Source organism: Lepidochelys kempii, chromosome 3, assembly GCF_965140285.1.
Source record: "Lepidochelys kempii isolate rLepKem1 chromosome 3, rLepKem1.hap1, whole genome shotgun sequence".
Lineage (NCBI taxonomy): Eukaryota > Metazoa > Chordata > Testudines > Cheloniidae > Lepidochelys > Lepidochelys kempii.
In genome coordinates, this window is record NC_136382.1 from 82,181,447 (window position 1) to 82,252,509 (window position 71,063).

A 71,063-nucleotide genomic window follows, 5' to 3' on the forward strand; every position below is an offset into this window, starting at 1 on the left:
CTCCCCTTCCACTTCTGTCTTCTCCTCATGGGGCTAAATAATAGCAGGAACGCCAGTGGCACCAGGAGAGAGGTGGTGGTGGTAGAAACGTGGGTTCTGTAAGTGTCACTAACAGAAGGAGTGGTATTGGCAGCAATAAGCAAAGGAAATACATTGTGTCGGAGAAAAACACAGTTTTCACTCTCAGGTTGGGTGCAGCAAATCAGATACACGACCATTATATCTACTTCGCTATAGAACCCACTAATCTCAATTGCTGATTCTCGGGGTTCATCTGTAGTGATATCATATATTTCTGTTTCCACTGATTCATTTGTTTTCCATTCAATTGTTCTCTCATATGAACTATTCTGAACCTTAAAAAAATAAATTTTCTGAACAAAATTTCAATAAATCACTTAGATGTGAAGGTCTTGGCCAATAGGTTTCATTAGAATATACAGTATCATTTGTATTTGGGTAACTTACAGGACCGGTGGCAGATGGTGGGAGTAATGTTCGTGGCTGTAAGGCATTTTTGGTATTCATCATCCGGAAGACAATTAGGGAGGACAGTGCATTCTGATGGTGCTTGCCCACAAGCACAGATTCCAGCCCCTGGAATAAACCCACCCCACCACTTCACTCCACATTCCCAAGAATACATCCCGCAACTCCCTCCCTGCCAATGTACAATGGTCCGTCTTTGCCACCAAGGCCAATTCTCAATGTCTTTTGTAGTCAGGAATCCTTGGATCTTGGTGGTTTCAGCAAAGCGGGCATTCCTTCTTCTCTCTTGGAACAGTCGTGGTTTTGCATTATACAGGGGAGAGGTTACTAGCATGTCACCCTGTAGTGCTTTGGTTTCTTTAGCAAATACTGAATGCAGGTTAGCTCTGTCAGTGGACAAGGGAGAGGTTACTAGCACTTCACCTTGTCCTTTCTCCTGCTGTCCAAAAGGAGGAAAGAAAAAACCCAGAAGGAGGGACAGGCTGATCAGTAGTCGAAGTGAAGTCATCTCGAGGCGGAGGGGTCTTTTTGCAGTAAGAAACATGGGTCCAGGCAGTCAGTCCTTGGCACTTCACAGCGGTGTTGGTAGTTAGCAGGACTTAATAAGGGCCTTTCCAGCGTGGGGCCAGAGCAGTCTTTCGCTGATGGACCTTTATGTAGACTGGGTTCTACCGAGTGGCAGGGTTGTTCAAGATCTTTGGGTAGTGCTTCTTTCACCTGTGTATAAACAGACTTAACATATTTCATTAGTGCCTGGCAGTGTTTTGCAGCTCTCACAACTACTTGGGCCCATTCAAGCCCCCTCTCTTTCTTGGCTTTCAGCCAAGTCTTAGCTGGGAGCAGTGTCCTTCGGCGGGCCAGCATCTTGTCTTTGGACAGAGCCTGCCAGCTACAGCGTTGAGTTAACTCATCCTCTGTTCTTTTTCTTCTCCCCTTCTTGGCTTCTGTTAACCTACAAAGGAACTTTTCACTCTCTACTCACACACCTTTGTTCAAAAATGAACACATGTACATTGCGCATTATACAGCACTTTACTCTTGTTGTTCAATGTAGCCACATACACCCTTCTAGGAAAATGACTTTATTACAGAGCTTTGGAGCAACAAGCCAGGACAAGCACACTCACTGTTGAGGAGTCTGCTTGGTACAACCTCTGGTGTCCAATAGCTTTCCTCCCTCCCCAGCCCTCTGGCTAGAAATGTGTAATATGGGGAGTGGGTTAATCTTTCATGTCCTTGCCTCCAAAGACTGTTGGTGTGCAAATATTAACAACAATTTTTTCAATTAAAGGATCTGGCCAATGAAATTTCTTTTTCTTACTTAAGCAAATATATTAAACTTTAGTATATCACATTTTCCTGATATTATCCAAACACTTTGTATTCCGAGTTGAATAAAACAAGTATCTGCATTTTGATTTAAGCCTTCTATTTAGTTTTAAACTGAACTGTCCTATGAAAAATTAAACACAGCAATTCTGGCCACAAGACAAACACCACAAGACAGGACATAGAACACAGAACATAATTCCTATTGTGCCAGTAAATTCATGATATGTTGAATTGCTTTTCAGCTGGCATCAGTTTTCTCTGATTTTCTGAAAGACAAAAAGAGCATAGATCTACCCCTTCTGTGCAGTCAGTCATTGCTTAAAATATTTCCTTTTTATACAAATACCCTTGTTAATTGCAGGCAAAACAGAGGAATTACCCATATTTTCTTGTATTTGTTTCGTACGCAGCCCAGGTTTCAGTGGCTTCTACCTTATCAGTTAGGTAATTTACATTAAAACAGATGCTTTCTGGCTTGCTTTTGGATCCAAAGCTATCTACAGCTTAAAGATTCTTACTTTATAAAGGGCACAATAAACTTTACCAGACTTTTGATTGCCTTTTACTTTTAACTCCTGCTGTCAAACACAGAGCAATCTGAAAAGGAAGACACCACCTATTGTAGCCCCCTGGAGCCTAATAAGATATTAATTAAGTAGCACTGTATAATTGCATTTGGAAAAGGGGCCCATTTTTCTTCAAAATGGCTGCAAAGAAACCAAGAATTCTTTTTCTTTCTGGTATTTCACGAAGTTCAACTGCTTAATTCCCTCCAGCAACTACAGAGTTAACTTCTCACTTTCCTTTCTTAAATCACTTGCTTATCTCCCAAAACAACACCCAATCAACTCAGATTTTACCATTTCAAGTATTATTCCGGGATTTAAGTTTCCCATTCCTGTAATTATTCACTCCTTTTTTTTCACTATGCCCTCCAACCTGTTTTCCAACCTGTTTTCCAATCTCTCTATCCGTTGCCTGCCCGCTTGGGCCCAATTCTGTTTTTCTCTCTGAACTGTCCCTTCCATGGGCACCAGCTTTGTCCCACTACCAATTTAACAAGGAGGGTGGGCTTCTTAACTAGCCCCCAGCCCTCCTGGTCTCTTCTCTTAAATATTCTGACTCACAAGGGCTACCCGAGCCCTCCCCCGTGAGGCTTGTCACCTGGACAGAAAGCACGGCCAATTGGCGGTTTAACTATTTAATTTCCTCTTATGGCAGACACACTGCTATTACGGCATATGCTGAGCACAAATGGTTAAATTTTGACAAGTCTCTGAAGGACTGGTACTTGCTTAGCCAGTGCTTCCTTTTCTGCCTGGAAGTCCTGTCTTAAGGCTTGCAACTGGTCCTGGGCATAGGTTTGAGTTGCTGCTTGGTTCATAATCTATACTTTTAATTGCTCAATTCTAGCTGTCAGGTACACATCTCTTTCCTTATCCCCAACTCCTCTTTGTACCCCAGGCATGCTACAGCTAAGGTTGTATGCACCAAGGATTATATGCGTGGAGCGAGACTCCCCGAGTCCTCCCCTCCACCAGCCTGGACTTCTACAACCAGCTTTCCATCCACTAGCACTCTATAACCACCGACCGGGGTGGAGAGAGGAATGCTAAACCCCTCTCCGGTTCTCAGACCTACTGCGGCTGAGAGTGGGGCTCACCTTTAATCATGCAATTCTTAACAGGTAATACCAACTGTGCCAAACAAAGCAAATGTAAAATATCAAGGGCAAAAGAGACAGATGGTGTGCACTCTGCCGGGTTCTCCCCATCCTCACTTTTCCATCAAAACGGTGACAGATTTTCATTACCAATTTGCCTGTGCCTCAGTTGATCAGGCTAAGACCGCAGGATCGTGGCGTGGAGATGAAGAGAACACACCATGTGACTGAATTTAAAGCATTAATTAATAAAATAATAAAATAACAGCACTCAAGGGAAGAAAAAACATTAATGCTCAAACCCTGACCCCCTTTTATACTCACAAACATGCTTCATGGGCTGGTCAGCCCAGGGGGTAGGAGAGACAGAGAGAGAGAGAGATGGACGGGAGGGTATCCTGTGCAGAGATTGTCCAGAGATAAGCTGTAAAAATTTCCAACTTGCTTCCGCTTTTGGGAGGTATTCCAGTCCAGGCCGGCTGCCTGTGGCTTCTTTAGCATCCCCAAACCACACCGGCTCCAGGGTTGCAAAGGCAGACTGTTGGGTCTCATTGGGTGGCTAACCTTCGCAAATGTAATCTCAGTCCTGCAACTTATTTGCCTTTGTTTTACCTTTGTCTATATTTTCTTCACAGCCAGCTGAGGCTGAAATCAGGGGGTGTTTTTTGCTTGGCATGGTCTGTGTCGATTCTTGACCTTGAATGCAAAGCAGCTTTCTTCTTATCTCTAGGCCAAACTAACTTTTCAAATTAACCCGTTCCTTTCCCTTCTTGACTTCAGCCTTAACTAATTGGGAATATAAAGAAGCTGAGGGGTTAACAAAAAATAATTTGAGAGACATCCGGATGCTTTACATTCCGTTTCAAAGCCTGTACTTGAGTTTTTAATTTTTTCTGGGAGTCCTTTAGACTCCGCACCCAAGACTCATGGAGTCTCTTTGTGGCTTCCTCTGAGGTGTATGATTTTATTTAAATCGAAGGTACCTTCTAGTGGGAATTATTTAGATGGATTATCATGCGTGTAATGATCCCAATTTTCCAAATACCTGCAGGTCCTAGGACAATAATGTACATACATGTGATATGCCGGGGTACACTTAGAGGGTACGGGGGAATATTTAGACTGTCCCCCACCCATTTTCTAGATACACAGCAGGGAGCTGATAAGCTAAGAATATCTCTTCCACTTGAATCAGTCACACAGGAAAGATTTATCGAGGATGTCCATGACCTTCCTACACCTCCCTTCAGCAAAGAGCATCGGCTAGTCTCAGAGAGACGGCGCCGCTTACTCCGATTGCTTCCAGTGAGATGGTCAGACCAGTCAGTGGCTCATAAGCATGAGAGAAAGGGACAAGATGGATAGAGGCACACAACCCTAGACCCAGGCAGGCGATGACATGCTGAGACAGCCCCCCTAGTCAGGATCTTTTACTAATCCACTGAGGTGCAGTCCACCGGGCTTGCGTTAGAGGCAGCCCCAGTCACGAGCCTTTGGCTTCACAGGGTGCTCTGGGTGTCTTCCAGCGACCCTCATTTACACTGATACACACACAAGTATTCCTTTCTTTTTGCGAATACAGACTAACACGGCTGTTCCTCTGAAACACTCTATTCCTGTGTACCATGATGCATCTTTACCTTATGTCCAGACTTAATACAATCTTTCCCTTATGTGAGGCGGTAACAACCCCTCAGTACCGGTACATTAATCTTATTGGGGGTGGCAAAACTAAGTCCCCAGCACCACATCAAACTAACCTTATTGGGGGCGGCAAAACAGTTCCCCAGCACCGCTCTGTATCTGATCTTGCTGTACAATCAATAAGTTTGGATGGCGTAAGCCCAAAAGGGACAGACAGCCTCACGGGCAGTCCTCCTCCGATACCTCAATAGAGATTTCAAAAGGTCTCTTACCTCTATTGTCAGGTTTCAGAGTAACAGGCGTGTTAGTCTGTATTCGCAAAAAGAAAAGGAGTACTTGTGGCACCTTAGAGACTAACCAATTTATATTGTGGCACCATAGGGTTAGAAGGGGAACGGTCCGCAGCAGCTGCCGTTGTCTCAGCGGGTGTTGCCATCCCAGACGAGCCCCCAAATTGTCGGAGAAAAACACAGTTCTCACTCTCAGATTGGGTGTAGCAAATCAGATACACTTTATTACCTCAAGCAATTGCACAGAGGGAGAGTGTGCACTAGGACATAGGGTTTCCCCGACCTGAGCAGGTCTCTCCCAGATAAACAATTTGAGCAAGTATTTATACCTCTATTACAGACAATAATAAGCAACAACTGCATATTGTTTATACATATTCCTTCATGATATCTTATTTTACTTACCATTTCTCTTATAGTCTGCATTCTATTCTTATCTAATACAAGGTCACAACAGCCTCTTTCACAGTTGTTTTCCACTCACTTCGCACTATCCCCGCTTCAACAAATCTCGTGTTATTAAAGCTAGAGTTAGCCTGACTCCTGCTCATTTCAGAGGCCTGCATCCAAATTCCCTTTATCTACTTCCACAAGTGTAAGGAGCAGTAATTACTACAGTACTGCTTGTCTTTTAATTATTGGTGGTGCAACTGTTGCCGGTGCCAGTGCTCCTAAGAAATTCAAGATTATTCTGAGTTAAAGAGCTCTAATGTCTCCTCAGACATCCTGAACATACGTGGCTGTCCTGCGAAGAGAGGTGAGGAAAGTGAAGACCAAGACTTCCATATGGATTCTTTGGACAGAAAATTATCCCAGTGGAGCTACCCTTCCCCCCACAATCCCTCCTCCCACCCTCACCATGCAGCATCCCTTCCTGGGACACTAGGTCTTGCATAGGCTTGGGGAAGGAAGAAACTCCAGGATCAAGGGCAGTCCAGGGGCCAGAGATTTAAATTAAACCTGTCAGGAGCAGCTATAGAAGCAGTTACAAAATCCACTTCCAAGTGGAGTCAATGTCATCAGACTATGCCTTCTTCAGTTTTTTACTGTGGACATTCATTCCCCTCTGGTAATTGGCTGGGGACTCCAGACCCCTCCCACAAGCTTTTTCACTTTTTCATTCTACACCTTTATTCTATGTTTTTGCTAATGCCTTCCTGCATGACCTCCTCACCTTACCATATAATACGTCTATGTGTATATAATAAAGTGGGGGTGAGGGGAGGAACCAAAAACCCACCCAAAAATATAAAAAACAAATGAAAAATAATCCTGGCGCTAATTTGCTCTGCTTTTATGATTAATCCCTTTCTCCCACTCCGTGTCTGTGTTGACTATTTATGTCCAGGGCAACAACCATGCAGAGCCAGTTGGAGGATCAGAGCCTTAGACTGCAAACTTCTTGGAGCAGAGACTGTTTCTTACTCTGTGGTTCTGAGCCCACTTTGAGAAGCAGTCTTAGTACAGATGCCAAGAGCTCTTAAGTTTGTATAGTGACTATCACAATGGGGCCCTCATCTTGGCTGAGGTCTATAGGCATAACTGAAATACAAATAACACAGAACAACAGAATTCATTTCCTGCTACAAACTATTACCTAGCACTGTTGTGCACTATTGGTTACCATATCCTGCCCCATAGATTTCCTTGGGAGGTGAAACGATTCCAGTATATACAGCAGGGGTGGCCAAACTTACTGACCCTCCGAGCCACATACGACAATCTTCAGAAGTTTGAGAGTCAGGGCGCACCTGCAGGGGCCCAGGGCTTAAGCCCCAAGCCCTGGCAGGCAACCCACAGGGCTGAAGCCCCCAGACACCCCTCCCCTCTAAGCAGAAGCCAGAGGCGATGCATGGTGGGGGCATATGGGGCCATGTGTGTCCCCCAGATTTTTGCCAGAGTTTGCTGGCCCCACTCCGTCACATGGTACCGCCAGGTCCCCTCCCTGTGCGGCAGCTGCTGGAGCTGGCAAGATGGGAGCTGTGGCCATAGGGAGAGGCAACAGCAAACAGCTGGGAGCTGCAGGGAGAGCCATGTGGAGTTAAAGCAGCCATCCCTCCCTGAAGCTCCCAGCTGTTTGCAGCTGCCTCTCCATGCAGAGCTAACAGCTGGGAGCTGCAGGGAGGGACCGCTGAGGGCAAAAGGGAAGGTGTGCTTGGGGGCATGAGCCAAGCTGTTGGGGGGGGGAACCTTTAAATTATGCTACCCCCACCCTCCACACTCTCAGCAGGCACCAGTGGTCTCTGGCAGAAGCCCTAGCCCCATCACCCCACTGCAGGAAAGAAGCCATGAGCTTTCCCCCCCAATCTGGTAGGTGAAGAATGTGGGCTGGGGGAGAAGCGCGGGGTCTCCACGGGCCACACTTTAACTGTAAAAAAGCCACATGTGGCTCACAAGCCACAGTTTGGCCACCCCTGATATACAGTATGTAAAAGGTCTTTGGGTCCTTAGGGATGTTACATGTAATATATTGTAAAAATATAACTTGTTAGACCCTTGATCCTCATATAAAACTCTCAGTCTTTCTGTCTTTTTGCCCACAAACTCACATTGGCTTCAGATGAAATCACAAATATGGATTATTCACAAGATATGACCTGCATAGAAAATTTAAATGTTAAAAAATTCAATATGGGCCCCATCCCTCTCCTGTTGAAATCTCTGTCAGTTCCCCATGACTTTAATGGTGCAGGACCAAGCCCTATAATATTTTTATGTGTAGAAACTGTAATATTTTTATCTGTAAAACCAAATAATCAAAGGTTTGGAGTTTTTTAATATCCCAGAGTGATCCAAAATGTCCTTTACAAGTGGGCCATTTTAAAGTTTTTAAGCCAGGAAAATATATATTAAACAAACCTCTTCTGTTTCCTGTATGCTCTTACAAATCCAAATAATTGGCTGAATTATTTAATTTTGAAATCTTTCTGGGGGAAGAATGTCCTCGCTGAGACTTTGCCTGCCAAGTTTAAGCCACAAATACATTTTTCTATGACCACATAAAACAGCAAAATTTGTGGTATGTAATGGAAATGATTATACAACCTTAATTCTGGAGGTACAGATATACAGTTTGGAGTAAGGTGAGTACCCAATGGTGGAGCCAACTTTGATTTTATATATGTAATTATATGGATATTTGTCACCTTTTACTGCCATATTTCACAAAGTCATAACACTCAACAAGCCAGAATGGTTTTTATTTCAAAATTAGTGCTGACAATTTACACTTCTACCAAAAAGTTAACTAAAACTAGCAAGACTAAGTATCTGTGTCTCTTGATACATAAATCCACAGGGACATTCACCTAGTCTATCTAGTTTTAGTTAACTTTTTGGTAGAAGTGTAAATTGTCAGCACTAATTCTGAAATAAAAATGATTCTGGCTTGTTGAGTGCTATGATTTCGTGGAATATGGCAGTAAAAGGTGACCCAAAAAAAGTTCAGTTGAGGTTCCCTGTTGTTATTATAATAGGGCCTAGAAACTCCAAACAGGGAACAATTTTCAAATTGAATATGGCAAACCCCACATCAAACAATGCCTTCTGTACATTTATTCACATGTTTCTGATCTTCAGTTATTTCTTGGTTAAATCAAAGATTTTATCATATGGAAAACCATCGGGGAATCAGAACTGTTTAAAAGCCAATCCTAAATCAGAACAAAAAAGTCCATTTAAACCTTTATAGATGAGTCTCTCTCTTGGCATTCTGATTATTAATAGATCAGTTCTCTTCAATAAGGCTGGAAGGAAAAAAACTCCTTTTTAAAGCGATGAAATGAAGAGATTCGCAAGTGCTGAAACCCCCTGATCTGCCCAGCTCTCTCATCACTTGATATAGGCTTAAGGTTTCGCGGTTTGTACAATTCAACGGGAAAATTTCCAGCGACAATTACATACAGCCTCGGCGGATTTAATAACTACCTGAAAAGAGAAGCGGCTGGTCAAGGGGCCAGTAACCTTTCACCTGCAAGGCCCCTCTAGCCTGTCCCGCTAGCTAGGACACAGGAACACATTGTATTCCCTGAATAGCTGAATCAGCCGCGCTGAGGTTGCTTATCTGAGCAATAAAGCTGCTGAACTTCCCTAAACCTTCCTGTAAACCAGAAGGGAACCTGGAAGGAGGCGAACTTTAGCGGCAGTTTGCAGCCATAAAACGTGCGGGGAAAAGTGACGTTTCCAGTTACTGGAAGCGGCTTTCTCTTTTGGACTCTTTCTCATGGGGAAAGCATGGGATAAGCGTCTGGGGACTTGGGGGAAACCCAGCCAAAAGCTGGGCTACTTCTCTCTTAAACTCTCCCGCAGCACCGCTGTTCACCGTGACCTAAAGGCTTCGCTTCCCCCACCCCCGGGGCCCGTGTTCAAGTTTAGCAATCGTTGATCCCGAAGCGCTTGGCTTGTTTCCTCTGTACCGGGTTGAGCTTTGCGCTCTGTGGAGCTCAGGTTCAGCCCAATAAGCCCCGGCAGGAGAGCTCAGCTGCTCTGCGCCTGGTCTGCTCTCTCCCGGCCCCACCGAGCACGGGGACACTCCGTCGGGAACGCTTTTCCCTGGCCAGCTCCTCGCGCCCTTCGGGGCTTCGCCGCCCGCAAAATCCGCCGCCCGGCTCGCCCGCCGCTCCGGGAGGTGAAACCTCCCCCCCTCCTCACACGTGCAGGGCATCATTCCCCCTGAGAGCTAGACCTCCGCACAAGCAGCAGCCTCCGTCCCACTTAGCTCATCCCCCCCACCCCCCAAAATAAAGCGATCCCCCTCCAGCCAGCCCCCCTCTGAGCCCACACCTAAGGCAGTGCCGAGCCTTCCCAAGGTGGGTGAATGACTCCTGTGGCTTGCACACCGCTGGGTGAACGCCCCCCGGTCTTTGCCTGGCTGGCTGTGTGTGGGGAGGGGCCGGGGGGAGTGGGATTGCTGGCGCGGATACCGCTTACGGGTCCCTCTGCTCGTACTGTAACAAGAAGGGGAAGGAAACTCCCGGCACCTAGTAAGATTCGGGTTGATCTCCCCTGGGGGTTCCCTTCCTATCTCTGGATCGGATATTTCCCCGCTCATGTTTTTAACTTCGTCAATTTCTTTTTAACCGGCTTCGGCTGTCAGCTGAGACTGAGATTTCTCCCAAGTTCATCGACCAGGGCTGGAGGTGGTTTTTGCATATTGACCACCAGATGTGTAATAACTCCCCTAGTGTACGTGCCTTAGCTTTCCCCACTATTTCACTCACGGCTCCCGGGGGCCGAGAAAAGGTGGGGAAATGGGGAATTCTTCTCCCAAATCTTCAACAATACGTGGGCAGAGCTCAGTTGTAAATAATGGTTGGTAAAAGCTCAGGCAGCGCCTCATTACAGTAAAACGGATTCAACATACTTTCGCTTAAAGTAACTTCGGCAAGGAGACACCAGTCGATAGAAAAACCCTCTGGATGCAAAATCCTCCCTAGCAAGAAATATCTGCGTCTCCCCCCTACACCAGCCTCAGACATATGCGGACCCAGGAGTCACGTATTTGTGACCACATTTTGTCTTGTCGGTTTGTAGGGTTAAAATATGTTTGTATCTTGTTTCGCAGCTGGATCAAGTGAACATTTTGTTCTTCTGCTCAGTCTTTGCAGAATTATTTCACTTGAATTAAGAAGCACTGAGTGTTGCGGATCTGATTTCTCATTTTGCTTCGTTGGTTATTAAAATGTTTATGAAAAGCTGGCTTTCGTTGCTTTTAATGAGCAACTCTGTCAGGTTGTTTTTAAAGATGCCGGAAAGACAATCCCATTATCCATGAGATGCAAAAACTATTTTACAATAAAATAATCTTATCCTCTTTATTTTGCTGATGTGGCACCATGCGGGGGGGAATCCGGGGAGATAATCTCTTTATTTTTTCTTCTCTCCCCTCTCCCCGACTATTTATTTAATTAGTCAAACTTGTGAATTGGTGTCTTTCTTTCCTGACAATTATATAATGAAATATTTAGGCAACCAGTAACAAGGGAGCCAAGGACGACGATTTTGGTTTGTTCGGGTTAAAATGAATGTGGTTGAAGAACTATAGCGCGAGAACTATTCTAGGGTTTACATTTGAATCATACTATTAGTATTAGTCCTGTGCGTGCATGTAAAAAGATGGGAGAAAGTTGTACCATAAAATTACACACTGTTTGTAATATACGAGTCGGAATTGCTGCTAACGCACGAAAGCCTGCCACTGGCTTATTTCATGGTTTTGTTCGTAGTATCACTCACTAGTGATGCCACAGGTAACATTCCGATACCTGATATCTCACAAATATTTCCTGTAAACGATATGTGTTTTAGGGAAGGTGCGGATCAAACTTTTCCAGCCGCAGGATGGATCAGAGGGGAACAGTTGTTTATCTTTTCCTAGAAATCAAAGGCAAAACTTCACATTGGAACTGCTGCTGCCCATTGCCCTCGGAGGCTGGCGACTTTCGGGTTTGTTCGGAAAGCTGCTTGGGGGGAAAGGAAGGAGACTGGGGAGGAGCAGACGGCGGTAGAGGAGCAGGTGTGTGGGGAGCCCTGGGAGGGAAATAAGAAAGGCCATGAGACAGCAAAGGAGGAAAAGAAACATAAACCAGTGCAGCATCCATTGTTAACCAGATCTCATGTCAGCTTCTGCATACAACTGTTCATAAATAATTAAGGGTCTTTCATATGATTCATACTGGGGAAAGATCAATTATGCAAAAGCAGGCTTTCTCTGCATGCTGTTTGTTCTTTCATCTGTGGTGTGTCTGCTTCCCCGCCCTACCACCTTCTGTCTGACCCTGCGATGGCCAGGGTCCAGTCCTCTGCAGATGGCACCAGGTCAGCACCATAACTTCACCAGCACCAGCCAGCAGAAGGGGAAGACTGGCGGCAGGGGAATAAGACACACCGTTTTATTAAACATCCGTCGCAACATAGAAAATAAAACATATGGGGGGCGGAGGGGGCAAAGGTAAAATATAAACGTATTCTATCAGTGGGGTGGGTGTTACAGATTTGTCCAGCAGTAAGGGTTCTTGAAGGTTCATTGTTCCGTTTAGGGGGTTCCTATAGTTTTGCCACCTGAACCGCTTTGATGGAATTAAAGCCTTGTTCTGTCCAGATGACGGCTACAGTATTACTCTTGCTAACGGTGTGTGAGGTAGTTAGATCCCTGTACAGATGAAGGTAAGGATCTTACTTTCCCAACCAGAGGATTCTTTTCGCTGGAGCTACTATCTGCGAACGCATCGCTTCTACAGGGTCTGAATCGGCTGCCGCTCCTGTGCAAAATGTTCGCAGCAGTTGTAAAAGATAAACTGTAACTGGCGCCGATTCCCCATCATAAAGCCCGGCATCATGGGCTCCCCCTCCCCTTTTTTCCGCACACTAAATTACTGGTGGAGTAACGCAGCTAACCAGCAAAGTTTTATGCTTTTATGGCTCTGAAAAGGCACACTACAAAGGCACTTCTTCGTGGTTTTTGTCCTGGATGGTGAATCAGTCACTGACACGGGGTTGGTTTCCATTGCCAAGGAAATACATAACGGCTGGTGTCAGGAAGAAAAGTCTAAAAGGAATCTTTTTTTTCCCCCCTGAGGTTTTGCATGAAAAAAATTCCCTTTAATTTTTTTGTTTTGTTTTGAACATGTGCATGGCTATATTTTAAACCAGGAAGTCCCTCCGAAAACGAGTTAGGGTCACTTCGAGAATTATCTCGTTACACAGCTTTGGTTTCGCTCTAGGCAGAAGGGCTGCGCGAAATGTGAGTAGGAAGAGAAGTCCCCCGCATTTGGATTGCTTGAAATGTATTGCTTCATAAAATGGTTTACAAAACCCGTACCCGTCAGCGCGGCGGCTTCCCAGAAGCTAAATGCCGTGTTATTATCGCCTGGTTGAGTTTACCACCGGCCTCTGGGGTAAAGCGACAGTAATCTTCTAACAACAGACTCACCTTTGGGGTAGAAGTTAGACATCGTTTGAGATTCCGGGGGACTGTTGATGACTTGCTAGGTTTCTCCCAAGGGTGACATGTGTTGTGTATTCCCCAGTCTCTTTCTAATCATTAAAACCTCACTGGAATATTGCTGAGGGTTCAACTGAGAAACCGTCCCTCCACACACACGCACCTGGAGTCTGGGGGAGTGGGAAGCACTAATGATAATGCAGTGGAGAGCAACGGCTTCCCTAAACTTCTGCAGGCTTTAAAACCCCTTTAACAAAGAGGTGTGGGAGCTTGATATCCGAGCCTAAAAAAGAAAGATATCTCTACCACTCACTCACATGGTTAAGGCAACTTTGTTCAGCACTAACAAGTTTAAAAAGTGAATGTATTACTTTAAGGACAATAGAAAAGACATAATAAATTAAACCCACCAGTCACGGACCCATAACAGGTAAAGCCAGCACACAAGATTTATAATGTATTGTCTTTTTTGTTCCATGTTATACTATGGATGGCCTGCCTTTTCAACATGCTGAGCACTTCCAGCATCTATTGACTTCAGGGGGAGAGTTATGGGTGCTCAGTAACTCAGCAAATCAGGTTTCAGAGTAACAGCCGTGTTAGTCTGTATTCGCAAAAAGAAAAGGAGTACTTGTGGCATCTCAGAGACTAACCAATTTATTTGAGCATGAACTTTCGTGAGCTACAGCTCACTTCATCGGTGAAAAGTACTCCTTTTCTTTCAGCAAATCAGGACATTAATGTGCCTTTCCCTTGGATCATATAGACTAGGGCCTCCCTGTCACTCCTGTAGATACAATCATCGTGGCAAGTGTGAAATAACAAGTATTTTTTCCTCAGAGCTAAGGCAGTGGCCTTGGAGTTACAGACTTTAAAATGCCATTAAGGTAAAGCTAGGCAACCTTTACTGTAACCATTTCCTTACAGAATTAAGTGTGAATTTAGCAAAGGTTCTTCCTCAGGTCTAATGCAGTGAGTTTTGGGTTACATATTTACTTGCCATTAGCTTAAAGGACTGCAACTCCTCTTTTTAACAAGCTGGTCAATACATAAATGGTTTTGTCAGATTCACATTAGGCTTTCCAGGCTATCACAGCTTAACTGTTGTGTTCTTCCAAAGCAGAGTTCCTCTGGAAATTACCCAATGGCTCCCTTAAGATGTGGGGCTGGGCTGGTGTTGGGAGAGTCGGGTTAGGAGGGAAGGTAAAATGTCTGTTTTATTTTATGTCACCAGATGGGAAAACGGCACCAGAGATTTTGAGAGAAACATTTCCTGTCTTCTTTTACAACAATATATTTTATGACCATTTGTTGCTCGTACTCTTCCTCTCTAGACACTGAGCACGGTAAGGCGACACCTTCAAGCTGTGGAGCAGATATCTCCATTAACCTCGATTTCTTTATCTCAAACTATTCCTCCACTCTTCTTGCTCCTCAGCGAAAACTTGCCTTTTACAAGCTGTCAAACATAACACTAGCAGCTGAGCATTCCCTGGGCGGGGGGTGGGGGGGCATATTTACTTAAAAATCACTTAGTATTTATGCCTCGTTGATTTTTTATTATCCTTTTAACAAAGTATTTCACTTTAACACTAATTCACAGGGAAGGCGGACTCAGCTGTCTATATCAGAAAATCCAAATGGGGAAAGGAGGATAATTTAATCAACTCCAAAACTCCAGTATGACCCCCTTCAAAGCCGTTTTGGAATAAATAAGACAACGTGCCCGCAGCTACAACTGGGGGGGAGGAGGGAGTCAATTTAATGGCATTACTAAACAACATGTGCTACCCAGTAATGAACAGGATTAACACACAGAGAAAAAGTGAGCACAATCCGCAGGTACGAGTGCAGATGGGCTTTTCCATGGTGGAAATTCCACAGCCGTAGAACTGGGAAATGCAATTACAGGCGAAAGGTGGGATTCTGGGGAAAGCCTAGACAGGTGGCTGTCCAGACATCAATGGACTTCTCTGCAGCTAGGGCTTTTCCCTCCTGCCCCAACGCACTCCTCCCCAAACCCAGACATACCCCCAGCATGTCCCTGCACCATACAGCTGCAGAAGGGCATGAGCTGTAAAGTAGCATAATTTACCAGGGGCACGTTTATTTATGTTAATCAAAACTAGAGAAGGCTTGGACAAACTGCAGAGAGGTGTAACTAAGCAAGGCTAATGGGGCAACAGGATGGCCAACTGCAAAACACTGCAGGCAAGAAGGAATCATTTGAATCGTACATACTGGGTTCTAAAGTAATAATGACAGAGAAAAAACAAGGGCATGATTGTGGACAGCTCAGTGCAAAACTCTGCTCAGTGTGCAGCAACAGTCAAAAAGCCAACTACCTGTTAGAATGCATAAGGAATGGGATGAAGAAACATGCTGAAGGTATTATAATGCCATTATACAAACCAAAGGTAAGCCTCACCTGGAACACTCTGCCCCCATTCTGGTCATTCTAACTCACAAAGGAAATCTTAGAAATAAAGAAAAGGCAGACTTGTGGCACCTTAGAGACTAACCAATCTATTTGAGCATAAGCTTTCCTGAGCTACAGCACAATTACCACTTTTCTTTTTGCGAATACAGACTAACAGGGCTGCTACTCTGAAACTTAGAAATAAAGGAGGTTCAGAGATAAGCAACAGCAATGATTAGAGGCATGGAAATACTCTCATATAAAGAGAGATTGAAAAGACTGTGACTTATCTGGGAGAGTAGGGGCCTGCTTCTGCTCTCATTGAAGTCAATGGCAACACTGCTTTTGATATCAGCTGGGTAGAATGGGGACTGGATGAACAAGAGGGGGTATAAGAAAGGTATTAAAAGCAACCAATGGTAGACAGCAGGTATACAGGAGCTTGTAGTGTGCTCTCTCATAATACAATAAAAAGAGGACATTGGATAAAACTGAAAGGTGGCAAATTGGAAACTGATAAAAGGAATTTTTCACACAATGTGCAGTTAACCCCTGGAGCTCATTGAGACAAGATAAAGAGAGTGGTCACTTTGGATGGGCTATTACCAGCAGGAGAGTGAGTTTGGGGGGGGGGGGTGAGAAAACCTGGATTTGTGCTGGAAATGGCCCAACTTGATTATCGTACACATTGTAAGGAGAGTGATCACTTTAGATAAGCTATTACCAGCAGGAGAGTGGGGTGGGAGGAGGTATTGTTTCATGGTCTCTGTATATATAGTGTCTTCTGCAGTTTCCACAGTATGCATCCGATGAAGTGAGCTGTAGCTCACGAAAGCTTATGCTCAAATAAATTGGTTAGTCTCTAAGGTGCCACAAGTCCTCCTTTTCTTATTGAGGCAAAGATCTTCATAAATTCAAAGAAGGATTGTACATTTATGTGGATAACAAGAATGGGTGCCCGGAGTTATAACAAGAAGAATTTAAAAAATCGATAATAGTTTTAGAAGGAATACAAAAAAACTTGACTTCTCCATAACTACCTGTTCCAGGGGCTTCTTGCACCTTCCTCTGAAGCAGCACATACTGACCACAGTTTGAGACAGGCTACTGGACTAGATAGATCCCTGGTATGATCCACTAGGACAATTCCTATGTTCCTATGTAAACCCTGCAATCCACATATTCCTGGAGGTCTTTCTAGGCTGCCTTTATGGCTTTGGAGCCTGGAATAGTAGCTAAGTGCTAAATATTACCCTAAAATACAAAATGAAAAAAAATCCCTCCCTTCTAGTAACAGCACCAAAGTGACTTAGCAGCCTAAGTCCCATTTTGAGAGGTGACTTTGGCACTTAGAAACATAAGTTTCATTGCCTGTCAGTGAAGCTTATTTTCTTAAGTGCTTAGGCCACTTTTGAAAATGAGTCTTAGATGCTTTTGAAAATTTTACCTCTTACCCAAAAAGTAGCATATATAAACACAAACTACCTCCCTCATCAAACTGTTTAAGTAAGCAATCTCAATGGTTCTTCACTTGTGGCAGAACCATTTTAACTTTCTCTTCCTTCTCACATAATTGCTACAGTTATATAACTTCTCCAATATTAGAATTTTCTACTACTACTGATTTGGGGTTTAGTCATTTTAAATGAAAGTACAAAGATGACAATCATGCAGCACCAGGTAAAATCTCCTTGAAATTTCAATCATGCATATACAAAGGGGGAAAAAAGGCATAATGACACCCCAATATTTTTCTTGATTTTAATAATAATTCCTTGCATTGATCTATTTTTATTTGGATTTTTACAAACAATAAAAGAACACCTATCCAGTTCTCTGGGTGCCCTGGACAAACTTTTAAAAATATCCTAAAAAAATACATAAACAGCCACCCCGTCCAATTTCCCCAGATTGAACTAATCTAGGCAGAACATCAGTATAATAAACATGAATCATTTCTCACACACCGTCCCCAGAGTCCCACACCTCTACTACCTAGCTCTCTCCAACACCCACATTTATTTATGGGCAAGGCAGAAGGGGAGGGAGGGGGAGTTTGCAGCTCCTGAAGGCTAATAAATTGGAGCTGTTACTGACCTGAGGAGCATGTGGGTTACAAATGTCTAGGGCTATAACACAGAATAATCTGCAAACCTCTCCCCATTTATATGGATGGGGTTAGAGCTCAGGTGCTTCTGCTGACTGAAACTGTATCACTATGTCACAGGGAGAGAAGTGGTATCTTACAGAGGTAGGTCCCCAGCCATTTAGAACAGCTGAAACAGGGTGGAAAATATTACAAAGTGTTATTTACATTATACAGACAGGGAAACTGAGGCAGTGTCTTACACAAGGATACAGGACGTCTGTGTCTTGTTCGGGAATAGAAAATTGATCTAACTCCCATTCCTTTGTTTTAACCCACAAGATTACTTTTCCCAACTCTTTTTAGTGATGAAACACCTGTGCATGTCTAAAATAGTACAATATACATTGCAACATATTATTTAAATCCAAAGATTGCATACCCAGAATATTATAGATCTCTGGTGGCATTATATTCTTTTTGAAGATTAAACCTGAATTAGTTGGCCCAGCTGCATAAAGAATGGAGACATCTGTACTCCATATTCATGCATTTGGTCAGTGTTCCAATATTCATTAGACAAAATACTGGGGTTAGCTTTAAAACTTTCTGCATGATATTAACTTTATTAAAAATGATATTGAAACTGCTTAGGAGTCAGGATCATCTGATAGGCTGTAGGGGAGAATCTGGTCCTTGCAGTGATATGGAAATGTACCTTACTGTCCTCCATCCACAGGTAGAGTTCTGGTGAATCTAATGTAGTACAAGACACTGACATTGCAGAAACTAGAGCTGCTACAAATATATATTTAATAAAGAGGTTTTATTATTGGTGTCAGCAGTATGCTAAGAGCCATATACTGCCCTAGATCAATTAATGGAATTACACTGACCTCAATGAGAGTTCTACATAACATAATGGATACATGTTCATTTTCACAAAATTTAATCAAATTAAAATCTGGACACAGATCTCATTAAAACAATAAATTTCTGAGATGGGCTGTTTGATGATTTGATGTGGCTAGGGAGACTAACTTAGCATGGTTAACTAAGGGAGACTGGAAAAAAGGGAGTTAGAATTAACCTTGTCCCAGAGCATTTTCCGGTAGGTTTCCTGTTCACTTCAGAATGAAATGTTAGTGGGAAAGATGCAGTCCACAAGCGTACATCAAGCAGAAACAAGGATTGTGGGTATTTCAGAATGGAAATTCATTTCATGCATTTGTTTGGACTTGTCTTCTGTTTTTCTAATGCTGGCAAATGGCAGTATTGCTAAACAGAAATCATAGATCAGCACATCAGACCCAGCCTGTTCATCCTGAGTGGGCTGGCTCAGTCACTGCACCTGAACTGGCAAATGGAGGCCATTTCACCTTGGATTCCAATCCACTCTGTTTCTGATATGGAGTATTAAAAATACTTGCCCATCATGCAGCAACAACATCATAAGTGTCTGTAATTCTGAGGTGCCTGTAATTCTGAGGTGCAGAAATTCCTTAGTCAGATAGTCACACACTTTTCTGAGACCACTTTTCCTAACGTTAAAGTAAAACAAACAAACACACATAAATGATGTAACTTCATACATTTTAGGCCCAAGTTTATCCTCATACCAAGTAAAAAAAATGTAGTTTTAAATATTTAATATAAAAGCACTGTCAAGAAAATAAGGTTACACACAGATGGGTTGATTTCTTTTTTTAAATTAAACCAAAATTTTTAAAACTCCTTCCCCTCACTTTCTATTGTGTCCTTTTTCTTTGCAGTCTTATATGCAACTGAAGGTGGAAAGGTATGACACAAATGCAGTTGGGGGAAAACATAATGCTCTTCCTGAAATCACCATAGCCCTGGTGATGTTTGGCTAGGATTGTTTTAATCTTTTCACAAAATCAGATGACAGATTGTCTGAGTCATCTATTCACTCTCCCTGCAAGGTGCTTTATGTGCGTTGCTTTTGACCACCTTCACTAATGATGTTTCAGTGTTCTCATTCAGTAAATAACACTATTGTTTAACAGTGTTTCAATTATTGTTAAAATGTTTTCTTTCCCCAGCTCAAGCCATTAGTCCTGTTTAGTGAGTATGTTATGGTTACAGATGGAGAGAGATGGGGGAACCATATAATTAGAGCCAGATTCTGTCAGATACTCAGTGAGTAGTATCTTACTCTGAATGAGTCTATTGATTTCATTGGGCTGTCTGGCACAGTAAGGTGCTACTCAGTGTGAGTAAAGGTGGCAGAATTTGGCCCCGTGTTTGAAATGTGAAGATTAAGGGACTATCTGATGGAATTATGAATGGTACGGAGTAGCACTATTGTGTACTCCTAATGAAAGTTCCACATATTAAAAGGACATTGGAGAATACTAAAATTAACAGGGACTCAGTTTAAAACAGTTTAAAGGTAATATTTGTTTACACAAAGCATAATTAATGAGTGGAACTCACTGCAACAGCATACTGTTGAGGCACTACCATACAGTCAAACAAGAAATAAACATTTATGAACAAGTTTCCTTTTCAGTTACAGTCACTAAGACAAAAGTGACAAAAACTATCATGGCTAATGGTTCCAGGCATAAACTGGGTCAGAAAAAAAATCTCCTATGGTAAAATATTATAATATTATCTGAGATTTTACACCTTCTTCTGAAGCCGGTGTCATTGACCATAGATGTAGACAGAATCTATATTATATAGCCTTTATTCTTTTCCTTGCAGTAGTATGATCCCAGGTATATTTTGCCTATTCATGGAACCTACAAGTTGTCAGAGATTGCTCTTTCTCAAGTAGTCTTATATGATATGGAGCAAAATTTTAATGCACTCCAGTGTCTTACAGCATGCATGTGCCACTGCTCATCAACTTTACAGCTGTGTTTATGGTCAGTTCCCAGGGGAATATGGCTGAAGATTACTTCATTAAAGGTGATGAAGGTGAGATATTCCATGTTTGGCGACTGCTGATAGAATGACAGAAAGCAAGAACTTAAATAAAAGCATTAAAAAGCCAATGCCAATTGACTCACACAAGGCATCATGTTTTATCTGAATATTACATGTGAGATAATAATTAACAAAATAAATGCTATCACATCTTTGTGTAATTGTCCACTCTGCAATGTGGTCACTGACCTGACCACCTCTCCCATTAGCAATTTAAGTGTAGTGCAGGTAATCATAATTTCAGAGGAAGTTCAAGAACTGTTGAATGGAGGAGGAATACCCCTCCCAGTTGGCTCCTACCATTTGAATTATGCCAATAGTTTAACAAAGGACTCTCTGAAAATTTTCCCCCCTTAATAGTTGATAAACTCAGTATACCAGATTTCAGAGTAACAGCCGTGTTAGTCTGTATTCTCAAAAAGAAAAGGAGTACTTGTGGCACCTTAGAGACTAACCAATTTATTTGAGCATAAGCTTTCGTGAGCTACAGCTCACTTCGTCGGATGCATACTGTGGAAAGTATAGAAGATCTTTTTATACACACAAAGCATGAAAAAATGGGTGTTTACCACTACAAAAGGTTTTCTCTCCCCCCACCCCACTCTCCTGCTGGTAGTAGCTTATCTAAAGTGATCACTCTCCTTACAATATGTATGATAATCAAGTTGGGCCATTTCCAGCACAAATCCAGATTTTCTCCCCACCCCCCACCCCCCCCAACAAACCCACTCTCCTGTTGGTAATAGCTTATCTAAAGTGATCACTCTCCTTACAATGTGTATGATAATGAAGGTGGGCCATTTCCAGCACAAATCCTGGATTTGTGCTGGAAATGGCCCAACTTGATTATCATACACATTGTAAGGAGAGTGATCACTTTAGATAAGCTATTACCAGCAGGAGAGTGGGGTGGGGGAGAGAAAACCTTTTGTAGTGGTAAACACCCATTTTTTCATGCTTTGTGTGTATAAAAAGAACTTCTATACTTTCCACCGGTTTCAGAGTAACAGCCGTGTTAGTCTGTATTTGCAAAAAGAAAAGGAGTACTTGTGGCACCTTAGAGACTAACCAATTTATTTGAGCATAAGCTTTCGTGAGCTACAGCTCACTTCCTCGAATGCATACTGTGGAAAGTGTAGAAGATCTTTTATACACATAAAGCATGAAAAAATACCTCCTCCCACCCCACTCTCCTGCTGGTAATATCATTTTAGATAAGCTATTACCAGCAGGAGAGTGGGGTGGGAGGAGGTATTTTTTCATGCTTTATGTGTATAAAAAGATCTTCTACACTTTCCACAGTATGCATCCGATGAAGTGAGCTGTAGCTCACGAAAGCTTATGCTCAAATAAATTGGTTAGTCTCTAAGGTGCCACAAGTACTCCTTTTCTTTTTTCAGTATACCAGAAATATAGCCAGGATGGGCAGGGATGGTGTCCCTAGCCTCTGTTTGCCAGAAGCCGGGAATGGGTGACAGGGGATGGATCACTTGATGATTATCTGTTCTGTTCATTCCCTCTGGGGCACCTGACATTGGCCACTGTTGGAAGACAGGATATTGGGCAAGGTGGATCTTTGGTCTGATACAGTATAGCTGTTCTTATGTTCTTATGAGGTTGCTTGCAGTGAAAAGAGGGGGAATCTAATCTTTCCTTTTCCCATTTAACAAAGCCACTACATCATAACCAAGGAGGGAGGAGACAACATCTGACATACTTGTATTAAAGTGCACATGCTGGAAATGTTTACACTTAGCTCTCAAAATGTATACTGGGCCAGCCTCATCACTAGTATAAACATGGGTCACTGAGTGTATTGTTAGAGTAGTATCCTGTTGGATTTGAGTAATCTTGGGTGTGCAGAGCATTTCAAATGGCTGGGGGGGGCGGGGGGAGGGAAAGCAGGGGAAGAGAGATGTGGAAGACCTTGAAAAGGGACCTAAGGTATTCTTGCATTGGAAACCTTTTGAAAATACCTGATGCGATTTGCTATTCAAAAGGCAGAGCGCTTGCTCTGAAGCTGGATTGTTATCAGCCCTTAAGATAAACCCTCGCTGGCAGAGATGATTAAGTAGTTTCCAGAGTGGGTGTGAGTTCCATCAGAAAGCAAAGAAATCATTCCAACCCAGGCTTCCATCTGGTCCTGGAGTATTAACGAAGGCCCCCCGCAAACCCCCTCCAGCGCACCACCGGGAGGCTTCCCACCAGCAGGCTCCTTATAAGGCTCCACGCCCAGTCCACCCATCTTCCTTCCCACCCCCTTCTATTTAAAGTAAGAAAATGTGCTTTACTGCAAGAGCTCCCAGCCCCCGGGCTGTAACCTCTGCGGCGGCAGCACAGCTAAGTCAGAGCCACACGCAACCGGACTGTTCGCCTGCCCCTGCTGGGACTGGGGCTCGGGGAGGGCGAGAGTGTGTCTTAGTGCGTGTGCCTTGAGCTGTACTGACAGCGGGCAGCCTTAGCTGGGGAGCGAGGGGAGTTTTCAGGGCTCATCAATCACCTCTATCTTTGTGGGGGGCAACCTTTCTACCCTCTCCCCCCACACACATCCCCTTGCTGCCCCAGTCCCATTACACCCGGCCTCCCGCCCCCTCTCCAGGAGACACTGTCACTTTCCCAGGCACCCCACTCCCAAAGGCTGTCACCCCCCCCCCTGCCCCGGATCCCTAGCTGCGGGACCGAAGTGAAAGTGAAGCAGCTCCGCGGGGGGGGGGGGAGTGTCACGTGACAGATGGGAAGCTGCCCAATCACAGGGGTCTGGGCACGGTGAAGGGGGAGATTTGGGGAGCTGGCGATTCCCCCCCCCCACCACACACACACACACACACACACACCGCCCCCAGATCAATGAAGTAGCCGGGGCAGGAGCGCGGCGTGTGACTGAGGCGGCGGCGGCGGCTGCTGCCGGGTCCAGCCAGTGCTACTCCCGCGCAACACCTCCCCCCAGTAAACCCACCGCCACCCCGCGGCAGGGCAACAGGCCGGTGAACTGCCCCCCCCCCCCGCCGCGTCTCTCGCCCCTGGAAGCCGGGCCCGCCGCGGGGAGACCATGAGAGCGCGAGGCCCCCCGGGCCGCTGCCCCCCGCTGTGAGGCGGTGGCGGAGGAGGGGCGGGGCCGCCCGCGGGGATTTATAAGCTTTCTGGGGGCTGTGTCCCTCCTGGGGTGGCGCCTGCTCCCCCCGCCCTGGGCTCGGTGCGGCGGCCGTCCCGCTTCCTTTTGTGCCCGGGAGCGATGAGGCAGGGGGCTCCGTGCTCCCGGCAGCCACAGCCTCCGCCGGCCCCCAACGCCCCGCGGGCACCGCAGGTAAGTTCGGCGCGGGGGCCAGTGGCCAAGAGTGCGGGTGGGGCTGGGTGGCACTGGAGCCCTGCTCCCCCTCCCCCGACCACACGCCCCTCCCTCTAGCTAGAGGAAAGCCTCCCCCTCTCTCACGAGCTCTTTCAAACTTGCTAGAGCATCTGCCCCTTCCCAGCTTGTTCCTATTGTTTTAATACCCCCCCCCCCCTGGACACACACCCCTTCCTGCCTCCTCGTCCCGGCATTAAAGCTGCCCGGGGCATGCTCCCTTGGGGGTGTCTTTGCCCTCTTCAGACCCCCCCCCTCCCCGCCCAAACAACACCACCCTTTGCATTTATTTCTGGTTTCTAAGGGATTTCTCCCCAACCTGTCTGTAGGTATGTTTGTGTAACCAGACACTGAGAGTAGCTGTCTGCTGGAGAATTAACTCAGTCCCCCAAAGCTTCGTTTGCATTCAATAGAGGTGTTTGTTTTTCAGGTTTAGACCTCCAGACGGGTTGAAGAAATCGCCCGAAAGGAACCACTTGGAAGATTTTGTTTCCTCCTGTGAAATCCCCCCTAGACTTGAGCAGGTGGGGGAATTTGGGGGATGTTTTTGTGGGGGCTGCCTGGGGTGAGGGGCGGGGAAAGGGAACTGAAAGTGGAGAGATTCTGGGGTAGTTTTCCTCCTCGTTTCTGAACGCAGGGAAGATAGATCGAGACTCTTACTGTTGGTTTTTAAAAATAAATAATACAGATGCTGGCAGATCTCTTAGTTTTAGAGAAGTGGATTATCTCTAGGATTAACGTAAAATGTTGATGTTTGAGGAACTGCTGTTGCTCAACCCGTAAATAAAGTGGAGATGTTGACAGATTGTCTAGCCTCTGGTAAAAGAGAACAAAAACAGTGCATTTCTTAAAGGATATCAGCACTTGGGAGGGTGGAGGAGAGAGGAAGGAGTTTAACTATTAACTTTTATCTGGATTTATAAATGAGTTGAAACTCTTGTCACTGATGCTATTTTATGTCTTTGCCTTTCCATTTCCCCCCGTACAAGATGGTGAAAGGCACATGGAAACGCTGATGTGCACATTAATTGGACAACGGGGTGATTTTATTGCTCACTAGTAAAAATAAATGTCACGGGAAAGTTGCTGTTTGTAGTTCAAACGGCGAGGAACTAGTCTGGACAAAAACTAGCAAAGTGGATGGTTGGATTCAAATTCTGCCCTATTACATTTGGAGTTTGTTTTTATTTTTCTAGATCATTCACTTGAAGACGCTGGAGGACGATTTGCAAAAAGGTAAGACACGTTTTCACCAAAGATTAAAATTCAAGGCTATATCGTGTATTTGTCATGCAGCTGAGGCCCATTGTCTCAGCAAAACTCCTATATTTGTTCAACTGAACTCCTGATGAATAGGGTAATGCTAACCCATTACTAGGCACTATTTGAACAAATGGAGTAATATAAAGTATTTAGCAAACATGTCGTTTGTTTCAGTTATACACCGGGATGTTAGTTAGAGCTAAGGAATTCTTCCTGTCCAAAGAGAATACACGTTTTCTTTAACAGGGACACAAGAAGATGATGAAAACATGTTTTCGTTGTTTTTCCACGTATGAAATTGACGTCTAACTTCACACAAATAATACTCAAGGTGTCTCAAATATAAACTTAATTTGACTTTTGGTGTAAAGTGAAAGGAAATGGTTGTGCGTAAAATACCTTCTTCATCTCAGCTTTACAATGGGCCAAGAAAACACTTTCTATAGCTATTGTAAATTGCGTGATAGCATCAATCTTGTCTTGATTTAAATTAAAATAAAAACAAATGTGTTCGTTTTATTTCTTTTGAAGCAGCTTAATATAAACTTATTTTTAAAGTAATAAACTGTAAGAAAATCATTGGATTCACCAGGAGTTTTCTACTTTTCATAGGTTAGTCAAGTGAAAGCAAGAAGTTTTTTTGTTTTTTTTTTAGAGGGGTTGAGGGGGGGTGGGGAAAATGGTCAATTAGACAACGGAACTCTTTGTTTATAATTGCAGCATTAACATAAGCGAAACGTAGGACTACTATGTATAAATTAATTTCAAAATGAGAGCCCTAACATCTTTATTCTTTCCCATTTTTTACTATTTAGGAAGATAGTTTCTTTTATTGGACTGTGATAGTTTTGTCTTTCTCCTCTCTGCCAAACGGAAACATAGGGAGTGAGCAGGACAGTTCATTCTCATCGTTTATTTTGAAAGAGAAGTTTGTATGGTATTTTCAGATCTGAGGGAGTTCCTCTCTTTCTTTGCCAGCAACAAGTGCGTTGATATACTGAGCTGAAGAACTTGGGCATAATGCCAACTCAAGCAATTTAAACGGCATGGTTATTAGTATCTATCCTGTCCTTATCACACAGTAGTTGTCTTTAATAAACTGAATGTCCTTCCAAGTGATAATCGTGGTTGACAAATTAGTTCAAGTCTTAACTCTCTATTCCAAGTGAATTCTGTTTTAATTGATAAATGCTAAATCTTAATTCCATCAGCTATAAAACTTTACAATATACAGAGAGGATTTTGAGGAGATTTTCTTACAAATAAGACAAATTGTTTTAATTTTCTTTTTAATTGTATCATATTTACAATGCTTATGCCTCTAAACAATTTGTATTTCTGCATTTGCAAGAGGTGGTAGTTGTTGAATCCCACAAATTAATACTTAACAAAAAAAATAAAATTAAAAGAGCAAATAATTTTGTTTGGAAAAATTATTTAAGCATGTGAGATACCCTAAAATGTGTAACAAATTCTATAACTTTTGTAAAGTGGTGTAGCTGGAAGTGATAATGAATATAATCTACTATAGCAGCTTCACTTTGAATAATTAGTTGCACAATCTATATTTAAAAAAAACAAACAGGGTTTATTTTCCTCATCAATCAGCTAGAAATGTATTGTGTAAGAACTGTTAAATTTTCCAACTGAAATAATAGTGAATTTATTTCTAGAAAGCAATTAATAAAATTTCAAAGAAATATATAGTTTTCTTTGTATGATCCTAACAAATAATAAGCATTTAAAAAAAACTCTAAGACTTACATGGGCTGTAATTTTTCAGTCCTCCTCATCTTAACATGTAATTTTTCCTTGTAGAATTATTAGGTAACATTACAATCCAACATAAAAATATGTGGAAGGGGATGTATTAATAAAATTAACTGTAAAATACAGAAATAGGAAATGAGCATATCCTTAAGATATGAACATTTATGAAAAGATTTATTACAGAAGAGCTGCACTCTCATTTGCTGATTCATGAACCTGCTAAATCTTGCCAAAAGCATCAGTATCTATCACTCATGGTCTCAGCAAACTGATAATAGCACAGTGCTGTAGTGTGAGATCTCATGTTTCTAAGTCTTCCTTAATTTTACAAAATACACTACAGTACAGTTACTATTATGCTCGGAAAGAGTCATAAATAGACAACTATATTTTTTCAACATTAATGAACAGAACTACATTTCAGTAATGCTGTATACTTGATTTCATGTTTTATTAATTTGCAAAATTCACACCAGTGGCTAGAAGATAAATGCAACTTAAGGTTCTATCTTATGTCTTAAAAGCAGCAATTGTCAACTAATAAAATAAATCAATTATTTCTCTACAAACTACGTATTGCTGAAAGACTCTACCATTTTTTTTACATTTTATATTAAGCTGATCAATCATACATAGACACAACAAATGGTACCATTCTAAATGTTAACTTCGTAAAAATTTAAATACAAAATACTAAGTAGTTGTTGTTGAAGTATTACACTGAAACACCTGAAGCCCAGAAAATAGCACAGAAAAAAGTAACTGGCATTGTGTAGCTGATATATTTATTTGTCTCTGTCGTTAACGCTACTGATTCAGTTGTCCCAAATGATATTTAGGAAGATAATGGAAAATATTTAGGTACTGCATTTCCAGCTGGAACTTTGGATATTATAAGTTGCTACTATTTTTTCACTAGAAGCATTAAAATTATGACAATGGTTTCTAGACTTATGGTGTTTAAATAAATATTGCAGTAAATATCATGGAAATTTGGCTTCATTTTTTGCAAACCTCTGAGTGCTGGCAGCTAATTTAGTTTCATAGTTGGCATCCTTTTCCATTTTTTGCCTTAAATATTAGACAAAATGTTTTTTTCTATAGTTATACTTTTCAGTGCATGGGATGTATGCCTAAGCATGAAACCATGTGGGAGCTGCTATTAAGAATTTTTGCCACTATTCTTAATTCCTTCACCTTATTCAAGTCACTCTTAGGGCACATCTTCACTAAATGTGTCATATTAGAATTTGTGACATAGTCATATTCTAATACAATAAAAATGTCCAAAGACAAGGCTTTAAAGATCCTCTTCTGCAATGTCATGTATGAAAAATGTGTCCTAAGTCCACAGAAACACACACACAATGTATTTTGATCCACAAAAATATATGTATGCATGCCTAAACTGAGTAATTATATTACCATATCTCCGTAAGTTGTGTTTTTCTGTTTTGGTCTCCTCTCTTGTTTGCCAAGTCCATCACTTGCTACAGCTTACTATATGAACTATATGGCATCCGATGAAGTGAGCTGTAGCTCATGAAAGCTTATGCTCAAATAAATTTGTTAGTCTCTAAGGTGCCACAAGTACTCCTGTTCTTTATACGAACGTAGTTCTTGCTACTGTGAGGCACTCCACTGAAGTCATTGGGACTATTTTTAATAATAAGCAATACACTTGGTAGGGTTTTATACTGTAAGATCTGCAGGGCAGAAACCTGTTTTTGAGGTATTTTCTATCATGTGCCTGGCACTCCTGAAGATGCTATGAAATAATAAACGTTGATAATGTGCTTAGGTTTGTATCTTTTATTAGGGAATGTGCCTACAAAGCTATTTAAAACAAAAAGAAAAATACTGCGACAATGCGGCTTCTAGCTAGGGCAGGATGTGCTTTAATTGCTATGGAAGCCTTGATTCTAAATTAATCACAATTTTAATAGACCGTACCTTCTGTAAAGCCAGTGGGCTAGATCCTCAGCTGGTGTAAGTCATCATAGATACATTGAAGTCAGTGGAACTGTGCCAGTTTACCCCAGATGATGTTAGTGTCCTTCTTGGCTTTAACAGTTTTCCTTTAATCTTCTTGCCACTTAAAGTTTTACTATGATCTACCCACATTCCAGAAGCATGGAAGAATGAAGACAGAATAACATTTTCCTTATTTCCCTCCTCCATTCAGCCTTTGGTGGCTTTTCTCTTATAATAGGATTTATGTTTTATTAATCATATATGTTGTAATCCGTCTCAGAGCTCTTAAATGTACTTGTCCTCCTTAAAATCAGACATTTTAAATCACACCTGAATAGAAGTGTTATTATATTTAGAAACATTCCAGTCTTGTCTAGCTTACCAGATGTAGGTGTGTTATAAATAGCTTCCTGATGATGCTGCATTTGTGATTAAAGGTTCCTAAACACTGTTGTTGGCAACCCTCTTATTATCAGCTTGTTTGATGTAAAGGAGTTTAGAAAGGGTGCCCCCACACCCACTTCCCCCCCAAAATGACTTTACTCTGTTTGCCAAATTCTTGACACTTTTCTTAACCAGGCTGCAGTATCACTAGTAGTAAGTTACACATTTGAATCTGTACATCTTATGTATTAAGAATAGTAAGCATTGCTTGGTCAGTAAAGTGGAGAAATAATTGTTTCTCTTTATCAACTGGCTAATGAGCATTTGTGAGGGCACTGTTACTAAAACAGCTCATTTGCAATGGGTCAAACTAAAGTTTTCTTTCCCTTTTAAAGCAGAATATAATTTGGCGGATTGCTGCCTACATTCTTTTAACAGTTCTGTAAACAAAGTTATTCTTTTTAGCAAAATGAAGTATTACTATATGGAAGTAGTCATTGTTTTTATACAGTTGTCAGAATTCATGGTTTTGGAGAGCAGAGTGAGTTTTGAGGATTTTTTTTTTTTTATGTTTGTGAAAAAGAGGGCTGGGGATAATAAAAAAAAATCTTCCCCTTTTTAAACATTTTTTCTACCAACAGCAGTGCAAAGAAAGGGCACTGCATAAATATCTATTTTTAAAATCAGCTCCCAGTTATTCCTGGGGTTTATAAACAATAACTTCAAGGGGGAAAGTGTAACAAGATTAAGATATGGTGGCCCAGATACAATGGTGATGAAGGGCTATATAAGTACGGTATAAATAGATAAAGAGTGTGCATAAAAACACTGTGATAGTAGATGCTCCAAGTAGATGTGAGTTTCCTTTTTTAATTGACTAGCAATTTACCTTACCCTTTCCAACAGGAAATTCCTATTCCATCAGAATTATAAAATATATTATAGTAAATAGTTTTAATTAATTTTAGCAAAATTTAATTATTATTTCACTAATTTTATTGAAGCAGGAAATGTATGAAACTACAAAATTTCAACTGGCTACCCATGGAATATAAATAACCAATAATATGTGCAGTATATATATTTTTTTCCTCTATCAAGTGTGACATGACACAGGCACAAGTACAGATTTCCCTTTTCATTTTTAGTTAGTAAACTCTGTGGGTAGAAACTGTGCTGTAAAAGGCCACTAGCTGATGCCTTTAAAAAAAAAATATTATTTTTTAAACTTTTCACTGCATGTCTAGATTCAATTTTCTCCTGGTGATGTGATTTGCCAGTGAGATAAAATGTTCTTACTAAATTCTAAATTTAAGGGTAATGCTGTCAAATTGATCTTGAGTGGGACAGTTTCAGAAATGTCTGTCTTTTCAAGTCAATGTCCTTAATATCTGCTGGGGGCGGGGGAGGGGGAGGGGCTTTCAAACTTTCTTGCTTATTTTTTTTTTTTTTTGTCAGTACACACTTTGTTACTTTTTACCTCACTTACTCTTAAGGGCATTGGCTTCAATAGAACTGACAATTTACACCAGCTGAGGATCTGCCCCAAGATGTGGTACTTCATGGCTAAGGGTCCAATCCTGTTAACATTCACTTCCAATCAGGGGTGCTGAGAGCCACTGAACCAAACTGTAAACCCTGGATATAATGGAAACCACTGCAAGTCAGGGGTGCTGCAGCTCCCCTAGTTCCAGCACTTATGCTTCCAATAAAATGATACATGGGTAGAGAACATTTTATTGTAGGCCAAATTTGGCCCTCAGATTTTAGTCCAACAAAATTTCCAGAAATCACAAAGGTGTAAGAAAGAATTTTACATCAAAGTGAAAGTCTTGTTATTTCATTATGTTCATGATTCTCTTGAACTTCTGTATGTTATTTGGCATCCTCTAGCTAAAGGAGATCATGCTAATTAGATTATAAATTAAGGGGCATAAACTTGCATCATAAGTTTCTGTGCTGACAATGTGTCTTTTTGGCTATAAAAGGTTGCCTTGGGATTTAACATGTATACTGATAAGATAAACCACGTCTGTGTTCAGTCCTTAAGAATATAACTGGAAGAAAACAGTAGTTGATACAATGGAGAATAATTTGTATAACAATGATATTATGAATGCAACTATTTTTTTGTAAATTATGAAACAGCATGAGTATAGAGAGATGTGGGAGATATAGACACTGTGATTAATAGTGGTTTTTTTGGAGCTAGAATAAGAAATTTCAAAACTAAAACAGAATTTTTGCAGAAAAATAGTATTTATTAAAATTAGAAATGATTAGGCTTTTATGTATATTTTGCCCACAGTCAAGCAGAATACTTTTGAAAGGTTTATTTAAAATTTTTGAAAGAACTTTTGAAGCTGCTTTTTAAAAGTGACAGAAGAAATTATACATATAATCCTAGATTGCTTTTTTCTGCAATTATTTATTTAGGGATTGATCTTGTATGCCTATATCAATTTACAAGCTAAGGGCATGACTCTGTAACACCCACACACTCATTCATGTATAAAGTAGTTCTTACATATTTTAGCCTATGCAAGGCCTACTCACATGCCTCCATCTTGTAAATACTCAGAATGAAATCCTGGCCCCACTGTAGTCAATAGCAAAACTCTCACTGATTTCAGCAGGGTCAGAATTTCACTCTTAGTGCCTCATTCTGGAATCAGATCTGCATAAGGCAAGGGTGCAGTCACATGGATCCATTCTTCTTCTTTCTTAGGACATTATGGATGTAATCAAACTTCTCACAAACTCGCTGTTATTCTTCTTCAACCTTCCTCATTGCCTCATTTTCTTCTTCAGTTAAAGCTTTAATTTCCAAGGCTATGTCTATACTACCAGTTGTGTTGTTATAACTTATGTCGCTCAGGGGTGTGAATAAACCACCCCCCGAGCGGCATAAGTTACATCAACATAAGCACTGGTGTGGATAACGCTATGTCAGTGGGAGAGCTTCTCCTACCAACATAGCTACTGCCACTCATTGGGGATGGATTAATTACATTCAAGGGATTGTCAGCATAGAATGGCTATACTAGAAGGTTTACAATGGCCCAGCTGAATTGGTACAGCTGCACCACTGTAAGCTTGCTAGTGTAGACATAGCCCAAGAATTTACTTCTCTGAAAACCCATATTTTGGGCAGCTGTCTCCCTGGCTCGTCTTTGCTGCATCCTTACTTCATCCAATGCCTGAGAAGCTTTTTCACCCGATTATACAGCTCTGGCATTATGTTCTTCAGATGTGACTCCTTTTCTGTCTTGGCCTCCTGCACCAGGTTGGTGGTGCACAGCTTGTGTCTGGCCAGGCTGATGTGCTCCTGGCAATAGAATTCTAGGTGCTCGTGCTCCAGGCCCTTCCTCTGCTGAAGGCCCATCATGGGCAGGTGCAACTGGTGACCCCTGAAAGACAGGCTCTCTCAGTGAAGCTTCAGGTGTTCCAGACAGAAGGAGGCCATGCAGGTGAGGTAGGTCTTGGCAGCCACTGCCTCCGGACAACTATCATAGGCTCAAGTTCCAGCCTTTCTTCTCCATCTGACCACCAGTCTTGGAGCTGTAGAACGCTCTTCAGCATGGATCTAGTTGTAGGATGAGGGCCTAACTTGTGTGATTTGAACCCAGTGGGGCTATGCACAACCATAACGTTATTTGGGTGTGTTTGCAGGATCAGAGCCTTGCCTTGTATCTCTTTCCTTACAATTTCCAAGTGAAAGCACATCAGCTTCTTATGCTCCTGGCCCTAAAAGAGCAGTTTTTAAAATAACTTAAATACCTTTAGATCAATCTGTCCTGTCTTTGACAGAATCCTAAAACATGCTACTTGGGTGTTTCTCTGCTATTACTTACTTGTTTTAATATGCCTTCTATGGAATTTATTAATGCAATAAAAGGAAAGACCAAGATATTTGACCCAATTGCTCTATAAAATCACATTGTTCTATAATTTAAAAAAAAATGAATTGGGATTTTACTGAGGTAAAAACAGGTAATAGCTTTCTTCTCCCTTTTTGTTATTCAAGGGGGGAAAAGGAACAATACGTGCCGTTTAGAGTCAGGAGCTACCCTTCTAACCTCTGCAGCTCTTAAAATGCCTGCAGGTTTTTAGATGGTGGCTTTTATACTTGTAATTCAACTTTTGTTTAAAAAAACAAAAGACAAAAAGAGTAATGGTAGGAGTACAATACCAAACTGCTGATAAACATGGAATAAAATTGTTGGAGAGGAAAGTTGGCTATTGACTCCTCTTAGTGGTCTTTCTCTTTTCTCTCCTCTCCTGTACTGACATTTATTATTTGAGGTTTTTAAAAAAGAGGGGAAAGTACTGCCTCCACTATAAAGCACTCAAACAGGCGATTGACCTTTAAAAGGTAGGCACACTGTCTATGGGTTTTTTTTTTAAACATCCACCTCCCAAAAGAGCAGTAGTTTCTACATGAGTCTTGGAAAATATGTTGCATGCTGTTTCTAGACCGTTCTTTTTTGTGTGTGTGAAGGTCTGGGGAAGTAGTATTTACTTCCCATGCCATTTTTTAGAGAAGGGAGTCTGAGTATCCTTTTCCAAAATCCTTTCCAGCCGAAGGAGATGGGGACAGCATATTGTACAGCTGGGCCAACTTGAGATAGTTGCTTTTTAATTACTCTTTCAAATATTCCTTTCAAATATGCTGTGCATGAGTATAAGAAACTGAGGCATGTCAGAAGCACGTATAGAACACTTTTTGACACAGTAGAAATAATAATTTTCTTCTGTGTGTTATACTCTTGACATTTATAGAGTGTTTAATCTTTTCAGAGCCCTGTAAAACACTATGTAATGTAAAAGCACCTCAATAGATGGATATGAATATCCTTAACACTCACACAATATATGAATGTATTCCTTAAAAAAGGCTAGGGAGGCAAAGCAACTTTTTTACCCCACTGTCTAAACTGTTGTTGAAAACTAGGAATTGTGGTGCCTAAAAGAATATTTTCACATATGCTAAAGCTCTTGTGCCACATTTCTGGAGGCTAACCATGCCATTGCCAACTCTTACTGAACAGACATGAGTATGTCAAGTTAGCCTTGAGCCCAGGTCACCTCAACACATAAAATCCACTAGGCTGGCCCAGGAGCAGATTCTTTTCTCATGCTTTTCACTTCTTAGTCTGGGACTACTCACAGAGTATCTGCAAAATAAGCTACTACTCAATGTGAGTAAAAGTAGCAAAACAGACTGGTCCTATCCTTGTAGATGATGCTTTATGCAGTGTAATATCAGGCAGGCTGTATGTGTTTAGAATATGATATTTACACTGATACTTTGTTTTCTGATACTGGTATGATCTGAGGAGAGAAGGGGTTACTTTTTTTGAAGTACTGATTTTCAGTGCAGATGAAGGTCAAGGAATGTAACAGTTTTAGGAATGTACACCTGTGAGTATAATAGGAAAGAATCTGTTTGTGTATTTTCACCACTGACATTTAGATCAAAGGTCCTCAAGGTGTTGCTGTAGTGAGAAAAGGGAAAGGGGCCACGCAGCTTACCCACAGTGACCTTTCAACTTGCTCATTGTTAGCAAGTTTTCACTAGAAAACCAGTCGCAACTCTGCTTGGTTTGGGATGACTGTCTTTCAGGGATTTGCTTATTATGCATGTGTATACAATTCAGGATGTGGCAGATTGAGGGCTGGTAAGTAATCAAAAGAAAAAAACTAGCAACAAAAACCTCTAGTCAAATATTGAAACTGATGCCTAATCTTTCAACGGAGTGCATTGACCTATTGTCAGAAGGACTTAAAACCATTTTGTTCAGAGGCAATGAACGTTACCACGGGACTAATGAGGTTAGAATGGCTGGTGAGTAACCTTTCACAAATATATGCAAGTTAAAACAAAATAGCTACGGAGGAAAGAAACTAGCTTCTTGTATTCTAGTTTACTTACAACTAAAAAGAACCTATGCCAAAAAGGAAGAGGATTTCTTAGTTCTTCACAGTTGTTTAATTAATCACAACTTACAAACCTGGTCATTGCAACGCTTCTTTTCTTTTTCACTTTTTCTTTTTTTTTTTTCTTTTTCTTTTCTTGGATAATGGAGAAAGATGATCATGTGGGAGACATTGTGACACTCGTTAAAACTTCTCCTTCCATTCTTTGAGTCATTGTACAGTATTGAAAAAATCAAATTAAATAAGAGTTGGGACAATATGGTTATAACCCTGTTTAGTTTCTTTTGTTTTTATATCTAAGCTATATTGGATTTGTGCTATTTAAATCTTTAAAATGTTTGACCAATACTTCTCTCTGTCTTACTCAAACTTACTTTTTTAAATCAGAGGCTTTACATATTTATTTTTTATTTATTATTATTATTTAGACAGAGCTAATGTTTTACACTTCACTGTCAAATGTTTGCTTGCTATGATGGTGTGTCTGAATGGATTTCTATAAGACATGGATATCTTGCATGAGAACTGAGGTTGCTCTTGTCACAGTCATGAGTGATTTCCTCTTGGCATTACATCAGGGTCATTTGGCCATTTTGATCATGATGGTCTTCTTGGCAGCTTTTGATATGATTGACCAGGGTTTGTTGCTACAGCACTAAGGCCTTGTCAACACTAGGAAATTTTAGGAAAGAATTCCTACCAGGTTTAACTGAACTAGTGGCAACATCATAGAAAGCTTAGAAAATAAATCCTAGAGTAGACATGGCCTAAGGGAAACAGCTTGTGTGTCTGTCTGGAATTGTCCTCAAATGGTTCAAGAAATACCTGAAAGGAAGGAGGCAAATAGTGGTGTTACACAGCTGTGTATCATCACTCAGGTATTTGAATTGCTGTTCTCATCAAGGATCTGTCCTACTTTCCATGTTCAATATATCTGAGATCTTTTGACAACTTTTCTAATCCATGTGCTGATGATACACAACTTTGTCTAACTTTCCCCGTGGACCTGCAAGTTCAGTCTCTGCTCGGATGAATTCCTGGGCAATGTTCCCTGCTGGATGCATTCAAGCCCAGAAAATCTGGAGTCTAGGTGGTGGACAGGGGGCAATGTTAGAATGCTTTTACTGAGGGGACTCTTTCAGAAATTGTGAATCAGATTAAGCATTTTAGTCTTACTTTTGTTCACATCCTTCCCATGGAAAGACGTGCTGGACACGATTAGCAAGTGTTTGTTTTAGCTGTGCAGTGTGCACAGTGTGTGCCCCTAGCTCATGACAACCTTGCAATAGCAACATGTGCTGGTGTGATCACAAGGCTGGATTATTGTAATTCCCATTTAGTGGAGCTTTCAGCAGGGCTTCTCAATTGTTCAGAACGCAACAGCATGTATGTTCACTGGCTTGAGCTACTGTAATCTTATTATGCCAACATTGTCTCACTATGAAGTGGTGGGTTGACTTTAAGCTGGAACTACTGAATTTGTTTGTTTGTTTGTTTGAAGCCCTTAATATTGTAGGCCCTGGCTACATTATATTCAAGAACACCTTCTTGAGCCTCGGTCTGATGGGATTTTTGTTAAGACACCACCCTGTTTAGCGTATCTGAGGACAGGAGGCCAACCTTTGCTGAGCTGGGCCCTAGCTCATTCCATCTTTTTCCATTACTCAGAACCTTGTTACTCCAAAATTGAATTCTAGTTTAATCACTTCTGGCACTAATATACCTTTTCCTCCTCCTTTTGACATTCTCTTTTAGAACCTCTCTCCCTTTACTGTTTTTACCTACATTTTTAAAGGGTGGTGTGTTAATGTTTTATTATGTGTCTGTAATAAAGCACACACTTTGAGGCACTTTGTTTGCCTGGGAGTAATTTACAAAGTCCTTTTTTAAAAAACAAACAAAAAGCTTCTGTAAAAACAAAACTACTCTTGACTTCTCAAATGTTTTCCTAAAATTCCTTATTACTGCTAGTGACCAAGGCCTTGTACCACTATAACTATGTTGATTATGGGGTGATTTTTTTTTCTTTTTTTAAATCAAAATGGTTATACTAGTGCATCCCCTTATGTGGACACAGTTATGCCAGTGTAAAGGTGTCTTATGCTTTATTCTTCTTTCCTTACGGCCTAACCGCTATACCATTATAATTGCATGCACACTAGGTGGCTTGTACCACTATGGTTAATACCAGGGCCTGCTCTAAGCAAGCTGGTACCTGGGGCAGTGCTGCTAAAGGGGCAACACTGGCTGATCTTGGGGCAGCAGTCCAGCAGCAGCCCTGGTGGCAATTCAGCAGCAGCTCCTCTCCGTTGTTTCCTGCGGCAGCAATTCGGTGGCGACTCTTCTGGTTCGGGTCTCGCCATTGGCGGCAATTCGGCGGCAGCTCCCTCCGATGTTCCTGTTCTCTCTGGCGGCGGTGTATTTACCAGGTGTTTGGGGTTTTTTTTGTTTTTTGGGTTTTTTTGGCTGCTTGGGGCGGCAAAAAACGTAGAGTCGGCCCTGGTTAATACAGTATAATTTTGTTAGACAAGCCCAAAGAACAAACTTTTAGTTAGCCTAGCTGTACACTTCTGCAATTCCCAGTTGCTGTGAGAGACTTGGCAATACCAGGGACTGACATGGCTACCACAACACTGCTATAACAGAGCAGACATTTTAGATGAAGCAAGACCTTTATTTGCACTATTTACATAAAGTGACATTTTTCTTCCAGAGGAATGTACCACTTATTATTTTTCATTCTTATGGTAATCAGCAAAGGGAAAAAACATGGGGCTGTGCCCCTTTCAACTTGTTTATGACCGAAAGAAGATCTAAAAGTTTCTGCTTGTGTGTTTCTTTTAAATAACAAAACTGTTAAGTTTTGTCTTCCCTGGTTTTGCTGAGGTGTCAGTGGAGGACCAGAGAACTAAAGTGGGAGATTTCTCAGTCTGTAACTGCAGGGTGGGAATTCTGAATCTTTAATTAATAATGAGATGTTGTTATTTTGATCAGGAGTTTGAGATAAATAAGTGGCCAGAAAACCCAGACAAATGAAAACCAGAGTTTTAAACATTTTGATTACGAGTTTCTTCCTCTCTCAATTGCTCAGGTTTCACTTCCTTGATACCTGTGATGTCAAAAAGCAACAAAATATCCATTTATTCAGAGTCTTCCAGGGACAAAAAGATGGGCGATCCTGAATTTCTAATATAAAAATAAACCAGGAGAAAATACTTTTACAAAGCCTTGAATCATCTTTATACAACAGAATGATGCTAAAAAGTACCCAAGCCTATTTTATCCCTTTCATGGACTTTGCTATATTCTAAAGGAGTGCAAAATAAAAGTGATTTTTAGACTTAAATACATACAGTTGGATTTTTCTCATTAGACAATAAAAGTAGAGTGCCACACATTCAAGAAATCTCCCTGCCTCATTTAAACACCCTACCTTATCAAAACTCCATTTCCATGAATGATGAACCTTGGCTCCTGATGGGAGAGTGAAGTATTAAAGTACCTTATTTTCATGTGCTAATGAAACAGAATGTGGCTTTAGGGGATTTCTTTTCAGTGAGGTAGCCTGTTTGGTTATGCACGTCGCCTTCTTATGTTTCCTTCTATGTCTCTGTCTACACTCAAATGGTGGTCTTAATGGGTAACAGTGGCTAATCAGTCTGCTTGACAACAAGCCTTGGCCCTCTTCAGCTCAGCAGGAGAAGCACTGGTCTGTAATTAGTAGAGTCATCAGACCAACTGCTTGGCTCAAAGTGATTTCTTCTGGCACCTCTTACAACAACAACTTTATAAGCAGAAAATCTGACGTTTCTGCTATTTTTACATGCCACAGAGCTAATGTAGACTGTTAAATCCTCAGCATAAATGGTAGGCTTAATATACAGTACATCTGAATCACTGCACTAGGAAGTGGAAACATAAGGCTTAAGTGTTGGCAAACATTGATATTGAAAGTGCATGTGTATTTCTGACTGACTCAAATGATAGTCAAGAATTTTAAAATTCTTGAAACACTGACTTCAATCCAGATGAGGTGAGGACTATAGTCCTGTTCAGTAGTAAGACTTAGATCCTGCAAAAACATAAGAATCTACCTAAGTACCTTTACTCCCATGAGTAGTGCCAGTGAAATCTATAGGACTACTCACACACTTAAAGCTAAATATGTACTTAAGGACTTTGCTGGAACAAGACCTGACTGCAGTATGTTATAGGACTGAGGCCTAAACCCAGTGGCAAGTTCTGGTAGTACTCTATAATGAAGGTTAACACAGTTACTGAGAAAAACAGTGGGGTTTTCTTAGCAACAGTATGCTAGGAACTGTTATATCAGTCTTTACCACAATGGATGATGGGGGGTGGGGGAGAGGGGAATAACTTCTCTGGAATTACTCATTGCCAGTTATGAAGGTGAATTGGCAGAAAGTGATGAATTTCCCTTTCCTCCTTCACAAGAAAAAAGAAGGAACAGGGAAAACTTTAGAAAGTACATGGCAACCAATATCCAAGTCTGGATTTTACTCATTTGAGTTCTAAAGAAAGTGAGGAACCCTCGATAGCTGAGCTACTGACAAAATAGGTAACATAATTAGTAACAATACAGTAGAACATCAGAGTTACAAACACTTCAGGAATGAACTAAATGATATGGTTCTGACAAGTTTTCAACTAAAAATTGATTTAATATAGCTTTGAAACGTTACTATGCAGAATAAAAATGCTGCTTTTAACCATCTTAATTTAAATGAAACAAGCACAGAAACATTTTCCTTATCTTGTCAAATCTTTTTTTAAACTTTCTCTTTATTTTTTTAGTAGTTTACATTTAACACATTACTGTCCTGTATTTGCTTTTTGTTGTTTTGTCTCTGCTGCTGCATGATTGTGTACTTCCGGTTCTAAATGAGGTGTGTGGTTGACTGGTCAGTTCGTAACTCTGGTGTTTGTAACTCTGAGGTTCTACTGTACACCTTTTGAAGATTTGCTAATGATTATACTGTAGCTGACTGAGTCTCCGATACCAATCATTAAAGACAGCTAGTAGGTAGAAAGATGGAAAGTAATAGTAGAGACAATGAGCATTTCTGTAACAGCAAATCATGCCCCAAATATGTTAGGATTATTTAAAAGGACAAACAAAAAGAAAAGGAGAACAAATTAATATAATTTGAGACTTTCAGAGATCTGTTGATAGTTCTTAATAACAGACTATTAAATGTAGTAACTACAGGATCAGAGGTAAAATCCTGTAATGGATTAAAAATAGGTTAAGGGATAGGAAGCAAGTAGTAACAGTTATCCTATTCTCAGCATTGAAGGAGGTGAATATAGAGGGTGCTGTAGGGATCTGTACTAAGAATGGTGATCAGCATGTTGAAGCAGATTTGATCAGTGAGGAGCACCTGATAACTCATGTTGGAAGGAACCATTTACATTATTTTCACCCTCAACAAACCGAACAAATTCTGTATTCCACTATGGCTCCTTTGCACCACTTTTAAGTGCAAAAGGCCATAAACCCAGGAGACTGGTCCCCAGGAAATTCCTCTGGTATGGGGAGATTCCCACCTTCCTCCCATTCCTCTCTGCAGGGGGAATTCACAAGTGGTATGGAACCTGTGTATCAGCTCTGTGCTACCCCATTCCCAGTATAGGAGCATTCCTGGTAAAATGGGATGTGTCTAGAGAGCACTGCTAAACTCTGGCTATCAGAATGGCCTTGTGGGCCAGAAGCAGCTGGGCACAAGCTAGAGTAACCCTACCATCCCCTGCATAGCTACTTTTGCCCACCCTTTCCTGCACTGAGTGGAATTTAACCAGAACAGAGTATGTGGTCTAATATCTTAGCATGGACTCAGATTATCACAAATTCTCTCAAACAGTTTGATATAGAATACACTGGGGGAAAATAAAGTTTTAGTGGACTATCTTCTGACTTGAAAAAAAAAATTATTCCTGGACACTACTGGGTTCTGATTAGTTATAATGACTCAAGAGAGAATTATCATTAAGGATAGCTTACTGAAAACATATCCATGTGTAACAAGATCTTGTATTAGATTAAAAGGACACTGTCAATTATAAAATCCGTATCCTTAACTTTCATGCACTTACCTGTTTTACAGAACACCTTATTTTACAAAAACTGACATTTAAAAAATTTAATTTACTGCTGGTGTTGGCTGTTTAATTTACTTTTTGCATTTCTCTCAATTTGGATAATGCAGCTAACCTATGCATTTCATTCTTGTCAGTTTCACTTTCTGGTCCTCAGACACTTAGCACAATGCTTCAGTATTTGGGTTGCAAACACTGCAGTGGTTGTTTACTTTACTTTACAAATAGTTCTGCTGGAATTTTTAAAAAGTATGAAAACATTTCAATCCGTTTCATATTTTGTAAAAGTTTTAACCCAAAATCTAAACTTTGCACTGACTGCCACCACAACATTCCTTTTAAAAAAGGGAATAGGCCCAGATCTGCAAAGGTACTTAGGTGCCTAAACCCCAGACTTAGGTACCTTTGTGGATCTGGGCTTATCCCCCTTTTTTTTAAAAGTCCCAGTTTTGGCTTCACTGTGATCCATAGAACTCCTGCTGCTGAACCCTGTAGGTGCCTAGACTCACTCAGTGTCTAAGTTTTCAAAGTAAAAGTTTCCTAAATGCCTATGTTTCGGCCTCTGAGCATGCACACTGCTGCCTCCCTCGAGGCATCCAGATGCCTCTATCTTGCCTAAGCCCCAGAATGATTTACAAACTGGGAAAGATAGGCAATCAGTCACTTAAGGGCACGTGTTCACTAGCAACGTGGCAGTGCTTTAACATGGCTGTATAGTCACAGCACCAGCTATTAAAAAAAACACCTCCATGAGGGGAATAGCTACCAGCACTGTCTACACTAGCACTTTACAGCGCTGCAACTTGCTCACTCAGGGATGTGAAAAAACACACCCCTGAGCGCTGCAAGTTTCAGCACTGTAAAGTGCCAATGGAGACAAGCCCTAAGTCATGTGTGGAGCCTGACCCAGTAGGTGTGCTCAGAAGCCACCTAGTGGGTCAGTCCCCCTTCAAAATCTGGCCAGAGGTGGCAGTGGGGCCCATCTTACACCTTTAAGACAAGAGGTTAGAGCACTTGCCTGAGATGTGGGAGATCCAGGTTCAATTTCCCACTCTCTGCCAGAGCGGGAGAAAAGATATCTGAACTAGGGGGGCCCCCACATCTCTGATTTTAACTATAGGGCAATGGAATATTCTTGTGTGGGGCTCTCTCGATCTCCCCTGTTGCCTCTGTTCCACTGTGGATAAATAATGAAAGAGTGATTTGAGGAGAAGGACTGGATCCTGGGTCTTCCACCTCCATAGATGGGTGCCCTAACCATTGGGCCATAGTCTCTCCCTCTTTCTCTCTTCTGTTACTAGGCCAGGGATTAGGGGGTGAGGAGGAGAAGAGAAAGAGACTGAGAATGACTGACTCTGTAGCCCAGTGTTTAGGGCACTCACCTAGGATGTGGGAGACACCAAATCAAATCTTTTTTTCTAGTCTCCGTGAGAAGGGGGAATTGAATGTGGGTCTCCCATATCCCATGCCAGTGTTCTAATCAGTGGGCTAAACATTATAAAGTTGGCACCTCCTCCTCAGACATTTTGTGTGAAGCAAGGCAGGTGCCTAAGATGGCTGACTGTAGGCAGCAGGTGCCCATTTGTGGATCACTAAGTGAGCTAGGCCATTTCCCTGCAGCATGGACTGAGGTGCCTATCTTTGAGAGGGGGCAGGGCTTAGCATACACCCTTCTGGTTGGAATTTCTCATTGGTTATCTTAGGTAGCTCCCCCGCAGTGTGCTGGCTTTTGTGCATCACATGCTTAAGCACCTATCTCTTCCCTATTCATTGTATAGGGAGCCTAGGTGCCTAACTTGGTTTTGTGGATCAGTGTTCCCGTGATTTTTCTAGGCACCTAAAAGTTAGGTGCTGTGATGCTCAGCACTGCAACACCTAAGTGCCTTTGTGGATCCCATCCATAAAACATAAGGTAGAAAATATTCTATGATTATATAAATGGCACCTCTCATCTTGATTCTTGAGCTAAGTGCTGGGTCAACTTATTTCCAGGAGTGGAGTTAAGTTTATTTTACAATGGAGTGTAGTATTTTTGCTAAGATTTACCCTTGTATATTTGAATTAACTACATCTGTTGGTGGACTTCAAGGTTGAAAGCAGTTATGTTAGTGCATCTGTAGAATACTAGTAAAGTACAAGTTGTATCTTTCTACAAAACTTACAATTTTATATGTGTTTGCTTGCAATGTTCAATGTCTGTTTTTAAACTTTTTATATGGGTCTTGTGTGTATTTTTACTTCATTGTTAGACAAGCAAGCAGCCTGTCATCTGCCTGGTTATGTTGCCTGTAAAACTATTTCATGTTAAAAACATTAAAAAATACAAAACAGATACCTCTCACAGACCAACCAGAAATAGAAACAGTCCAGAGAACAGCATTAAAAATAATTAGAGTCATGTTGGGCATGGAAGAGCTTCCACAGGTGAAGTAATTCCCAAGGTAGAATTAAGACCTTGATTGCGCAAACAAATAACTTCATGCAGATGTGTAGTGCCATTGAACTCTTTGTGGCAGTATGACCCTGAGAAACAGTCTCTTTCATGTACCCCAAACTATATTTAAAACTTTAAAAATCAATACCACTGCCTTGATTTCTACTTGGAAGCATTTAGGCAATATAAGCAGAAAGCTCCACTTAATAAGAAGGCTGTCATATTTTAGATTTTGCTTCAGCTTCTGAATGGTCTTAAGGTGTAGCCCAAGCACAACGTATGACAGTATCCTAATCCTGAGATGTCAATAGCACGGCTAAGTGTAGCAAATCCACATCTGAAACACAAGGTCACACACACTTTAACAAGCATAGATAGTACTTGCATCGAAGAGATAATCTTTAAGGTGCCACCGGACTCCTTGTTGGTTTTGTGGATACAGACTAACATGGCTACCCCCTGGTACTTGACAGATAGAAAAAACTAATAGATTTATTTGGGCATAAGATTTCGTGGGTGAAAAGCCCACTTCAAATATCCAGTAGCTTCAGGCCTAATAAGAACCCCAAGGTGCAATCTGAATTCATGTATAATGGTTGCGTCATCAACTAATAGTGCTGATATAATACCTTCCTGTTGCTTTCCCCCGTACAATAGTATGATTTCTATCCTGAGTGGTTCAAGCCTGAGACAGCTAGCCATCATTCAAGCCCCAATCACCATCAGACACTGGGTATACCATTGTAGTGTCCTAACTACAGAAGCAGCCGCAGCAGAGGTGATAAAGAGCTGGGTAGTATCCATATTGTTTGCTAACCCTCATAGTGGCCTCACATACACATTGAACAGGAGTGGAGAAGCAACAGAACCCTGCACTATGCCACATGAGAGCCCTTCAGGTGGATTAAACAATAGTTGACAATCACCCTGTGGTTCCAGTGTGTGTATAAATTAAAAGCAAAGCCACTTCAAAGCAGTTCCTTTTACTCCGTCTCCCTCAAGCTTCACCCCCCAGAAACCTCAACACTTTCCTCTCTTACAACAGGAACTCTGCCTTTCCCTACCCCTTACAATGAGCTCCCACAACCAGCACCTCTTCACCTTTGCAGAAAATTCTGCCCTTTCATAGCCCCAGCACTGCCTCCAACCCAGCCCCCAGCAGCTTCTGTTCTTCCTGTACTAGCTGCATACCAGGACCTGATTGTTCCCCTCAACTCCTTTCCCCCTACACAATCCTGCTTTCCCCAGAGCCGCTCCCTGCTACTCTCTGCTCCTTGTAAGCTTTCTTTAAGGGGAAATTACTGGGGTTTTTGGCCTATCTAGCTTGACAGCCTATGCCTTGACCACTTTTATTGTAAAACTTTTTCGGGAGGTTGTAATTAAAGAGCTTTAACCTACATTAAAATAAAACTTGGCATGAAAGCCCAAGGGCAACTTTTGTGTAGGCAGTGTGGTTCTCTGGTGGGTCAGTGATGCGGAGACTCACTTAGAGGCTTTAGCATGGGCAGCTCCCTTAAAAACAGGGTATGTGGCCTGTCATACTTCTCGACTTTTGCCCTTCACCTATGCTTTCTCCCCACTCTGCTCCAGGTAGTGGTATCCCTTAGGACAGGGGTTGTCAACCTTTTTCTTTCTGAGCCCCCCTCTCCCCCCCAACATGCTATTAAAAACTCCATGGCCCAGCTGGGCCACAACAACTGTTTTTACTGCATATAAAAGCCAGGGTTGGCATTAGGGGGTAGCAAGCAGGGCAGTTGCCCAGGGTCCCATGCCCCAGGGGGCATCACAAAACTAAGTTGCTCAGGCTTCAGCTTTAAGCCCAGGTGGTGGTGCTTGGGGCCCCAGGTGGCAATCCTGCATGGCGGGGCTTTGGCTTTCTTCCCTGGGTCCTAGTTAGTCTAACACCAGCCATGCTTGGCAGACCCCCTGAAACCTGCTAGCAGCCCCTCCCCTCCCCTCCCCCCCGGGGGGGGGCTCCAAACCCCTGGTTGAGAGCCATTGACTTAGGAAAATAGTTCACTAAGATTCTAAAAGCAGGTTAGCTATTTGTATGACTAACAACTATCCTTGCAGTTATGCCAGCTAGGTTAAACAGTTACATGGACCATCAATCCTTAGGCTTCAGGCGAGACGCAGAGTGCCAGCTAGTGCTGAGAAGGAACAACCCATTCACAGACACCATTGCGCAACTAGCCAGGTGCAGTATGAGTTTCCCATTTGCCTCTAAGGGCTGAACTACATAATAGTGACAACTGTGGTTTTGTAAACAAAGACATGGTCAACTTAACTAATTACAAATAGCATGGTCCTGTTTGGGACCATAGAGCAGCTTTCTGCCACCATAATAGTTTCTGTGTCCATATTCACCATGCTTCACCTTTGTCTTTTTATCACTGCTTTCTAGTAAAATCTGGGCAACTATCCCATAGTGCCTCAGCAGAGGACAGAGTGCCAAAGGAATATGCACACAGAGCAATAAAGGAACACGTGGGGCAGTACATTCTGAGATGTCCTACTGAACAGACAGCTGGAAAGAAGGAGAGCCAGTCAGACAGCATTATACTCTTCTGTACGTCTTTAGAATTCAAATTTAATTGTAAGAAATTATTCCACATAACAGACTGCCTAACCCCTAATGTAGGGACCCAGTGACACTTCAGAAGACCATCATCTGGCTCTATTAAGGCAACAAACTGCAACACTTGGACCTCAAAAGAGGAAATGAACTTATAACTGATAGCTCTTGCACGCCTTTGGGGAGTGACATGCTGAAAAAGGAGCAGCGAGAAGGTGTGCTTTTGGCCCTTCCCCCACATCCCCATCCCCTGGCTCATGGAGCAAGGCAGCACACCAGGTAGCAGAGCAATATGCAGATGCTGTACTGTGGTCTCACGGTATTAACATTATATTTTTGAAAACATACCACAAACTATTTACTAGCATATAAAATAGTCTGAAGAATTATTATAAATGATTACAACTACAGCTTTCACAATGAATAAAGTCTGTTTTATGAGGCATTTAGTGAGGTATTTTGCTTTTTTGGTGTTTAATCATTCACTTGCTAATTGACAAAACTCAGTAATTTGCAATGTCTCCCAGCCATTAGTATGAATTAGTGAAGGCCCAGAGTCTTAGATGGACTTTTCTTATGTTTTTGTTTGTCTTCACTCATTTAAGTGTGAACTTAAAGATGCTGATGCTACCTAGAACCAAAGAGCTCTGTTTCAACCTGATTGGATTAAAGGCCTCTCTCCCTCCAGTCCTCTTGACAGTGAGAGCAAAGTAACAGTCAAATGATAACATGCCTGACTTCCGGTCTTGGCTGGTATGTTGGCAACAGGTGTGCTTTGACTTAGTCACTTTCCACAGCTGAGGCTGTAAATGATTTAGAAACCAAAATAGGAAAAAGGTTCAGGGAGTTCAAAAGACAGCCTCCTGATCTATGTGCAGTGGATTCCTCCTAACCCTTAACGAGGTCTGCATTAAGCAGAACAGAACTCTGTTCTAGTCTTCAATGTCACTTGTCAACCAGTTGTTTTCCCAAGTGTTCCTCTCACTGCAAACAGATAACACAAGCGGAGGGAGGCTGCAATTCTTCTTTTCTGTTACAAGGTAATAATTGCATGGCTGCTGATGGAAATAATGCCCTGTTGCAAAAGGAGATTCATACATTGTTGCCCTAATCCATAAACTCTTGTAATCTTTTCTTTTTTATTTTTTTTTAATTTTTGTGTATACAGTAGAATGTTATCCCTGTATTATACCTATTTAAATCCCATGCTTACACATACACACAAGTCCCTATCCACCATAGGTGGAAACTGATGTGAAGTAGTGATGGATGGATCTGAGTTTTGTCTCTTATCTCTTTAAAGGCCATATGAGAAGCTGAGGGAGCTAGTTCAGCTCTGTCAGCTTTAAAGCAGCACTGACCTGTTTGTTTAGAACTAGTTTTCAGATCAAGAAAGCATCAACATTTCTTTCCTCTCTTTTTAGATTGATGGGTTTACATTGTCCCTGGGATTTGGCTATTTTAAAAACAAAATATTTGAGCTGAAAGGTAATATTTATGGCTGCCAGCTAATAGAAAAAACTCCTGCCGGAGGGTGGAGGGGGGTGTGTGCATGTGAATGTGCCTGCACACAGTAACTTCCTTTTGGGTTTGACCTGTAATTGCTGTGGCTTCACTGACTTCACCTTTTATCCTTTCCCCACCAAAATGAATCATTGCAAGAAAGCAGTTAAGTTTAGAACAAGGGGGAAGCTGGGTGCAGAGAAGTTCATGGCAGGCCCTTGCCATTCTGACCCTGGGCAAATGTCCCCTCATTCCACAGTGATAGATGGTGCAGCAGTTCAGCTCATGTCAATTTGAACTTTGAAGGTCATCCACGGGAACTTATTCTTTCTTTAGAAAGAGATCCCAAAGGGAATGTTGATTTAGTGACATCTAGCAAGGATTGACCCTGTCAATCAGTGTGATAATGTTGTAGCAAGGGATGACATTAGCATTGGGTCACTAGATCTAAAGCAGGAGAAAACAGTGGTTCGACTCCATAAAACCACTTCTCCTGAGGATACTGACTAGGCCTAGCAGGTGGGAAGGGGTTATTTTGGATTAGACATCTGCTAGAAGAGAGCAACTGCAATCTCCTTCACACCTCCACTCTACTGTACTAAGAACAGGAGTACTTGTGGCACCTTAGAGACTAACAAATTTATTTGAGCATAAGCTTTCGTGGGCTACAGCCCACTTCATCGGATGCATAGAATGGAACATATAGTAAGAAGATATTTATACATACAGAGAACATGAAACAATGGGTATTACCATAGACACTATAACGAGAGGTTTCAGAATAGCAGCCGTGTTAGTCTGTATTCGCAAAAAGAAAAGGAGTACTTGTGGTACCTTAGAGACTAACCAATTTATTTGAGCATAAGCTTTTGTGAGCTACAGCTCACTTCATCGGATGCATTCAGTGGAAAATACAGTGGGGAGATTTATATACATAGAGAACATGAAACAATGGGTGTTACCATACACACTGTAACGAAAGTGATCACTTAAAGTGAGCTATTACCAGCAGGAGAGCAGGGGGCGGGGGGAAAAAACCTTTTGTCGTGATAATCAAGGTGGGCCATTTCCAGCAGTTGAAAAGAACGTCTGAGGAACAGTGGGACGTGGGGAGCGGAATAAACATGGGGAAATAGTTTTACTTTGTGTAATGACCCATCCACTCCCAGTCTCTATTCAAGCCTAAATTAATTGTATCCAGTTTGCAAATTAATTCCAATTCAGCAGTCTCTCGTTGGAGTCTGTTTTTGAAGTTTTTTTGTTGAAGAATTGCCACTTTTAGGTCTGTAATCGAGTGACCAAAGAGATTGAAGTGTTCTCCGACTAGTTTTTGAATGTTATAATTCTTAACGTCTGATTTGTGTCCATTTATTCTTTTACGTAGAGACTGTCCAGTTTGACCAATGTACATGGCAGAGGGGCATTGCTGGCACATGATGGCATATATCACATTGGTGGATGTGCAGGTGAATGAGCCTCTGATAGTGTGGCTGATGTGATTAGGCCCTATAATGGTGTCCCTTGAATAGATATGTGGACACAGTTGGCAACGGGCTTTGTTGCAAGGATAGGTTCCTGGGTTAGTGGTTCTGTTGTGTGGTGTGTGGTTGCTGGTGAGTGTTTGCTTCAGGTTGGGGGGCTGTCTGTAAGCAAGGACTGGCCTGTCTCCCAAGATCTGTGAGAGTGATGGGTCGTCCTTCAGGATAGGTTGTAGATCCTTGATGATGCATTGGAGAGGTTTTAGTTGGGGGCTGAAGGTGATGGCTAGTGGCATTCTGTTGTTTTCTTTGTTGGGCCTGTTCTATAGTAGGTGACTTCTGGGTACTCTTCTGGCTCTGTCAATCTGTTTCTTCACTTCAGCAGGTGGGTATTGTAGTTGTAAGAATGCTTGATAGAGATCTTGTAGGTGTTTGTCTCTGTCTGTCTGAGGGATTGGAGCAAATGCAGTTGTATTGTAGAGCTTGGCTGTAGACAATGGATCGTGTGGTGTGGTCTGCATGAAAGCTGGAGGCATGTAGGTAGGAATAGCGGTCAGTAGGTTTCCGGTATAGGGTGGTGTTTATGTGACCATCACTTATTAGCACCATAGTGTCCAGGAAGTGGATCGCTTGTGTGGACTAGTCCAGGCTGAGGTTGATGGTGGGCCAGAAATTGTTGAAATCATGGTGGAATTCCTCAAGGGCTTCTTTTGCATGGGTCCAGATGATGAAAACTGTCCCTACTCTACTTGCACTACATTGATGACATCATCAGTTAAGGTGAGCTATTACCAGCAGGAGAGAAGGGGGAAAAAAACAAAAACGAAAAACCTTCTGTAGTGATAATCAAGATGGGCCATTTCCAGCAGCTGACAAGAAAGTGTGAGGAACTGTACTAGTAAGTTGTGCAGCTAAGTTAGAACTTTCAAATTTGGTTCCAAATGGGTTTACAAACTTTTTCCTTGGGGAAAAAGCATTGGTGTGCCTTGAAATGCCTACCTAGCTAGCTAGAAATAGTTTGCATGAATCTGCAGGCCTTGAACTTCAGAAGGCTTTGGGTTTGAACAAACCCAATTTTCCAGTGTTGGAATCTCATTGTAAATCTATAGATGTGGTTTGGTTTATGGATTTGCAGGAGCCAGAAGTGAGACTGGTGAACTTATTGGATTTTAGGATGGAGGCAGGAGAGGTTTTTTTGGGGGAGAACACAATAAAAAGAAATGCTCATATTATTAAAAATAAATAAATGTGGAAGGGGGCAGGAGAGTGGTAGAGGAGGTGGAATGATATTTACAGCAACAGTTGCTTCTGGAGGAAGATGGAACAAATATAGGCTAAAACAAAGACAATTCTGATTTCTTTCCACCATTCCATAAAACAGCCCTTATCTGAGAAAATAGATGCTGTGGTTTCTTCTACCCATAGATTTAGGCTCCTTAAATATAGACGTGTGTGTGACTTTTCCCCAGCAAAAATTATAAATTTACCAAGGAACAGTGGCCTCAAAATGATCAGATACCTCAACACAGAAAATAAAATGGGCATTTCACAAACATTGCAGGATGCTCATAAAGGTCAAGTGAACCACTATTGGCTCACAAATCCAAGTCAAAGTCTACACAAGTTTGATTTTCAATACGTTTAAATTGAATAGTTACTAAAGCTCTATTTAGACTGGCAGTGATGGGCCTTTATTGCCGAGACTGCAGACTTGTTCAGCAGGAGCTTATTTACATTAAATATGATCTGCCTTGGTACAGTGGGGGAAATTGTCAACAGAAGTGTCATTTATTAGCTTTTCTGACAAATTTATAGATTCACGGTGACATTTTAAGAAATCTGCTGGAAAAATCAAGGATTTCTGCACACTGAAGAACCATTCTTTTGTGCCTGTTGCATTTTTGAATTCAGTATCCAAACTGAAATAAGTGCTACTCTTTTACCTGTCCTCTCATGGATACAACTGACATGAAGATTTCTCCCCTCCTTTATCTCTTCACCAGGGGATTATTATAATCTCTACTCTTTCTTGTAACTCTTCTTTTCTGCAAAGAAAATATAATAAAACATGGACATTTTACTTACTAATTAAATGTACTGACCTTAACTTTGTCTTCCCTGAATTTCACTCCTTTTTTCATGTCTTCGTTTCCCTCCTTCCATCTTAATCTTTCATTCTCTCTTTCCTGTTGTTCTCATTTCCTTTTCCTTCTTTCTGTCTAAAGTGTTCTCTTATCTCTCTCCTGTTCCTCTCGCTTCTATTCTTGAAAATAATTCTGTTTTCTTCTTTCTCATCCTTTGTGAGCTTTTTCCACTCCTTGTTCGTTCTTTTCCTGTTTCCTCCATGTTCTAGCATGTCTTCCCTTCCTCTGCCTCTACTTTTCAACTTTCCCTGACCATACCCTAGTTTTACCTACCCAGGCTCCATGTTTTCTCAATCTTCTCCCCTCAATTTAAAGGATTTTGGTGTTTGGTCAAGCTGCCTCTACTAGGTCTCAGTGCTATTGGTGTGTTGTCTGCAGGCTGCCAAGACATCCTCACTCACCCTCTCATCCCTTTCTTTGGATCCAGCCAAGAACAAATTCATTGCTTTCCTCTGTGGTGGCCAACTCTTCTTCTTTCAGTCGGACGTCAGTGTTGCTGTGTACATTATGGGACATCCCAGACTAACTCCCATGGAATAGCACGGGGAGAGTCACGGGATTTTGCAATGGAACAGAAGATGCGGGGAATGGAGAGAAACAGTTTCACGGCCTTTATGGAAATTCCTGGACTGTCCTGCATAGTGAAAGAGCAGGCTACCAAAGAGGTGCATACCATGTGAGCAGGAGATGGAAGGAATAAGTGACAGAATGCTTTACTGATGCGTAGTGATTCAGTTTGAGCCCTTATGTAATTGTGCCTGAAACTTTTGGAGTTTGCAGGTGGTGAATGAGGGGTCTGTGTTGTGGTGAGGGGCTATGCATGTTTAAGGTAATTGTGGGTGCTGGTTGTGTTGTGAGATTCATGTTTATTTGAGCAAGTTGCCACTGGGTATATGGTTGAGGCAGCTGGGCCATACCACCTTATACAACCAATACAATTTTCATACGAATTAGCTGTAAAGTAAGAGTGGTGATAGGCTGAGTTATCTCTGATATCACAATGGTCTAGGACTTTTGGAATAGCATAGATACATGCCTTACTGTAGCTGTGCACCACACATGTATAATTCATAGAGTCAAAATGTCTGATAACTTACAAATTGGACAGTAACAGACTGTGAAACTCAGCAATGATTCAACCTGGTGATATTCTGAACAAAAAAAATGTCAAAAAAGCATGTAGCTGCTTCCATTGCTTCTTGCTTACTCAATGGACATTTTAGGCTTCAGAGTGACGCACAGAGCGACATTCCTGGAATCTTATTATATAGATGAGTAAAGAGATTATTTATAAAAATAGTGGAAAGGGAAAAGTACACTCTTACAGATGCTTGATTCTTTAAACAAACCCAGCAACCAATTCCCTAAAGTCAGAAAACTGCATATTTCCTGTAATACTTTATGTTTATAACGGGTTCCTTACTTTTGTATTTCTGGTGCTGTAAAGAGTTTGAGCAATACAAAATACTGGAAATCACAGTCAGACTTCTGAAAGTCTCCTATCTTTCTCATTTTCTCAGATACTGCCATGCATTTCCTGTGTCTCATTGTCATCACACTGTCATGATGAGGCCTTTCTTTACAATTGCTAATTATGTCTAAATCTTTTATTGTTCTTTCTTTTTAAATTAGATCTAGTAGAGACATTCCAAACGGCAATAAAGTTTTCCTTAAATTGCAATTTTATTTATTACTGTATTTTCCCACCTCATTACCATTCTTTATTACAGTGGTGCCAGATGAGATTGGTGACCATTATGCCAGACACTGTCCAAACAGTCCCTGTCCCAAGAAGCTCACGATCTGAGCAAGGGCACATCTTCACTGGCAACATTAAAGCGCTGCCAGAGCAGCGCTTTGACATAGCTTATATAGTCGCAGCATAGCATAACACTTCTAAACAAAAGAAAATATATTATCTGAGCTAAATCTAATAAGGTGGCTGTTTGGTTATAAATTCCCACTAAAGAATTTTACAAAGGTCAATCAAATGTATAATTTGAATCTGGTGAAGTAGCTTACTATTGAATTTGAATTGTTTGATATCCAAACCACAACCTCAGAGCCAATTATAACAACAACAAAAATAGAGAAGGAAAAATAAGATACTTAAAATGATAGGGAGTTCATAAATTCTTCAGCTTTTGAAGTTTTCTGAAATCTCATAGAGTAGGAGCTGGAACTTATAAACAGTCAGCCAGATGTCAGTGATCTGCTAGCACAGCATTTCTTTATAGCAGGCCCCCTTTGGGTGCAAGGAGAGATTGGTCAGAGCCTGGAGTGACCTGGTTGTTGATTTCATTACCTCCTCTTCCCTCAAATGGCTTGTTGACTGAAAGGCATTACCGTTGAAAATATAGTTTATGAATTTTATTTGTTTTGCTTTGCAGTACCTTCCTCCAAGGTCTTTGGACAAATCAAGTGTGAGGCCTATCTTGGAGCCATGCAATTCAGTCCAATCGAATTGGAATTAAGTCATCATTAGCAAGCATCAACTTGAAAGAGTCCCCCTTAATCTAGCCATTTGTTATTTTCCATATCATAGAGACTGGGTCCAATATTTTTTAAAGGTAACTCAGCATTACAATGCCTAAGTCTAATTTTCAAAATGTATTTAGGAATTTAGGAGTAAATTCCATAAACAGGAGCAATGCCTAAATACATTTAATAAATCTGGGCCTTGGTCTTCCCCCCTCCTCAGAAAAATAAAACCACTTTTGAGGAAGCTGGCATGGTCTCATCTGAGTCAAATGTTTTTTAGAAAAAACAATATTATGTAGCCAGTTTTTCAGTATAAACTTTTCACCAGAAATTCAGTATAACTCCCTGTAAAAATAACTAATGGAAAAATCATAGCACAGGAAAACCCGGCACTCAAATATTCATTCATCAGCAAAATAAAAATAAATTCAGACACAATCAGTTTCATCATCTCCATTTTCTCCTCTGCTAATCTAACAGTCAAATATTTTTATTTGTTTTGCAAACAAGGTAATTCCAGTAACGTTCCTATTTTGGAATTTGGCTATTCCAGACAGCTTATTCTCTGAAATCTAAATCTTGATAGAGATTAAAGTCATCAAGATGAAACCTGTTTAAAAAAATAAATTTTAAATAAATCTGTATAGTCACACAAGCTCTTCTCACATTACGCTGCTGGTGTAAAGTCTCTTATGCCAGCAGAGGATAAGGCATAGTAGAGCTAAATTCTGCCATATCCCTAACTTCCCCTCATACAATGAGTGGCTGACATAAGAAGCAGCTACATCAGCAGAGACTATGCCTTCACCAGGGCAATCCTCCAGCCAGTTTAAGGCCCCTTTTTGCTGTTTACACTGCCACTTTCAGCTCTAAAACTTTAATTGTTCAGGAGTGTGACCCCCCCCCCCCCCCCGAATGACAAAAGTTTTCGTGCAGAAAAGCACCAGTATAGACAGCGCTTTATCACCGGGAGCCGTGCTCCCACCAATAAAGCTACCACCCCTCATTCAGGGTGGGTTTTTTTTAATCACCAGGAGAGCTCTCCCCGGCGATAAAGCATGACTACACTGCCCACGTCATAGCGCTGCCATGCCCGTGCTATAAAGTGGGCAGTGTAGACATGCCCGGAGACTCTGGCCCTAAGTGTCTTGGTCAAGGTGACACAGGAAGTCTGGAAATTAAACCCGGATCTCCCAAGTCCAGTCCAGTGCCTTGACCACAGAGCCATGTCATTTCAAATCTCAGTTGAAAAGAAAGTTAAAAGTTTGTTTTTGGTGGGTATACAAATATTTCACTTAGTTTTGAGCTGTGTGGATTTGTGACATGCCCCCAACCTTACCAAGCTTTGTTCTGAGTTTGGGAGGTCTAAAAAATACAAAATCTCAAAGCAGAACTGTAAAGTTTTAACCTGGTTTTGTGTTGAAACCATTAATTCCATGTGATTTCAGTACAAAAACATATATTAGCCCAAGGTTTGTTTGAAAGAGTCACCAGCTTTATCAAATCTTTTCTTCAAACATGATCAAAGTTTGGACTTTGCGACAAAACCTCAAAGAAGCCAAGTTTTATGAGGGTCCATGTTTAATTATACACACTCACAGTAGTTCAGCACAGCGTGTACCAAAAATATGTATATATTCTCATTTTTCTCTGCTCTGTTAAATTCTATGTTTAACAAGATAAATTTATAAAGTACTATGCAATTTAAAGCTGTATTTCTTTCCTTAGTTGTAACAGACAGGGTATAGGCAGCCAACCCAGTAGCATCCACGGGGCTGGGATAGAAGGCAATAGCCAGAACTAGTTAGCAAGCCAAGTCAGGAGATGGGTATCAAGGTCAAGCTGGGCCAAGGTCAAAGGTAGGAGTTGGTAGCGGACAGGCAAGGTCTATAGCAATACAAGCCAGAATCTGCATTGTTGCTCATGCAGCTCCCTGGGCCAAATTCTTGGATTAAATAATTGGTGTGAACCAATCAAGTGTCTGCAGGATTCTGCTGTTTTGGCCTCTTTGGGTGATACTTCCTGATGTGTTTCTTCTTCCAATAGTTAGTGGATGCTACTCCATATAGCGGCAATGTGGAGGCACTAGTTACTCAGGATTTCTCAACTCTGGGTTTTAGACCCACAGCTCCTTACATCAGTGGGGCAATAACAGAATTTGTGTGAATAATGCACTGGGTGGCGGAGTGGGTTTATGAACTGCATATCTTAGAGCAGCACTGTGTTCTTTTATCCAGGTTAAAATGTTACTTTTAGCTAAACATAAGGTAGGCCTCAATCCTATAAACAGTTAATGCAGTTACTCATGTAGCAAAGTTAAGCATCTTCATGTTTGCAGGACTGGGACATTAGTGTAATAGATGGCATCATTCATAACTGTTTCTTTTTTGCCCCCAAATGGTATATTTTGGGTTCTCTGATTCTGTGTTGGATATACATGGATGCCACTAACCTATGTTCTGAGATAAGAACAGTTTGGTTACACTTGGAAAAACATGGCTTGGATTATTATGCTTTTGGCTGGAAATTATTAATTGGCACAAATGGTAGTTGGTCTAACATTTTTGGATTTACATCATGATCTACAGTATAATGTGTTAATTTCAAAATCAACTTCAGCAAGTCTAACCCACACACCTCCTGGGTGTGGTATTCTGTCCCATGTAGTGGCACCGAGACCACTTAGAGGGAGAGATAAAATGAGTCTGCTCTACAGCCTTAGCTAACAACGAGTTGACTTTTAGCTCATGTGGTAGAGACTCATGCACTAAACTCCAGAGGTTACCAGTTTGATCCCACCTGCCAACAACTGGGCTCTGTTCGCATTACACAAGCAAATAGGGGTTTGTCTTTGACTTGGTGGTTAAATTTCGGCTGGTTTTCTTTTTTTTTAAAATGTACATATCCATAAAAATTCATGCTGAGAATTTCAGGTATCACCTAATTATTCTCTTTTGTTGTGACTATTGATATATTTATGGCACCCATCCTGCAAACACTTATGCACATGCTTAACTTCACTACTGACTTTGGCCCCACTGAAATTAATGGAACTGCTCACAGTAGCAAAATTAAGCAAGTGTGTAAGTATTTCCATGATTGAGGCCTAACATAAGAAAGCATTATTATAGAGTTTGTTGTTTAGCTACTCTGGCAGCATAGTTTCAGAATGCCTCAATGTTCTGCTTGTTAGCATACATTTTACAAATAAAGTATCTTCCATGTTTCCTGTTAGTTTAATATTCCTGACAGAAAACTATAGAAATTAGGGATGGAAAAGAACTATTAGATCATCTAGTGCATCCCTTCCTTGTGCAAACTGTTTCCTTTATTCCTGACTTTCTCCAATAAAGTTACTCTAATATTTATATTTGAATGTTTTATAGTATTTGCTTTTGTATATTTTATAATTTTATAGCTTATCAGTTATCTGCCATCAAATAGATAATTAGAAAAGGAGCTTATTTGGGAAGAATAGTCACAAAAATTCTTCAATTCCCTTAATCTCAAGATGTTAGCAATACGACTAAAGTTCACAAAGTGCTCTTTTTCCTATAGAAAGGGACTGTTAGCTACGCTGTTTTATAAACTACCAAGAAGGCGTAAAACCCCATACAGTTCTGACTGTTCCTTCGTACATGGAAAGTACAAAATAATTTAAGAACTGCATTTCTCTTTTTTACTCAGTTGATCTTCCAAATATGATTTCAGCTTTATTCTTGTGACAAAGCAAAAAATAACTGAGGACTCTGCCTTTTTTTTTTTTTTTTTCTTTCCCTTCACTTAGGCATTGGAGTTACCAAATTAGTCTCTGTAAATTCTACATTTCTTTGGATATTATTTGTCTGTCTCTCTGGGTAGGGACTAGGGAAATTAGTGAGCTTTCTGAACATACAGTACAAATTAGGTCTTTAAAAACCAAAGTGTCTCTTATGAATGGCTGTATTTTAGTTCTGACAAAAGAAGGGAAAACACAAGTGTGCATACTAAATCAAGTAGTCAAATGTGTGTAATCTGATGCCAAGTGTAAACATGTATGGACTTTACAGGCTTGCTGACACTAGATACTCTGATTTTCTTTATTTTTAAAATGTACTTTGAATTCACAGAAGTGGTTATAAAGGGTAGTCTGAATCCAAAAGTGAGAGAGCAGATTTATACAATCTGCTCATCTTGAACCTAGGTAATTTTTCTTAAAGTGCACGCTGGTTTAAACTTGATGGTGGGGCAATTCTAGCTTGAGTCTGTTGTGGTTCTTTTCCCTTTGACTTCTTAGAAATGAGTTCCTTTAAATACATGTAGTACACTTAAATACACTGTAAAAAGTTGCTAAAGAGTAAACTAATAAAACGAGACAGACCTTTCCCTTGTTCACTAAAGAAAAACTAGACTGTAGAGGTTAAAAATGTAACAAATTAAAAAGCTGTCTTGTCCTCACTGGTATAGTATTAGATTACTAGACCAAATCATAGAATTACTGCATTTGGGCAAAAGTACTTCTGAAAATCTATACATTCTCAGACTCCGTAATATTTTGGACTAACTCGTTTGAGCTATGTAAACTATATACCTGGAATAGCCATGAAATTGAATATTGGCTGGGGTAGGTCCCAGAGGATTATAAAGGAATTCTTGACACAACTTTAGCATCATCTGTGTATCTAGGTACTTATTTTGCCCACATCACCGTGGTATCTGAGTGCTAAAAGAAATATGTTCAAAGTTCACTGAGAGGGACTTCTATTCTTCAGTCCTCCCTCTAATTATGCCTCATGAATGTAAAAGGAAAGGATGTTTCATTTTTGCTTTCTCTCTTGTGAGGAATGTCACCAGATCATTCTGATGATAATATTATTTTGGGGAGGCAAGTACACTTAGATTGTCAGTGATTGACATAAACTTTAAATAGCACCTTAAGCACTTTACCAGAGGTCAATCTGGGTGGCACTCAATTTGCAAGGAGGCCACATCCCTTTGGATTTGTCATAATGATGATGAAATGCAATGAAATGTCTTTACATATTCTTTGAAGGTGGTGAGACCTGGAATTGTCTTTCTCTCTGATACAATGGTATAACTAAAATGCAACAATACAGTACTAACTTTTCTATGCAATCATACAAAATATTACAGGATGGATCCCCTGGTGCTCCAGAGCTTCACCTGATACACCAGAGATGGAGGGAGGCAGAGGTGATATTACCCAGTCTTTATAGCTGCCATGCTGGGAACTAGTTAAGTCCTCTGTGCAAGTTAGAGCAGACACAGGGCGGTTCCAAATTATACCAACTGGAACAGTCCTTTTAACTTAATTTTCAGAAGTGCTGGAGCATCCACACCTTCAAATGACCTCAGTAGGAGAAGCAAGCACTCATCAACACGAAAAATCAGGTCCCTACAGGACTGTTTCCATAGCATAGGATTGTCAGCATGCTCTGGCTACACTCTTGACACACCCCTTATGTGAGAGCAGGTAGAAAAGGACTGGCTATGCTGGTTTTGTATCATAAAGGAAATTTCTGTAGGGCAGGGGAATTCCCACCTGCCACTTTGGGGTAGTAGCTGTGCCATCAGAGTGATGCAAAGTAGTCTTAAAGAATACTTATCTGGGCCTCTGCCGGACTGTGGGTGTGAGAGCTACTGGTACCTTCACACACAAACCCATGCACTATGGGTTAGTAGTTCAGCAGGCTTCCTCAAGAAAACGACAACCAGCTGAGAGGAGCTAGGACTTATTCATCAGAGAGGTGGTTGGCTGTTATGTTGCTGATCCTTCTTGCTTATTTCCCAAGAGCTGGGGAGGGGGAAAGGTCACGGCAAATTCTGAAAGATCAGAGAAAATTCCTTGGAGACTCTCAGGGAATTTCCTCTTCCCCCCCTCCAGCTTCTTTCACGTGAAAAGGGGAGAGCTAGCTACTAAAGGTCACTAGAATGCACATACACACCTGAGAGGGTCACTTAGCCCCAGGAATCCCAGCTTATTTGGAAAACTGCTCCTTGAAAAAATGTACAAATATTTGGCCTGATGCACAGCCATTTGAGAGAATTTCTTTTGACTTTTGTGAGCTTTGAATCATGCGCACAGTAATAAATAACAAAATGCTGGTTCTGGCACAGCACTTTTTTTTTTTTTTTTAAAGTCCTGTTTCAAAATCTGCTTGTAAGTTTTCAGGTCTTGGTGAGGATGGGGAGGAGAGGAGGAAGAAGCCAATAAAAGCTACATTTGAACCTTCCGTTGCATTTGTGATGAAATCTCTCCCCTTCTCCAAAGCGTATGATATTATAGCACTTTCTCTAAGACTGGTTGGGGTTGTAATTTTACCTTGAATGCCAAGTACTTTTCTTTTCTGTTACAAATACTGTAGATATTTGCAACCACTTAGAATGAGAGTAGTGAGTAACAATGCCAAGGACTTCTGATGCTTTTCATTTTCTTCTTTGATTATCTCAGTTACTCTGGTCCTCTGAGCTCTCTAGGTCTTCACAGTCAGTATAAACTTACCGAATTCAAGGAGAGTGTATATGAAATGTGAAGCTTGCCTAATGAAATAGATTAATATTAATAGAGCAAGTCTTCTAACACAATAGTGCAATATAGAAATTTGATATTATTTACTTAACACCTTGCAGCAAAATTTTTACAAAATATAATAAATACATACTGCACTTGGTTTGCCACAAAACCACAGCCATCTCTGAGGCCATAAGTTACGCAATTTCAGCTATGTGAATAACGTAGTTGAAGTCGATGTACTTAGATCTGCTCACCGAGGCGTCTTCACTGTGGTGAGTCGACAGCTGATGCTCCCCCGTCGGCTCTGCCTGCACCTCTCGCAGTGGTGGAGTACAGGAGTCAACAGAAGAGCGCTTGGGGGTCAATTTATCGCGTCTAGACTAGATGCAATAAATCGACCCCCGCTGGATCGACCGCTGCCTGCCGATCTGGCAGGTAGTATAGATATACCCTGAGATAGTATGGGGCAACAGACAACTAGCACTGAGCACAGTCACAAAAGTTTTGAGGAGGGAAATCATTCTGAGCTCGGGTATCTGAATAAACGACTCATGACGTTTTTGTTAGAGCAGAGTTTTAAAGTCAAAGCCAAAAAAACAGAACCTTTGTTTTAGAAGCCCATCTGCTGTATCACCACCCCTAAACATTTAAAAATTCTAAGTTAGTTCCCCAGTCATGAGACTTGCTTAAAAATCATAAACTTTGGGTTCTTTTTATTAGCTTTCTGTTTTTTGAGCACTAGAGATCACGTTTTCAAGCTTTTCTCCACAGCCATGAGGGAGGGCTAGAAACTTACTTTTTTAATGGAAGCTGAAATTCCCACATAATCACATGGCTCCAAGAACCATGGACTTTACAAAAAAAACCCACCAAAAATCACAAAGACTTGCAAACTCTTGAGATTTTATTGTAACACTGGGTTTGTATAAATCACTGCCCGATGGTGGCAGGGGCTGTGGGGTTGGGGGGTATCCAGTTTTTCCCAAACTCCCAAAATAACATTTGATCAATTCTGTTTTTCCCCCTAGATCAAATGTGCCAGACCACAGTACCACATCAGCCTTACACCTGCCTCTTGCCTGTGTGTGTGTGTATTGGCTCCTATAGTGCTCCTATCACCATGGTAACTAAGCATGACATCTGGAGTGATTTCCCTGCCTCTTGCGATGATTGTGAATCCATTCCTGATTAATGGCAAATGTGTTTTTAAAAAGGTCTTCTTGCCTCTAGATATTGGATACCAGCTTGCTATGTTACAGTAATATTAACATCATTTTCTTAAAACTTCAGCTTCCTCAAAACACAGGATTATTTGTTTCTATAAAGCAGGAGTTTGCATTTGTGTGTAGTTATTGATAATAAATGCAGACACAAGGGAGGCCTAAGAAGGTAAATGAAGATCAAGATAATCATGTAGGAGGTAAGTCGTGAGAAGGGATAAACAGAAAACTCTCTTCTGTGGGAAAACATGGAGCAAAACCACAAACAGGAAAGAAAATGATGAATCCAAACAATGAGTTGCAGCAGTGATTTGCAGTGAACATGATTATAAAGAACACAGTGTTCACAGCAGACATGGATCACAGTTGAACATCAAATACACCAACATTGCTTCCCCATTTCCCCTCACCCCATCCCTTCTTCCAAAGCCCAACTTCTGCTCTCCACTGTATTTGTTCAGCAATGGACTTCATGCGATTGATTCAGTTCTCATTAAACTGATTTACTAGGCTCGCTGGCTCTGCTCAGTTTCAGTTTATTCCTACTTTGTTTAAAATTCGGGAAGTGCTGGGGGAGGGTACAGGACACTAATGGCTGCACTTGTGCAAACGGAGTGGCAGCTGATTTATTGCAAAGGTTATAAAGGAAAAGTATTAAGTGTGTTCCATTCTGTTTGGCAAAGCCATTCTGCACAATGTCCAACAAAACCCTGAGAGCACTGTTTTGCAAAAAGAAGGGGGGTGGAAAGCTCCACCAAAGATGTGCTCTTCTTCTTTTGAGCATTAATTAAGACTGTAAATCACAGGCAACATGAAACAACTGTATCCCACAGAACATGGACAGTTGTGGAGTTCTGCTGGGCTTGTGTGATCAGCTTAAATACCAACACTGAAGCACTAATGGGAGGGCAAACTTCAAAGAGAAATTTTGGCATGAGGGAGAGGTCTGCAGGATCATTACATGGATAAGTTGTAAAATAGACTCCTCTATGCAAATTGGGGGGGTGGGGAATGAAAGTTTGAAAGGTTTATAAGAACTTGGACTTTTTTTCTTTAAAGCACAGAATAAGTCCCATATTGATTTATCATTATACAATCTTTAGATATGTATGTTTATATTTTGATTATACAAGCGGGGCGGGGGGAGAGAATCTGTATATGATAATTAGACATTATATTGATAGTCTCTAAAAATAAGTTTCTTTTCCACTTAAATAATTAGATAAGCATTTTCCACTGTTTTGGCACATTGTGGGCACAGTGGTTCAAAGTCTTATTCCTTTCATAAATGTATAGATTTGAAGGCCAGAAGGAATCATTAGGGTCATCTAGTCTGATCTCCTGCATAACATAGGCCATATAATTTCATCCCATAATTCCTGCAACAAGATCATGTCTTGTAATTGAGCCAGAGCTTATTTTTTAGAAAGACATCCAGTCTTCATTTAAAGACTTCAGTGATACAGAACCCACATATCCTTTAGCAAGTTGTTCCAATGGTTAATTACCCTCATGATCAAAAATTTGCCCCTTTATTTCTAGTGTAAGTTTATCTAGCTTTGGCTTCTAGCCATTAGACTTCAGCAGAATTGTTCCAGTATAACAGAGAAGAGAATTTGGGCCATTCCATCATTTACTATTCATTTTACTTTAGAGCATAGTAGTTTATTATATATAGTGCATTGATGATTAAGGGCATGTCCTTAATAATTAAGTTACATATATGTATTTACCAGTACAAAATATTTTCATTATTATAAGTAAACTGGTGTCCTTAATTCCTCAGAGCATTCTTGGTCTGCTAAATGTGATTTTCTAGACATAATTTGCAATGCTGGGGATTCCAGATTGGCTGATGAGGTTAGTTTTCCTTCTAATAGAACATTGCATTATAACAGAGATGCTCTCCTTCATTATACGGGATATATGGAAAAAAATTGTAAAAAACAACTAACTCTGGAGGGAAAAAAACTGAGAATGATTTATAATTAGTATATGGCATTCAGGAGACCTCTTATTGAGTATCCAGTTGTTTGCAGTGTAGCTGTCACTGCAATTGAGCTTGGTAGCTTTATACCACTCATAGGACAACACTCTGACACCATAACAATACCCCAGGAATATCCATTTGAAAATATATAATTCTTATAATTGTTTGTGTAATGAGGAAAAACAAAGACTTTTCCCTAATATAGGAATGTCTGTACTAGAAGATTTAAGGAGTGGAAATGAGAATACAAGAGCCTCAGATCAAAAGTAGGGTTCATAGTAATTGGATTTGTTGTAACTTACTGAAAGAAAAAAAAAGCCTATCTGTGTACTGTTTATGTTTCACAGAAAGTACTCCTTGAGACAGAAAGCACCACATGTCCTTTCCTTTAGCACTACAGGGGTACTGCAAAGCAAAATCCACATTTTAATGGTAGAAAAGGACGCTACTTACCTTTTTACATTTAAAACAGCATCCTCCTTATTATTTGGGAACCAGAGCATTAGTAGATTAGGGTATTATGCCTTCATAGGAGGTATCTGAATATTAATAGTCAAGCTCCCAGACAAGAATAAAAATATTCTTCTGTGTGTTAAAGAGTAGAATCCTCTCCTACTACTACTGAGTTCAAAAAGGCTTGTGCTTTGATGACCAGCTGTAAATATTTTAAAGGGCACCCACTGTCTCGTATTGCACCCATCCTGGAGGAAACTTTGTCCAGCAGATTAAAACCATTTATGAGTTTTGCTATTTTCCTCCTTTCTTGCCCCAAAGTTTTAAAAACCTTTTTTGCAGAAAAGTGGTATACAGTGTCCTCAACAGTGTTTATTTCGTGCTGCGTTCATAAAAAAGTCTCAACAACCATGTGAAATTTGTGTAATAATACCCAGCTCCTCTATAGCGCTTTTCATCCATAGATTTGAAAACCACTGTACAAGAGATCAGTATCACTATCCTTGTTTTACAGTGGGAGAAACTGAGGTACAGAGAAGCAATGTGACTTGTACAAGGTGACCTAATGGCAGAACCAGGTATAGAACCCAGGTCTTCTGAGTCCCAAGTCAGTGTTCTGTCTACTAGGGCACACTACAAACAGCTTGGGGGCTAAACTAGGGTTGTCAGGTGTCTGGTTTTTGACCAGAAAGTCTGGTCGAAAAGGGGACCTGATAAAAGTCTGGTCAGCACTGCTGACCAGACACTAAAAGTTCAGTTACTGAGTAACCATGATCAGCCTCCCTGCCGAGAGGGCAGGAAGACCAGCAGCTGGTCAGCTGCTGATGGATAGCCTCTGTGGTGGTTACAGGGGGGCTCTTGTAGCCCAGGGAGGTGGCTCTGGCTGAAAGGGGGCCAGCCTGGGGCTGAGGAAGAGGAGCACCCACAGGTTGACACTGACACTGCGGGCAGAGCAGGCAAGGGGAGGGCAAGCTCCAAGCATGCCAGAGAGGCCGTAGGAAGGACGGGGTCAGCCTGCTACCTGTGGGGCGCAAATGTTGGGTGAGGAGCTGTTTGGAGACCAGCCCCTGGCCCCGCTCTGCTTGCCGGAGACCCTGGAATTAATATTTCCATGTATGTTTTCTGGAGCCAGCCAGGGCGAGTGGTGAGAGCTGCTGGGGGGGTGGGGAGGGTGCTACAAACAGCGGGGCAAGTTCCCCATATGGAAGCGAACAGCTCTCTGCCCCCAGTTCCACATACCCAAACGGGGTGTTTGGGACCGTCGCTTGCCTCAGTGTTGGGTGCCTGGAGGAGCAGGCCGGGGGGGAGCTGGGAGTCTGAACTCCTGGGTTCTCTCCCTGGCTCTGGGAGGGGATTGAGGGCTAGTGGTTAGAGCAAGGGGGGCTGGGAGCCAGGACTCCTGGGCTCCATCCTCTGCTCTGGGAGGGGAGTGGGAGCTCATAGGTTAGAGCGGGATACGGTGGGTGGGACTTAGGGTTCCTCAGCTCTATTCCTGGCTCAGAGAGAAGAATGGTGTGTTGTGGTTAGAGCAGCAGGGGTAGGAGTAGGGGGAGGCTGGGAGTTACTATAGGCCACTCAGATGTGAGATAGAAACAAGTCTCAGTGGAAAAACCTTCAACTCCCTTTTCACATAAGGCCTGAATTAAAAAAAAAATTAAATTAACATTTCTATTGGTCATGGGTGCTTTAACTTACTATTGCCTTATAAAAACTGAGTGCACTAGTTCCTTTTTCTCTGTCCTATAGTGCATCTGGCTTTCATAACTTGATTAATTTCTTCAAATGCTAGATATTGCATATTGAGCTGGCTACAGGAAACACATACATTTACTAAGGCCATGTCTACACTACAAAATTAAGGCGACCTAACTTATGTCAGCTTACTGCTTCTGCAGTAATTACATTACTTGTTTGTGTCTACATTTTGCTCCTTATGTTGGCAGTGCCTGCCCTCACCAGGAGTGCTTTAATCAATTGTACTGTCAGCCTGGGGCATTGTGGGACGGCTCCTGAAAACCCATAACAGTCAACATAAGCAATGCAGTATCTACACTGACACTGTATTGACCAATCTACATCAACCTTCACTCAATGCTGCTCGCGGAGGTGGAATTATTAAGTTGGCATAGCGGGTCAGTTACATCGGAGGCAGCCAAATTTAAGTGTAGCCACTTCTATAGTTATGTCAATATAAGCTGCCTTGCATTGACCTAACTCTGTAGTGTAGACTAGGGCTAAGAAATAGCCTCATAATCTGAATTTATTTTCAGCTGAACAGCCATAGCATTTCAGGAGTGTGAGAGGGCACTGTCAAACCATATGTCACTGTTGTCCCAAGTATTGAGGGTTCTCAGGCCATGGTTTCTATTGACTGCAAAGGCCAGCCCTAAACAGGGGAAAGTGTTAATAACCTGTGATCTTTGCAAAGCAATGACACCATGTTTTCACTGCTATCTATTTTGTTTGCTTTGGTTTACATTTTCAAGGCTCTCTTCCCAGGAAATGGGCTTAGAAAACTGACTAGTATTTTAAAAAGAAAAAGAGCAAGTCATCCTTATATGTCCCCCAAAACAAGGAGGGTGGGGAATTGGCAGGCCCCAATAGCTACTTCTTGGCTTTGTCCTGCACAGAGAACTACTTGCGACTAAAGATGGGATTCTAGAAAATTTAGGTATTTCCAAACATCCAGTTAACAAAATTTAAAGTGGATGGCTTGAAAATGCCACTGCCAACAGAGATTACTTGAGTAGTTCAGAATATTGGCCTCAGTGAGCCCTGGAACAAAAGCTCTCCCTAAAAACCCCAGGTCTGTCCTTACTCAGATAATAATCCTACTGATGCCCAAGGGAGTTTTGCAAGATGAAAGATTACAGGATAGGGCCCCACTTTTGTGACACGTACTGCCAGCAACTATTTTGTAGCTTTCTGTATGACTCTTAAGACTGTGTACATTCCGAGTGGGATTTTCAAAAGCACACCATGCTGGACTAACTGTGCTCCCATGGCATTCAGTGAGAGTTTTATTAATGACTTCAATGGTAGCAGAGTTGGGTCAATGATGAATGCTTTTGAAAAAATCCTTCTAGATTTAGAATCAAAAAGGGCCCCCAAAAAATGTTGCTTGTGGATGACAGCACTGGAGAGGTCTTCAACTTGAGCAAAGGCAATCAAGTTTTCCATACATACCCACTGTCCTATGACTGTGAGGCAAAGAGTGCTTAATTTGTGCCAGGGCTTGCAAGGACTTAGTCCCAGCACCATTAGGCATAGCAGTTCATAGCCACAGCACCTCTGGACTTGCTGCATCAGTTATGTATGTAAAAATAATTGCTTGAACCCAGCACCTTTTTCATTGCAAATTAAGCACCGGAGGCAAGTGAGACGTGGATGGGTTGTTTCTATGCAAAGCTCAGTCTACATGCTCATCACCTCCTGGTGCAGTTCTCAGACTGCAATTGTTTCCTATATTGAACACTTGGCTCTACTTCTTGGCGTATCAGGGTAGGATAGATCACATCATTAATTTCTATGATTACTCATGATTATTTGTATTATCAAAACAGGTCAGATGTTACAATATCTGCCTTCTAAAACACACCCTTACCCACAGTTTCCATTTTCTTGCATAAGAGTTCAAGGCAGCCACTTGGACCAGTGATTTGGCCTCATTTCATCACCTGGAAGTTGACTGGTTAAAATCTAACCAGTGACTTCACACCTGATATATTTAGTAACACATGACAAGAACTGTGAGCTAAATCAGTTTCTAAAGGCTGTAAGAAGATAAAAATTCCCTGCTCTGTCATAGAATGGAAATGAGTATACTTCAACTGCCATCCCTCCTAATCTGTTAGCCAGTCTTAGCAGCTTACCAAGCCTGTATTTAACCTATTTCCCTAATGGCAATTAAGAAATGTTTTCATTTTACAGAGAGAGGATTGCCAATGAAATCCCCCTGTCGTCCCTCCCCCCCTTGCGCTTGTTCTCTCCATCCCTCTACCCCTTCCTCTACCCCTTAGCCCAAAGCATCCAAAGCATTCCCTGTATGTTTGGGCAGCATGCAGTGAGGAAGAAATGATTAAGCAGCTGAATGTTTGAAATCCAGCTAAATGCACTGATTATTATCTACTTAAGGCTTTCTTATCTTGAACTGTGCAGTGCTTAATGGCAGGCCCATTGTTTTCAGCTCAAAGGTATTAATGAAGGAACCAGGGCAGCGGGCTGATGTCATAGGTGGCTGAAAGGTGACCTGTTGGACTGATTTCTCGATCGCCACCCCTTTCTAAGACCTGTCCCACTAGTTCAGTAGAAGGGTTAGTATTTTTAGAGATTTAAAAAAAAAAAGTCAGGTTGCCTTTGTGTGTCTGGTAAAAGGATTGAAGAAGCTCCTAAATATCCTGCTTAAAAGATGTACTCATAGCGTCTACTCTACTTTCTCACTTGATCAAGACTCTCACAGGCTTGCATGGGGCTGTGTGTGAAAGCAATCTGCCCCTGTTCACACATGTAGTAGAAACTGTCCAGTAGACTGCAGCGCATGGCCTGAGCTCTGTTGTTGAAGGTGAGGTTTACAGTTTATTTTCACTTTGAAGAAAAAGTTGTAAGAAAGTAGATGTTACCAAGACTTGCTTTTTGACAAAGAAGTTTTGCTTTTAGACAGACCCTCTCCCTTCAGTAAATGATAGGATTAAAAAATTGTGTTTACGTAACCAAGTGTCAATTTTCCTTTTTACAACCTTCGAAGGGTAAAACTGCATTTGTTTAAAAATGTACACAGCTTATTAAAAAAAAATTTCAGTATATTTTGGATGATCAGATTCCTCCATTTATATTTGAGGTTATGTCGTTAGGTATACTCTGTTCACCATTATATAACATGACCAGTAAGAGCGAGAAAGATTTGAAGTATCTCTTACAATTTATCCTGGATGGCTTTGTTTGTATTTTTACAAACACTTTGATCTTTGTAACTGTGTTTGTGACACACCACAACAAATCTTACCCTCTTCCATTTATATTTTTCTGTGGCCTAGCAGAATCCTTCTGCTTTTCTTTGTTTTGAACCAAACTAATCCATGCTGCTTATTCTTACCTTTTTAATTTTGCACCATAGTGCCTTCTTGAAAGTGATAAATGTGAGTAAGAAGACATTATTAGATCAAATATTTTTTTCCATTTACTCAGTTACAATTTTTTTTAAAAAATATGTATTATCAAAAGCAGACATCTAAGTTCTTGTGGTTTGGAATTGGAACAAATAAAGAACAAAATTGTTTTTAAGTTGTGGTGTCATAAGGTAGCAGACCAAGACTGTGTGTGTGTGTGTGTGTGTGTGTGTGTGTCCAAGTGAGCCTCAGACCAGAATGAAAAACATGCGTCTTTCTTTTTTTGCCTTTTAATGAGACCACCTTTTTCTGAAACACATAATTTAATCTGTATTTTTGTAACTACACTTTAAATTAATGTCTGTGCTGGCGTGTGATTAGTGATTTAGGGCTTTTGTCTTATATAAATGAATGAGTGAAGAGTCTACTCCTTTTTGGTTCTTCCGTTTCAGTTCAATTTCAGCCTGTTGAGGGTTTGACCACCCATTGCAAAACTTGGTGCTCATTTGAAGGACCCCTATGAGTAGCTTATTAGCAAACACTAGATAGCAGAAGAGAAAGTGGAGGCAGGAAAAGAGAGTAGCACTGAATATTAATAGGTGAGTAAAAGATGGCCAGATGAATACGATCTGTTTAATAGTAGCTTTGCAAAATAATCCAGTGGAATCATTTGGTTTTTTATCACAAGGAAAGTAAAGAACTGGATTACACTATATTTAACTCATCTTGTTTATAATCATTTCTTGCATTTGTTTGCAGAGTGTCTACAAAGTGAATCTTCTATCTGTTAGCATCTTAGGTGAGACTAATTGAAAGAGGGAGGATTTTAAAGAGTCATTGTGGATTGCAATCTATTAAAACCATTATTTTAGGCCAAACTAATAACTGATCAAAATCTGCAATATTCTCTGTCTCCCATTTAATCCTATAGCTTCCCAAGAATCAGCAGTAAAAAGCTATTGAAATGTAAGATTACCAAATTGAAGCAATCAGACTGAAGTAATTAAGGAAGGGGACCAGTGTTTTTCTGAGATGACTAAAAGTCATTTTAGTCAGAGTTTCTTATCTCGAAACAGTTATTTCATAACTGGGTTTTAAAAAACTACAACGAAAAACCTGTTTTTTCTTGTTACTTAAAATATGAGAAAGCGTATTTTGCATCATATTTCTATTACCTTCACATCTAAAGTATTGAATCAGTCTTTCCTCACAAAATTGCATAGGGATTTTCAAAGAAAAAAGTGCTTCACTACTTATTCAGTAGTTTAACTGATTATATATCAAACTCATTGGTGAAATTTTTGTTTCCTGAATTTATCTTAAACCTAAAAAATGGATGTGGGAAGGTTCAGCTGAAAGGTCAGAATATTTCAGGATTTGAATCCTGTGAAATTTTTACTTCTTTCCCCTACCCTATCCTACCCAAGAACGGAGACTTAGAAGCTTTTAAAATGTTTTACATTCTATCTAGTTTGGATTAAAATACTTTAAACTGTCAAATCCCAGGTTAATTAAATATCAAAGTAAATTTTACAACATCCTATGTCCAAAAATA

General features: G+C 41.1%; 1 long non-coding RNA gene across 3 annotated transcripts; it reads left to right on the top strand.

Annotated features, from left to right (window-relative positions):
- The first annotated feature begins 23,968 nt into the window (after positions 1-23,968).
- LOC144930378 (uncharacterized) lies at positions 23,969-46,998 on the top strand. 3 transcript variants are annotated; one of them, XR_013635506.1, is made up of 5 exons: positions 23,969-24,124; positions 24,594-24,687; positions 25,360-25,399; positions 46,119-46,242; positions 46,450-46,998. It is a non-coding gene; the product is annotated as an uncharacterized LOC144930378 (long non-coding RNA). The 3 variants fall into 3 exon arrangements; XR_013635508.1 differs by having other exon boundaries at positions 46,164-46,242; XR_013635507.1 differs by lacking the exon at positions 46,119-46,242.
- Positions 46,999-71,063: the final 24,065 nt, after the last annotated feature.